Source organism: Magnolia sinica, chromosome 15 (assembly GCF_029962835.1).
Source record: "Magnolia sinica isolate HGM2019 chromosome 15, MsV1, whole genome shotgun sequence".
Taxonomy (NCBI): Eukaryota; Viridiplantae; Streptophyta; class Magnoliopsida; order Magnoliales; family Magnoliaceae; genus Magnolia; species Magnolia sinica.
In genome coordinates, this window is record NC_080587.1 from 10,575,515 (window position 1) to 10,647,603 (window position 72,089).

The following is a 72,089-nucleotide window of genomic DNA, read 5'->3' on the forward strand; positions in this document are numbered from 1 at the left end:
TGTGAGATGGCTCCGCCTATCAGGGAGTCCCATAGACAACCTGCCTAATGGCATATGCAATGGTCAACCACATCTCATATCAAATATACAGATGATGCGTATGGGCATGTATCATAATGCTATGTTGTCACATACTCATAATCGGTATCGATAATCAACATTGATAATCAGCCTAAGGGAAGGCCACAATGTGGACATTTAACCATCGTTGCCTATCAATGTGGACATTTAACCAACATCGCTCCCAATGAGTGACCCTCATAGGACTAAACATATAGTGGGCGGCATCAACGAGCTACACCAATGGGCCTCATATACATCAAGTGGGCCACACCAATGGCCCTCATATACATTATAATGGGCCATAACCCATGGGCCCTGAATATATCACAATGGGCTTTAGCAAATGGGCCAAAAATACAACACAATGGGCCTTATCATATGGGCTGAAAATATATCACAATGGGCCGCATACAATCACAATGGGCCACATACAATCACAACGGGCCTCGTACAATCACAATGGGTCACATACAATCACAATAGCCCTTACACAAGGGTCTCATACATCAAGTGGGCCGCATCACACGGGCCTTATACATCACAACGGGCCTCATCATATGTGCCTCATATATAACATATCGAGCCACATCACATGGGCCTAATACACATCACTATGGGTCGCTCACACAGGCCTAACACACATCACTATGGGCCACGTCACATGGACCTAACACATCACTGTGGGCCTAACACATATCACTATGGGCTGCATCATATGGGCCTAATATACATCACTATGGGCCGCATCACATGGGCTTAATACGTATCACTATAGGCCGCTCACATGGGCCTAATACACATCCCTATGAGCTGCTCACATAGGCCTAACACACATCACATGGGCCTCGAATACAACTCAATGGGCCACGCCCAAAAAGGGCCATAAATACATAACAGGTGGGCCCTGCACATGGGACCAATATACATAACAGGTGGGCCCTGCACATGGGCCTCATACACGTCAAGTGGGCCTTAGCGGATGGGCCACAAACACGTCAAGGTAAGCCCCACGTCAAAATGGATGGGCGGTGTGGATACAACACATCTTCAAGGTATGGCCCACCATAACGTTATTTTCTATCTAACTTGTTCATACGGTCACAAAGACCTGAATTAAGAGGAAAAACAAATACTATATTGATCTAGAACTTCTATACTCTCAAAAGAATTTCAACGGTGGACGTTCAACTTCACTGATATTTGCAATGCGGTCCAACTAATAGATCTGCCTCATTTTTGTGTCTCAAGCCTTAAGATGGGCTCACCATACGATGGGCAGTTTGGATGGAACACACCCATTATGTGGGTCACACTAGTCCAGATGGACGGCGTGGAATACAAAACATCACAGAGGGTTCCCACCGTCCAGCTGGTAAACCACATGCATCATGGTGGCTTCAAACGGTATGGATAAAATACATATATCACGTGTGGGCCCCACATAATTTGCTAACGTCAATACCCCAGCCGCTCGTGGGGTCCACATAGATGGGTGGTCCAGATGAAATTGGATGGACGGCATGAATAAGTACATATATCATGCAACCCACATAACTAGGTGATGTCAATACACCAACTATATAGCTGATGTGAGGCACGTTAGCCAATCAGCTTCCACAACTGGTGGGTCCCACGTGGGGCCCACCACATATATAATGTATTCTATAATAATAATAATAATAATATTATTATTATTATTGATGAAAGGGGTCTAGCAAGCTGCTCGCCAGATGAACGAACTGCAACTGAGCCAGGAATCTTCCTTTCCTTCAATAATATTCATCGTCTCAGATTGACTCTTGTGCGTCCGATTGGATTAAAGGGATGTCGGAGGAATTGTAGGGGCCTGAATCTGCCCATAACAATATATATATATATATATATATATATATATATATATATATATATATATATATATATATAAAGATCCAACGCAGTGGTCCGATTTGGAAATAGTGCTGGCATCCTTGAAAAATGCTGCGAGGATGGCGAGAATCGACATCTCTCCCTTGCATGAGTCTCTTTCTTACTTCTTCGAGACATGTCCCACGTGAGGGCTAGATGGCATGGATAGATCGCATACATCAGGTGGGTCCACATGTGTGGCCCACCTGCTTGGTATCAAGTTGATATTTGCATTTTCCCTTCCGTCTAGACCTGGTAACAGGCTGGACGGTGCAGATCCAACACATCCATCAGGCGGGTCCCACGTAGGTGGACGACATGGATCAAATATGTGCATCATAGTGGGGTCCACAAGATAGGAAGAGAGAGAGAGAGCAGCGGAGGGACCCGGCCACTATGGGTCCCTCTTTAAACAATGCATACATCAAGATGGGGCCCACCATATGTGGGTCCTCTAATCATCAAAATCACACTAAAATCACCCACCATTCGATCTTCTTGGTCTGATGGAATGTCAGACTCCTTGGCTTCGACTTTGATGGAGGATGATGGAGATTAGACGGTTGGATTGGGTGGCAAGGAGGTGGGTCACACTAGCTTCTCCTCTCTTCCATGGAAATGCTTGGACGTTGGATGCTCATGGGGTTGATTGGGAGAATGAGAGAGAGAGGTTGTAAGAGAGAGTGGGGGGTGGGTGAGTGATGGGGTCTGATGGGTGTACTTGATGGGTGGAGAGAGAGAGAGAGAAAGAGACAGAGAGAGAGTTGACTTTAAAAGAGGAGTGGTTGTACTTGCTTGAGATGATTAATGGGATATGTACTTGACATGATTGATGTGATTTCTCTTGGGTTTTGAAATTGTGCGACGTTTTCCTCGAACTGAACACAGGCCCACATCTCCTAGCTCGGGTATCGCCTCGGTGTGCGAGACATGGCATCAGAATTACGACGATGGCGCAATCGCTAGGGTACAAGTTTTAGGTCGAGCCGACTCTAGAATACAGGATATGACTCAAGGTTACGCGTAAATGCTATTTATGCCTCACGGGTCGCCGGAATTCGACCGGGTGGACCGCGAAAGTTTATGAAACGGTACTGGCTAGGATACGGGCCTGACAATGCTCCAGGGCATCCAAGCCTATTGCAAAAAAGGCATTTGGATGACCTGTTGAGAAACCTACTAAGAAATTTGTTAAGATATTAGCCGGAAGAGGAACCTTACGGCATGACTTGATAGTTTTTCCCCTGCTTTCATAGGACTAAAATTGTAACACCTTGAAAATCAGGGGTCGCGCATACGCTCGATTCCCGAGTTCCCGAGAGTCACTTTTAACTGATTTCATTAATGCGTTTAATCAGGTTTAGTTGCGCAGCCTGAAGGTTCCTGGAGCATGAAACATAACCACACCGGTCTACTGAAATGAGCGAAAAACAAACATACATTCATATACATGTTCAAAAATATAAAAGGCGTGCATATGACGCTACCTAACAAAATTTCAAAAGAATAATAAGTCCAAAAGAATATAACTGAGCCCCCTGCTCAGTGATCCAATCCTGCCTCTCAAGCTGCCGGTGAGCCCTCCATCAACTGGAAGTAGGATAACTCGTCCTCCTTGTCAAAGCTCGCCTCACTAGGCTCCTCTACCCCTGAGCCACTTGCATCTATAAACGGGTCTGGTTGGTGTTTTAAAACACCGTTTCAGAGTGGGAGTGAGTGATCAACTCAGTGGGTGCTATTAGTCTCAAGTTATCACAGACATCAATTATAATATGATCTTAATGAAAAGCAGACAATCACATACGTTTAAGTAATCTTATTAATGTACGTGTATACAGCATGACATGATGCTTGCCCTCACCACAACGCTCCCTCGAGCGACACCATCTAACGATCGTAAATGACAACACTCCCTCAGTGCGACCTCGACTGCCGAGTCGCCACCCTAACTAGTGCGATGCAATACGATCGTGTTAGCCGGGTTATTAATTAGGTCCATTCATCCAGCAGATTTGAAAATCTAGTACACCCCATGTATCAACGCCCTAAACAGGTTGCGAGACCAAGACCCTCCAATGCGTGAGGCCGAGACCACGCGGTCCGTGATCCCGTCGGGTTCCTCATCCACGACTTCAAGCACATGAGGAGTGCCGTGAGAAAGGGATCGCTCGCGGTCATTACCGGAGTTTCCCAAATCAATCGAATTAGCCTAATAGTTGACTGACCATGTGTGTTCACAATGCATGACAAACGACAAATAGAATCTAGGATATTCCGTTCCCAGTGGATATATTCATTCATAACCATTAGTGCGATACGATCTCACTAGGACTCGTGAGCCAGACATGGTGGTACGAGACACTATGTCTGAACTGTCGGCCTATATTGGAGTGATAAGCCTCCTCGTTGTGACCAGTGAGCACTGATAGAGGTAATAGATCATTGTTCGAACGACCCCTGTCAAATTACCTGGCCATGATTCCGTGTAAAGTACTATTTGAACGACTCGGGCATAAATGGAATTGGGTGACGAGCTATTTCTTTGTAGTAAATTGGTTTTACGTGACAAGCCTGTACCTCATAATTGAGTGATTATACTCGGTGTTTGGGTGACGACTCATACCGAATTGATCCTCATACATTTAGGTATCATGTCGTATATTTGGAATAATTAATTCTTGAGATAAACGACTGATACTTAATTTTGGATCAAGGGACACTGGTGATGAGCCGTTACATACCGTAATAAGCCACATGATCCGGATAATGACTCGTGATATAACGTTGGTATCCTAACTTCATCAATCGGCTGTATGAATTTGAATTAATAATTATTCGGCTAATCATGCATACCTTAGGATGGACTGCGATTTGGCATTGGAGTCGCTTATGAGGGAGTATTGATATTTGCGAAATAGGCGTTAAAGCCACTTGTGAGGGAGTGTTGGATTGTAAGGTGTATGCATCATTTAATAATCTCAATTGTGCATTTAACAAGAGTATTTAAGAAATGTTTGATTGATTGTTTATCATTAATTGTGCTGATTGTGTCGATAACATGCGTAGCTTAGGACTAATGGAAACACTAAGTTAGCTACTTACTCTTACCTGGGGATGGTGTCTTAAAACACCAACCATACATTGTTGCTAATACAGATTCTAATAAGACCTCAGATGGGTAGGCATAGATCAGCTTGTGCCACCGTCGTTATGTTTTGGATGATAGAGGGAAAACTGAAAACTTTACATTTTAATTGTCTTGGGTATGTATATTGTGACTTGTACAATTCTCATTTGGGTGAATACCACATTTAACTATACCATGATTATTATCCGTATATTTATTAATTTTTGTTATCTCTACCTCGTATTTGATCCGCTAAGTTAAATTGCGTTATTCTAATTATTTTTATATTAAATGAATGTAAATGAATACACATGCGCATTTTATTAAGTTAGCACCAGGGAACTCGGGATCGGAGTATATGTACTCGGGTGCCGATTTTCGGGGCATTACAGTCAGTATGTGACCCATGTCCGAACAGGGGACGAGAATGTAACTGGAGCTTGCAGGGCACTTGAGAGCACTTGAGTTTTGGATCCACCTCATTTTTGGTATTTTATCCTGAAATGACTCCCAAATCAAGATGGACGAATCAATTTCTCACTAACATCACAGTGGGCCCACTAGCATCCCAACATAGGAACTTCCTCTCAGCCATATAGGAAGAAAAAAAAAAAAACTGGACTCAGATTTCGGTAATGGCCCCTAGGGTAGTAAGCTCTGTATCATCTGGTGCATAAAAAATATACGTGGGCCCCACCATAATGTATGCATTTTATCTATTATGTTCATCTATTCTTTGATTTCATGTTAGGGCATGATCCTAAAATTGAGGCAGATCCAACTCTCACACCTTAGGAAACACCTGTGATTGAATGATCACTGTTAAAAACTTCTCAACCCCCGCAAAAGTTTTGGGTCAAGCTAATGTTTATGTTTTCCCTTCACGGCAGTTTGTGTGACTTAATCAACGGGTTGGAGAGCAAATAAACATTACAGTGGACCTTAAAAAGTTTTTAACGGTGGTTATTCAATCAATTGTCTTGGGTATGTATATTGTGACTTGTACAATTCTCATTTGGGTGAATACCACATTTAACTATACCATGATTATTATCCGTATATTTATTAATTTTTGTTATCTCTACCTCGTATTTGATCCGCTAAGTTAAATTGCGTTATTCTAATTATTTTTATATTAAATGAATGTGAATGAATACACATGCGCATTTTATTAAGTTAGCACCAGGGAACTCGGGATCGGAGTATATGTACTCGGGTGCCGATTTTCGGGGCATTACAGTCAGTATGTGACCCATGTCCGAATAGGGGACGAGAATGTAACTGGAGCTTGCAGGGCACTTGAGAGCACTTGAGTTTTGGATCCACCTCATTTTTGGTATTTTATCCTGAAATGATCTCCCAAATCAAGATGGACAAATCAATTTCTCACTAACATCACAGTGGGCCCACTAGCATCCCAACATAGGAACTTCCTCTCAGCCATATAGGAAGAAAAAAAAAAAAAAACTGGACTCAGATTTCGGTAATGGCCCTTAGGGTACTAAGCTCTGTATCATCTGGTGCATAAAAAATATATGTGGGCCCCACCATAATGTATGCATTTTATCTATTATGTTCATCTATTCTTTGATCTCATGTTAGGGCATGATCCTAAAATTGAGGCAGATCCAACTCTCACACCTTAGGAAACACCTGTGATTGAATAATCACTGTTAAAAACTTCTCAACCCCTGCAAAAGTTTTGGGTCAAGCTAATGTTTATGTTTTCCCTTCACGGCAGTTTGTGTGACTTAATCAACGGGTTGGAGAGCAAATAAACATTACAGTGGACCTTAAAAAGTTTTTAACAGTGGTTATTCAATCACGTTGTTTTTAGTGGTGGGATTACCGCGGACGCGGATTTCCTGGGAAAGGTTTTGCGGGGAGTTCCTGCGCACTGGGAACAGAGGTGGGCCCACTGCGACGTTTGCGAGAAATCCAACCCATCCATCAATTTTGTGAGATCATTTTAGAATTCGAATCGAAAAAATAAGCAAATCCAATACTCAAGTGAGCCGAAAACGACAGGAATGAATGTCCACGGTTGAAATATTACAGGGGCCACAAAAGTTTTGAATCAAGATAACATTTGTTTTTCAGTTCATCTACGTAGGAATGACGTTATCAACGTCATGGATGGCATGTAAACATCACTTTCGACCCTATAAGAATTTCGTCTTTTCCTCTAATGAGGGCCACTTGAGCCTTGTATCCTTCACCGTTTTCGTTTGAAGTCCTAAAATGTGCTCAAAAAATGGATGAACGGGGTGAATTTATCACAAACATCCCAGTCGGCCTGCAGGAACTTCCTGCGAAATGTAGTGGCAGGAAATCGGCGTCCGGTCAAACTTCCGAATCCTCGGAGTCGGTTTGGCTACTCCCCTGCCACCAGCCAATGCTGGTGGTCGGTGCTTTGTGAGCCTCACCATGATGTATTAGTTTCATCCATTCGGTCCATAAGTTTTTCTAGATCATTTTATTCTATGATACCAAAAATGAAGTATATCAAAATCTCAAGTAGACCACATTACAGGAAACAGTGTTGAATGAACACTGAACATTAAAAACTTTTTGCCGGCCATAAAAGTTTTGGATCAAGTTGATCTTTTTTAGGAAAATGGGCCTTAGGAGGTTTTTAATTGTTGATATCTAATCCCTATTATTTTCCTTTGGTGTGGTCCTTATCCCTCTCATTTTTTGGGTCAAGCCCTAAAATGATATGTAAAAATGGATGAACAGCATGAATGAAACACATACATCATAGTGGGGCCCACAGAGCACTGACCACCAGCCACCAAGATGGTGGCAGGGAAGTAGCCAGTCCGTTTGCCAAATCCAAGCGGCATGTTCGAAGTACATCACGACGCGGATTGCGTTATACCCCGGCTCGTCTCCAGCTGGGAACGGGCAGCACCTCTGAGTAGCCACCTTGATGTATGAGTCTTATCGACACCGTCCATGCATTTTTTCCTATCATTTCAGGGCATAAGCCCAATAACGAAGCAGATCCAAGCCTCAAGTGGGCCACACCGTAGGAAGCAGCGAAGAAAATGATTCTCACCATATAAGCTTGTCTATTGCCCATCCAACCTATTCACAAAGTGACATATACCTGGATGAATAGAAAATACAAATATCAGCTCCATTCAAAACTTCTGTGGTCCCAAGAAGTTTTGGATGGTAAGAAATTAATCCCCATTGTGTAATCCACTGGAGTCTTTGATCTACCTCATTTTTGGGCCTGTAGACTAAAATGATACAAAAAAATAAATAGATAAACGGTGTGGATAAGATTCATACATCACAGTGGCCACTCAAAGCTGCTGCCCGTTCCCAGGTGGAGACGGCTGGGTAGGACGCAATCCGCGTCCGGATTGGCTACTCCCCTGATTGTTGCTCCGTGGCCCCACCATGATGTATGTGATTGTTGCTCCGTGGCCCCACCATGATGTATGTGTTTCATCCACTCTGTTCATCCATTTTTACAAATAATTTTAGCACTTTATACCAATAATGAGAGGGATATAATTCTCAGGTGGACCACACCACAAGAAAACAATAGTGATAGGATATCCACAATTAAAATCCTCCTAAGGCCCATTACTGTTTATTTGACATCCAATCTGTTGATTAGGTCATACAGACCCACTTGAAGGGAAAAGACAAAGATATGCTTGATCCAAAAACTTTTATAGCCCCCAAAAAGTTTTTAATGGTCGACGTTCATTCAATACTTTTTCCTGTAATGTGGTCCACTTGAGATTGGGATATACTTAATTTTTGATCTTATACCATAAAAAGATCTATAAAAATAGATGGACCGCATGGATGAAACACATACATCATAGTGGGGCCCACAGAGCACGGACCATCAGCCATTGGCCAGTTGCAAGGGGAGTAGCCAATCCGTTTCCATGTTCCATATAAGTGCACCTCCATGGGTGGGCCGTCCTTGCTATTGGGCCATGGCATATTCCGTGTGGCCCGCCAGTATCTCCTTACCTTCCACACGTGTAATCGGGACCTTTGCAGCCACAAGCACCATGGGGCGGACTCTGATGTCCGTGTCATATCCACTCCATCCATCCGTTATGGCAGGTCATTCTACTCCATGAGCCTGATCTCCGACGAGATCCAAAACTCAAGTGGGCCACGCCATACGAAATAGTGTGGAAAGAAACACCCACCGTTCAAAATTTTCTAAGCCAAACCGTGATGTTTATATTCCATCCAAGGCGTTCATAAGGTTATTCCCATCTGTATGAAGGGAAAACACAATAATAAGCATGATCCAAAATTTCTATGGCCACTACGAATCTTTCAATGGTAGGCCTTCAATCCATACTCTTCGTATAGTTTCATATATGTCTAATTTTTGTTTATTTGTATTAAAATTATCTGAATAAACGTATGGACGGAGTGGATATAACACGAACATCACGATGGCCCCACACTTTGCAACCATTATTTCTGATCTCACGCGCGCGAGTCCGCTGATCAGGTATGGATATAAGCTCCTCGCAATTGCTTCCCTCTCAATTGTCGCTCTCTCCCTCGGAAGAGTGGAGAGAGAGAGACGTTTTCCTTTCCATCTCTTTCCAAAACCCTCAGAAATCGTAATTTAAAAAACCCCAATCAGATATAAAAACCATCCAAATTCTATTCTATTCTACTGCAAACCACTGCAAATCAGAATCCTTGCTGAAACTCGTAGAATCGCCTTCTTTGAATCCCGAAAGCATGGGTTCTGGTATGGATTGCTTTTATAAATCTATCCTTCTCATTCTCCACCTTCATCCGCTGCTGAATTTAGGATTTCTAGGTGCTTTTTTTTTTTTTTTTGCTGTGATTTTTTTGGCATATGGAAATGGTTGGGTTTACTGATTGGTTGGATTGGTTTCTTTTATCTTCTGAATTATGTTTTAATGTGGAATGAATTGATTTATGAATCTACGCCTATTAGATGGAGGAGATATCTGATACTCTGGCAGTGTGTTGCTCCATACTCATGTAAACAGGAATTACACTCGTGGAATGTATTTAGCTCAAATTAACGGCTAAAATAGTGGGACCCATTGTAGATGGGCCATGACACCAAAATAAGACCAATTAGATGATCCTGACCTCTGATGGATGGTTATTTGTTTGTTGAATTTGGATCCTAGACTATTTTCTGTTTTTAACTGTCGGTTAGATGTCTATCAATCGGCCTCATTATGATCACGTGCTCAGGGTGTATTTTCGGTCATGGCTTGTCTGTAGTGGGACCCACTACTTGGGCGGTTTAACTTGAAGTGCATCCACACGGCGCATACATTTCGCGCAACGGTGCATCATGCTTTGGCAGAATATCAAATCCTTTCCCCCCGCCCCCCCCTCTACTAGATGATTCAAACACACACAGAATATCAAAGCTTTTTACTCAGTTGAATGATTCAAATACATTCTTGAAAATGGATTGGCATCAGGCAATTTACGTTGTCACTTATAAGCCCTATATGATAATCAAACCCTGTCTTTTCTACTTAGTACTGTTAGATTGCCAAAAGTAGAAAACGAAGGCATGCATTATTTGAGTTTGGGTGGGTGTAATGCGGAATAGGGTCCGTGTTAGCCAACCCCAACCAAACCCAATTAGTTGGGATAAGCCTTAGATGATGATGATGGGTGTAATGCTCCATCCGCCACCTATGCTGCTGCTTCTGCTATCATTGTTTGGTTATTATTGTTTTGAGGAATTTTAATGTTTTTTTTTTTTGTACGCGGACCTGGTGTCGGTGGTGATGATTGCATGCGTCTCAGGACATTGTGTGCCTCTCTCATTTTACAAAAGAGCTTCTGAAAAATTGAATTTTGAAATGCTTGCTAGATTCCTAAAACCATCTTTAGATGGTGGGAGATATGTGCTTAGGGAGCAGAAGTCCTTCCCTTTATATGAATTGACTTTGAATATACTTGCATCAGTTCAGTCAGACAACGCACAAATTGGGACCCCATACAAAGGAAACCTATTATGCGCACTTGTTTTTCGTGATGTTTTGATTTCTAAGTGTGTATAGATGTCTTTTTTAACAATCTTTGAAGTTTCATTGAAAAATTCAACTAATTTCCCAAAGTTTCCCCATCTTTCCCAACAATAGCGATGCATCACGTGATACAATCGATATATCACATGCGATGATTGATATTTTTCTGTATCCCAGGGGTGTGATACATTATGCGATAATGATTTGGAAAACATTGATCAAATGCTAAAAGAAAGTGAAGAACCAGCGAGGAAAGATAAGTATAAATCGTATGATGAATTTGTGTTAGCTTAAGTACTAGAGAGGGTGAGAATGATGTCTACAAACAAGCAAAAGATGGGGAGAGGAAAGGTAGAGCATATATCATTTAGGTGTATTAGGGGTGAGGAATCAAGGGGTCATGGTGAAAGACGGTGAGGTTAGGGAGAGATGGAGAGGCTATTTCCAAAGGTTTTTGTATGATGATGTTGGCATGAAGATTAGGAGGCTCCTTAGACCCTGGACTTTGTAGTGCGGGATCATGGGGTCTTGGTGAAAGATGGGAAATGAAGCGGCTACTTCCATAAGTTCTTGAATGAAGATGTATCTATGGAAATAGAACTAGGAGGGTCCTTCGATCTAAGGTTAGGAGAGTGTGTGAACTATTGGAGAATTCATGCAAGGGAGGTAATGGTAGTCTTAACAAGGATGAGGAAAGGCTGCAAGGAGAGATGATATAACTATAAAAGTGTGGAAGATATTGGTAAAATGAGGCTTGGGCTGATATGGAGTATTCAATTGTATTCCTTTAAATGTCGTCTTTTTCCAAAATGTGTACATTTAAGCTTGTCCTTGTCAAGTTGCCCTTTACCACCTTTAGATTCTATTGTCAAGGTTGCTCTTTCTGAAAGGATAACTTGAGATTCATTTCGTCGTCTAGCTTGTATTCATATGTAGTTATATACAAATTTGAGGAAAGGTAGAGATTCTCTCCTAAGAATCTGTATATGTGGATGTTCGAAATCCGAACGAAGACCGGCGAGAAACTTAAAGATTATGAGTTGTTTTATTTGATTTTTTCAGATCTTCTCACTCAAAGATAACTGTTTGACAAATTTTCAATTCTTCCCTTTTTTAATTTAAGTTCGCAAGTACTCTTCCATGGTTCCATCGCCTTGTTCAAGATTGTTAATCTCTATGTGAAGTTGATAGAGGTGGTTAAGTCTTTTTGGTGAGAGTACATCTTGGCTACTTTATCCCATACATCCTTCACAATCATTAAGAGATAGAGACCATGACTAATTTTAGGTTACATGGACATAAGGAATTGGGACATCAGAAGCTAATTTTCACATTTCCATTAATCATAAGTGGGATCATTAGGCTTGGGCTGTTTCTTTGTTTTTGCAATATATCCTAACCTTTTTTGTGTTCCAATATACATTTAGGCTGCTTGAGACCACTCCAGATAATTTGTGTTATCTAGTTTTATTGTAGTAATTGCATTTGTCTTGATGGAATTTGGGTGTGTTTATTATATCGCATTTAGAGAATAACAAAAAGATATTCTTAGGGATGATAAAGAGTACTAAAAGAGCTGAAAAAATACTCAAAATAGTCTCCTGGTGGTAGATCCAAAGCCTGTTTGAGTCCGCGCATTATATTTGGCAACAACAGTTGCGAGAGGGTAGATCCAATGGCTGCTAATAGTCTACGGAGCAGATTCCACAATATATGACGGCTTGTATCTTAGATCCAGTAGCAACAAATGGGCTTGGATGTAGATCGAGCGACCGTCGGACGTTTGCAAGTCAGATCCAGTATCAATTGCCGGTCCAGAGAGCAAATCTGACGATAGTAAGGGCTGCCAAGCTCGAATTTGATATTGGAAAAGATGTAAGAAGAGGAATTTGACAACACTGGAAGGATTCCTTTTTCAGATATGGTGTTTGGAAACGGATCCGGCAACGATGGAGAGATGTTGGCACATATTTGGTGCCAAAAATGAAATTTAGTGGCTTTAGAAGGGTCCTGTTTGAAATCCGGCGATGTTGGAGGGGTCCCGACTCATATTCGGCAATGTCAGCTAATTCAGATTTGGCGATGTTGGAGGGGTACTAACTCACATGTGGTGGCCATTATGGAAGGTTCTCGGCTTAGATCCATTGATGGAAAAGCTGCCATAACTTGAATCCGGTGTTGTTTGAAGCTTAAGAGAGCTCTAGAGGGATTTGCTTCCTTTAGATGCTGCAAATTCTTCTTCTAGAGAGGACAAACGAAGGAGAAAATGCTTCTAGAGGACTCATTGATTCATTATAGTTGATTTTGTAGGGTGGTGATGGAGAAACCCTCTCTCTTTCACCATCTTGTAGAGTAAAATGGGTAGACGGCCGTCGAAATTGAAACAGGAGAAGGAAGAGGAGTAAGAAAAGTTATTAAGAGAAATATGAAGAGATAAGAAGGGGAAAGGGGGTGGATCAGTGGAGCTTTGATACCATGTGAAATTAGGATAAAGGGGAGAAGAAGAGAGAAAGAGAAAAGGGAAAAATTGTGAGTAGGGAATGCGCTTTGTTAATCTCCTTCTCACCTTAATATACTTGTTTATAAAAAAAAAGATTACAAGAGAAAAACTTTATTAGCAATTTCAGATAATCATGCCTACATTGAGCAAATCTAACCCTCTATGGTACGTTGGTCTGTGTACGCTAACAAAATCATGCCTTGAGTGAAAATGCTCTCAAGGTGGGCTGAGAATTGTGTACCTCCTCTTGACAGGTGGTTGATAATTGTTCCTCTTTGCATGCAATTTCCCCTTGATCTCTTGATTGACTTATTTTTTGATGAGGACATCAAATCACCATTCAGGGTCTATCAGAGGAAGAGATCATCACCAGTTTTCCTTTGAATAGATGACCACTATATGGGCCCAAGTGGGCTGAATGGACTGTTTTGAAGACCCCATTGAAGATCCTACATTCATTTGATGCATCTTCAAAGACCTTACACTTGGAAGATGCATGTGGGCTACATTCTTGAGGTGTCTGGACCATTAGATTGAGTGTGCGCATTGATCAGACCGTTGGATCGCGCACGATGGACTTTTGGACCATTCTTGATCATGGACCACCCCATTGGTCGCGAATAATTTAGGGTTGTTTAGATTTATTTGTTTTGAGTAGTTTTTGTCATTTATTTTATTATTTTTGGACTATCTTATGTTTTACTAGAGAGAGAGAGAGAGAGAGAGAGGGGGGGGGGGTGTTGGGAGTTGCGTGGATCCCCAATGCCTCTATTTTGAAAAAAGAACTTTGTGTTTTTTCTTCTTCATGTGATTTGAAGAATACTCCATGTGATTTTGAGCTTGGGTGGTGTGATTCAATTCCTCATTGAATGGAGGTGCAAGGCTTTTCATCTATCATCTTTCTTCTCTCTTTCTTTCTATCCAAAAGATGTCTTTTCTCAAAACTTCATCTTTATTCTTCCCTTCCCATCCAAATAATATTTTTCTTCAACTTTTCATCATCCAACTTCAACCCCAGTTGAACCCAACCATTGAGGACCCCAAAACCCATGCTAACGACCCACGCATGTGATCGTACTGCCATACTCCGACCGTACAAACAACCCCTCAATCCCTTGATTTCCTCTTGCTTTCCCCGATTAAAACCCCTTTATTTCCCATCCCTAACCCTACCATAAACCTTTGATCCCCAATTTCTTATTTTCCCAAATTTCTAAAAACCCTAATTCCAAAATCTCCAAACCGTAGAATCCCAATTTTCCTAATTAACCTAAAACCCCAAACCTCCAACCACATAAGTTCCTAATTCCCCTCAAGTAATATCCATGCCCCAAAATCCCTTAGCCAATTAAACCGGCTAATGCCTAATTTTACATTTTCCCCAAATTCTTCAAACCCTAGGTTAGCCTACATTTTAATCAAGCAAACCCTAGGTAGTAATAGTCGTTACCTTTTGCAATAGACTTATTCCTATGCTAATTGGGTGTTTTTACATCCACTAGATCCCAACTTCTACTATTCAACGATCACGCATGGCGTAGTTTCTTGATTGTGGCCTAGACTATTCATAGTTTCATATTGAATTCTTGAGATAGTTGATGATTTTGGTGTGATTTGGGATTTTGATTATTTAATTTAATTTTTTGATTGATCTCACTTCACCGTTTATCCACATGCATGCGTTGTGCATCATTTTTCCTGGGAAAAAGAAAAGAAAACTAAATTCGCTGTTGGAGTCATTGAAGGCATTATTATTTACTAGGAAAATATCATGGCTAATTTGAGACAAGCAGTGTTTCTTGTTTTAGGCTCGAATGGCTGTGAGAATCAAAGTTTTGAATATGGTGCAAAAAGCTTCCTTTCTTTTTGTAGATACAACATTAAATTTAATTGTTGACTCTATTGCTTTAGTTTTATGATTTTTGTTTGTTCTTTATTCTAATTACTGCTGGCATCTTTAGATGAGGACATGGAAGACTATGGATTTGAGTATTCCGAGGAAGAACCTGAGGAGCAGGATGTTGATATCGGAAATCAGTACTATAACTCAAAAGGTATGTCTATAGTTTTCTATTACATCTTACTTAAATGTGCATGGTGAGTTTCCCGGATAGAAATAATCATGCATTGGTAGGTGATGTTTTCATTGAATATATAACAGTGTTGACTGAATCATCTAGTTGATCATTGAGCAAGCATAGTTGAATCAGTTTTGGCTGAATTGAGTTGACAAAAAGCTCCTAAAGCTTGGTCAAGTCAGAAGGAAAACAAGACTCAGCAATCAAAATTCTTTTGACTTGGAATGGCTCAGTTTTGACTTGGGCAACTTCTGTTCAAAGTTTTTTATAAAGTGATTTACATTCCAAAAAATCTACTCTTCTTTGCCCTTTGCCTTTGGTAAAGTGAAAAGGCTTATTTATTAATGAGAAAAAATGATACACAGAGTCCTAGATGCATCTCCGAAATGGATGCAAATTCGTTTAATTCATTCACAATATATACTATAGGTTAATGTTCCAATATTTCTACTTGCAATCATGGTCAATGCCTAATTGATACGTATCTCTTCCCTCACAATTTCCATCATATGGGTTTGAGAAGATGCCGTGGGAACTGTAAATCAAACAGAGCTAAGCACGGCTTTTATCAATATGGAGAAAGCACACAATGGATCACTTTGAACAAGGTATTCCATAATGGTAAACGTGGCAGCAACGGCCATTGCTGTTGCCTTAATGGCTGTTACTGCCCTTGTAATGGATGCTACGGCCTTTTTTTGGGGGTTGAAAAGACCTATTTTGCCCCCCTGTAACACTGTTATGGGGCCATTAAGGGTTGTTATGGGTCAGTTTTCTGTAATTGCTGTTACGACATAGTTACCACCGTTATTGTCATGTAACGGCCGTTACGGTTTGGAATACCTTGACCTTGAATGGTTGTGTTGGATGATGTGGAAGAAAGGGATCTTGGGAAGTAATATCTCTATCATCAAAGATTCATATGAGGGTACAATTATAACAGCGAGAATGGCTTGTAGTGAGACAGATGTGTTTCCTATAGCAAATGGTGGCACATGCAAATGTTTGGCATATGTGGTGCATGTGCACGGAACGGTATGTTCCTGCATGCACCACACTAAAAAAGCTTTTGAGAAAGGATGGATTATCCATTGGCAATGGTCATATCCCCTAAGGGAAAAATCTACAAGATAGCTATTCCATGTTACATGGGGCACATTGTTAGGCAATCAAGAGGCTATGCATATAGCTATGTTATATGGTGCTAGTTGATGATAATAGGGTGGGGGCTACTACTAAATTGGAGGTTTGGTGGAAGGTTCTACTGTCTAGAGGTTCAAAAATATCAACCAAACTCAATAGGAATGGGACAACGCTAAGAAATAAGAATCAAAGATGTGTCAACCCGTGAGACTCGATAGGTTTGAGGGTGAGGAACGGCTAGCATACCTAAGCAGCCCACGGTGTTAGTAACCTGGCATAAGTGTGGAAAATTGAATTCCTGCACCAATCATCACTTTCTACAATCTGGCTTAAGGCGTGACTAATAATTGCAAGTGGCACAATCTCAATTTGATCCCCGACTTGTGATTGGATATCTTCCTTAGTGTCGGGGTTTACCTGAAGGGAGGCTTCAAGTTGATTGATACGTACATTGATCACAATCGAGTTGCGGTGGTTCTATTGTATGCTTCAATAGCTGTCAGATAGTTGTTGATAGCGTTAAGGGCCTCGACAATCTGCTCTAGATTTATAGTGGGATGGAGACCAAAGCCATGTTCAGAATGAGTGGCCATACACAAGGTAACTCTTTGGGGAAAACATAAATCCTAGGGTAATGTTATGACAAAGACAAAACCAACCTAGAAATCAAGTTGGACACACTAGGGACACTAATATGAAAATTCAAGAAACCACTACCCTCAAATATTATGTTGAAAATTCAGTAAGTTGGTAATCCGAGGGTGCCAAACTGAAAATTCAGCAAGAGTGTAATATGAAAATTACAAACTGAAAATTCAGCAATGTGACAACTTGAGATTACAATGCTAAAATTTCAGCAATGGTATGAGTGGAAATGCTAGCTGAAAATTCAGCAATATGATACTTAAAAAAAAATAAAAATAAATTCAGCAATATAATCTTTTATGCAATGTATGCTCTACTTACCCTAGATGTGACTCTAACCTAGATGTAACAGAAAAATCCTATGCTAAATCTGTCTCTGATACCAAATTTAATGCAGGATACATGATTTAATGCTAACATGCAACATGAAGATTAAGAAAGAGTTCATAAAGTAATTAAATTAACAAAAGATGCTAACCCACAAAGTAATTAAGAGTAAACAATATGAAATAAAATTTGATTTAACCTAAATCACATGCCCGCATGATAAGAAATCACAAAAATCAATTAAAACTAGGCCTGATAGAAGGATAGAACTTTCAAGTTAGCATAAGCACGTTCCACACTCAAGGGATAAATTTGTAAGTTTTATGATTAATGTTAGGAAGGGGAAAATCTGAAATTTGGAAAATTAGGGTTCATGAGAATTGGAGATTTTGGAATTAGGGTTTTTAGAAATTGAAAAAAATAGGAAATTGAAGATATAGAGTTTAAAATGTTGTAATGGAAGGGAAAAGAGGAAGACAAGAGAAGAAGAAGAAGAATACCTTTCGGGGAAGAGAAAGATGAAGGATGTACCTTGGGGAATCTACCACCAAACAAGCTTCTATCCTTTCACAATTTAATTGGAATGAAGAGTTTCTAAAAAAAAACCCTAAAAAATGAGGAGGAAAATTCCTTCACACAAGAGAGCTTCTCTAGGGTTTTTTGAGAAAATCTCTCTTGTGTGAGGAATTTTCCTCCTTATTTTCTATGGTTTTTTTGAGAAACCCTACATTCCAATTAAATTGTGGAAGGGTAGAAGCTTGTTTGGTGGTGGATTTTCCAAAGTACATCCTTCCTCTCTCTCTTTTTCGAAATGTATTCTTCTTCTTTTCTTGTCTTCCTTTTTCCCCTTCCATTACAACCTTCTAAACTCTAGATCTTCTATTTCCTATTTTTCCCAATTTCTAACAAAATCTAATTCCAAAATCCCCAATTCTCATGAACCATAATTTTTCAAATTTCAGATTTTCCCCTTCATAAACCTAACATAAAACCTACAAATCCGTCTCTTGAGTGTCGAGCGTGCTATGCTAAATTGGAAGTTATATCCTTCCATCGGGCCTAGTTTTAATTGATTTATATGATTTCTTAGCATGTGGGCATGTGATTTAGGTTAAATAAGATTTTATTTCCTATTGTTTACTCTTAATTACTTAATGGGTTAGCATCTTTTGTTAATTGAATTACTTTATGAACTCTTTCATAATATCCACATTGCATGCTAGCTTTAAATCATGTGTCCTGCATAAGATAATATTGGGGATACTCTGAACAATGGAACCAGCTAGTGCATCATTACAAGGTGAAGTTAGGCATTGGAAGAAAGTGCTATAACTTAGTTTCCCAGAAGATTTGGTGCATTGTAAAACAACATAGCAATGTCATGGAAGTGCTTAACTCAACTATCATGTCTTTCTTTGGTAGAGGAACAATGTGTCGTCATGTAATGAGGTATATGTTGTCATGAGTCAATTGTTCTGCCTGAAACACACATCTTTGAGCCAGCAACCCCCATTGGCAGAGCTACCACATAGATCCTTCATATCATGGGGTGCGAGTTTGCATGTAATAAGGCATATGCGTTGTTGCAAGTCAGTGAGTCTGCTTGAAGTGCAAAGTTTTGTGCCTAGAATCCCCATTGGCAACACTACCATGCAAATCCTTCATATCACGACTACATTCAACATACTACATACAACAACAACATTATACTCCTTATGATATGCTTGGGGAGGGGCAATCCAGACTACATGGAGGAAATTGCCTTTGGTTGGCACGGCTCCCAACTCGGGGGTTCAATCCCTCTCTTGGTGTTCGAGTTACCCCCCTAAAAGGGGACCTCTGTATTCTCTTATTACATGCCCACCCATGAAAGAATCATCTCATGAAAGAGTCATCTTGTCATGGCACTGAGGAAGTGGGGGAAGCACTAGAGGTAGGGCAGGGATGTGTTATTGAGTGAGGTTGTTCCATTTGTCGTTTGATCTCTGGAGAAGTTCTTGTAGTCGGGGCAACATCTATAGTTGATGCACTGATTCAAGAGAGAAAGCTGGCCTTATCCGGGGAGAGGCTAGTTCATCATGCTGATGTCGGGAAGAAGCTTTTTTCCCCTCGTATTTCGATTCACTCCCATTCACAATGATTACCTAATAAAAGTTGTGGCCTAGAGTGTTCTTCAAGAGCATGATTTTATATGTGTGCATGCGTGCGTGCGTGCGTGTGTGATAGAGCTAAGAGCATGATTTTATATGTGTGCATGTGTGTGTGCGTGTGTGATAGAGCTAAGAGCACGATTTCAATTGTAGTAGCACACTACCTCTTCCACTGTGTTTACATTTCCCAATGTTTTGAAATAGACACTTCCCAGCTCGTGCACAACTGCATTTGAACCCGCTCTTGCTCCCACACTAGGTTGGGCAACTATTCCATGACTACAGCCACTGTAGATTATTCATGCTGTGTCTTTGGTCTTTGCCTAATTAGGATTTGTTGAAAGGTTGATACTTGAATAAGGCCCATTGGGCCCAAGTGCATGTAATAAGGCCCATGAGATCCATTCACAAGACCATGTAATAAGGCCCACAGGGCCCATTCATGTTTTTACTATTGTAATTGAGGGCTAGGGTTTCAATACACAACACATCTCATTCTCTCTCTCTCTCTCTCTCTCTCTCTCTCTCTCTCTCTCTCTCTCCCATTGTTTCTCTTCCTTTTTTCTTCTCCTCATTGTAGCTTCTCATAGGCCTTCAAGATTAGCACGATGTAGCCGTTTAACATGGTATCATGCTCCTATTGTTTCTTCTTCTTCTTCTTCTTCTTCTACGGTTTCTTCTCCTCCTCACTGTAGCTTCTCATAGGCCCTCAAGATTAGCACCATGTAGCTGTTTAACTGGATTGTTGTATTCATCAAACATGTTTTTACCCTAAAAAATTCTGTCATATTCATTGGTGAAGTTGCATTGAACAAATGGTTATGGCCTGAATTTCCATATCCGGTGGTGTATTTTTTAGTCTAAGAATGTTATGTGGTATTAGAGCCGAAGTGCTCATAGGGTTTTTTCTTCTTCTTCTTCTAGGGTTTCTTCTTCTTCTAGCGTTTCTTATTCTTATTATTGTAGCTTCTCATAGGCCCTCAAGATTAGCATCATGTAACCGTTTAATAGGATTGTTGTGTTCATCAAGCATGTTCACCCTAAAAAATTCCATCATATTCATTGGTGAAGTTGCATTGAACAAATTATTATGGCCTGAATTTCCGTATCCAGTGGTGTATCAGATTTATTATATTCCAAGAGTGTTATGTGGCGTAAGTTTTCCATATCTCTCCTGCTCATGAAGTGTTTAATTCCTTTGGGGCCTGTTTGATTTTCCTTATTACCTGTAAATGCAATGTAAATGGGTCATTATTACCTTTTACAAATTATTTATTTATTTATTTATTTTTGAGAAATTACTGCCTTGAAAATTGTGAAAATTTTAATTGAATTTCATGTATTTGTACAGGCACAAAAATGTAGGTCTCACAGTGATGAGTATGTTATATCCATGCTGTCCATCCATTCCACAAGCCCATGCGTCCAAAATTGAGACAAATCCACAACTCAAATGGACCACAACACATCAACAATGGTTATAATGGACCTCAACCGTTGAAAGTTAATTCCTTCCTACGGCCCACACTAATGTTTATTTGTCACCCGACCTGTTCATAAGATTATACAGACATGGATAAAGGGAAAAAATAAAAAATAAATCAATTTGATTCAAAATTTCTGTGGCACCCAAGCAATTCCCACTTTTTAATCTTGTGTGGTTCACTTGAGCTTTAGATCTGCCTCATTTTTGGGCTCATGCCCTAAAATGAGCTGGCGGAATGGATGGACGGCATGGATATGATCTTATACATCATGGTGGCCCCCACAGTTTTTGTACCCCAAATTTTTTCCGCCTCTGTTTTGCACCACAACTTTTAACTTGTGAATGTCAACTTTGGGATAAGAGAAGGAAATAGTAGTGTAAATAATGATTACTATTTACAATGTAAATATTTACAATGTATGTACATTGTAAAATTGAAATCAAACAGGCCCTTAGTGTGTTTACCTAACCTGTGTTGTAGTTGAAGCTCATTGGAAATGACTTCAGGATCCTGTATTTGTTGCCACTCCTTCCCTTTATTTAGCTTGAGCAACTAAGAGCATGGTCCATCTCTTTGGTGCCTGATTAACGCAATGTCTTGTATTTATGGTGAAGATGCAATGGGAGATATCTCCAAAAGATTAAAAAAAGAAAAGAAAAAGAATGAAAAGAAAAGAAAAGAAAGGAACAAATAAAGGTGCAGCGGAAGTGTTATGATGTGAAATGGATGCCATGTCGTTGTATAATTGTGTTGGCATACCAATATCGAACCAAAGGAACCTACAAGTTTCTTGAGTGTTAGACCCTTGCCTCTTACCATTCTGATATATGTATATATACATGTGTATTTATGTGGATTACCATATTGGCCTGCTGTTTATTTATTAATGATAGATTACCATGTTGGTCTCCTGTTTTATTCTTAATAAGAGATGTTAGTCATCCTTCTCAATCTCTCCCTTAATGAGAGCAGTGAGAATGAGAAGGATGTTGCTCATGGAACTCAAGTTGGGTGGAAGAAGCGGAGATGTGCCTTTGGAGTTTTATGTGATCATCAAGTACCAATCAAATTGAAGGGAAATATTATAGGATAGCTATAACACCAGCAATGCTTTATGGGACAGAATGTTGGGCAGGTTGAGGAACAACATGCTCATAGGATGAGTGTAGCTGAAAAGATGATGCTGGCATGGATGGGTGGTAAGCCAAGTAAGGATAAAATTAGAAATGGATTCATTCGAGGGAACTTAGGAGCAGCACCAATAGGTAATAAGATGAGGAGAAGTAGGCTTAAATGGTTTGGCCATTGGCAATGGAGACCAAGAATTGCACCACTTAGAAGGACTGAGTTGGTTCAAGTTGAAGGCTCTAAAGGGCAAGGGGAATGTTCTAAAAGGACATTGGTGGAGGTAGTAAGAAAAGATCTGAGGAACTATGGTTTAACTGAGGATATAGTCCGTGATAGAGTGGAATGGCGAAGCAGGATTTGTGCGGCTGACCCCAATTTGTTGGGATAGGCTTAGATAATGATGATGTTAGTCAACATGTGCATATGCATATCTCCTTATACTTTCCACAATATCATCCCACTTGGATGTGCCTCCAATGCATTTAGTGAAGTTGAATAAGTGCCGGTTGTGCATGTCTTGAGAAGCACTTTCCTTTTGGCACACCTTGTGGTGCCTTTGACCATTACAGAGGAAGCATGCTGGTGAGATTAGGATAGTTGGGGGATTCAATGTTACATTTTTCTTCTTCCTCTGTAAATTTCCTTCTTTAATTTAGATTCTTCCTTCACCTGCTAATGTTGGGATTGTAGAGTTGTTGTTTTTCATACTGTTGGATATTTGCAAGTTTTTCTTCTCCTTCAAATTCTATTTTCAACCTCTTTTGCTGATTTTGTCGTGCTTATGTTAAATAAGATTTATGCTGATGTTTTGTTTCAATAAAAATATATCCATTTTAACCTTTAGCTTACTACTGCATTTATGTACACACTACTTCTTTTGTATGGAATTTTTATATTCACAGTTATTCCTTGAGTTAAATTGTGGTAACATCCAAAATAAATTCTTTTGCAGGCTTGGTGGAAACTGATCCAGAGGGAGCACTTGCTGGTTTTGCTGAAGTAGTTCGCATGGAACCAGAGAAGGTAGAGTGGTGAGTCTCTTAGGATGCTTTTCTGGTTTGCAGTTTATTAAGGTGAACTGATGAACTTAGTTGCATGGACCTTCTACCAGGTGCTGCTCCTGCTTCAAATCATTCTTCTGATTCTTGCTCCTGCTCCTCCCACTAGACTACATGACTTCCCCTTTTTATAGATAGGAGTTGCAACGTATAACTCACTTTCCTCAAGTATCTGATGTGGGACTAAACACACATGATGATAAACATAAAACAGAACACAATAAAAGAGGCTGTGTGCGTTCTCAATGCCCCCTCTCAAACTCAACATGGTGGGATTTGGTACCTTCAATTGTAGACTATCTTTAAATTGGGCTTCTGACATCCAACTATTGTTCTCTTAGAAGGTAGTCCATAATTGAACTCGGAAACTATTGAACCACCAACATGTCATTCACATGCAAAGCCCCCTCAGCAAGACACGAGTGCAATATTGCAAAACAAGTGAGTGAACTACACCTTGAATAGTCAGGAGGTGATAACACCATGTGAAGACACAAGCATGGTTCTAAATATAACTATATTGGCCCGTATTAGGCCATATCTATTGAAATTTTTTATAAGCTAAAGAAAAAAAAGGAAAAATATCAGAAAAAGTAAAAAAAAGATATTCAAGATTATTTTTTCAATTTTTTTTTTAATTTTTAATTTTGGATATGTATTTAATGTCTGTATCAAATCATTCTTTGGTAAGAAAGTTGTTGATTGGGTTGACATGTTGTAAGCTGTGTTGTTGAGTCTTTGAGTTGTAAAGTTTTAATGCATGCCATAAATTGATTTTACATATAATTCTACCAACTATTCAACAATCATCTTTGATGTTCATGAATAATGATGTATAATTACATTGGTAATTAGGCATAGATTATAGGAAAGGATACTATATTTACCATGGTTTATAACACTAAAAAAACACATATTATAAACTTAGGGAGAGGGTGATTGAGTAAAGGCTGAGGCATGAGACAAATGTATTAGAAATCAGTTTGGTTTCATGCTTGGGAGGTCTACCACCGAGGCTATTTTCCTACTTAGACAATTGATGGAGAAATAAGGGAGAGGAGGATCTCCACACGATCTTTCTTGACTTAGAGAAAGCATATGGTAGGGTCCCTACAGAGTTAATTTGGTGGGCGTTGGAAAAGGAAGGAGTTTCAAGAGGATATGTTGATGTCATTAAGAATATGAATGAGGGAGTAGTAACAAATGCTGTCATTAAGAATATGTATGAGGGAGTAGTTACAAATGTGATGACCATTAGTGGAGAGACAAGTGACTTCCCAATTACCATAGACTTACACTACGAGTCGACATTGAACCCGTTCCTTTTCCATTGGCTATGGATGAGCCAATGGGGCATTAGTATTAAGAGATCCCATTGTGTATGTTGTTTGCAGATACATAATTTTAATTGACAAGACGAGGGAGGGCGTAAACACAGAGCTAGATTTATAGAGGGATGCTTTAAAATCTAAAGGATTTAAAATTAGCAAGACTAAAATAGAGTATATGGAGTGCAATTTTAGTAACAATATGAGTGAAATGAGGAATCGGTTAAGATTGCTGACCAAGAAGTTTCCTAAACTGACCACTTTCAATACCTTTGGTCAATAATTCATGAGAGTGGAGAGTTTGAGAAGGATGTTGCCCATAGAATTCAGGTGGAAGAAAAGGAGATGTGCCACTCAATTTGAAAACCAAGTTTTATAGCATAGCTATTAAGACCAGCCATGCTTTATGGGACAAAATGTTGGATAGTTAAGGAATAACATGTTCATGGGATGAGTGTAGTTGAAATGATTATGCTGAGATGCATGACTAGCAAGAAGAGGAAGGATAGAAATAGAAATGAATGCATTTGAGAATTTAGGAGTCGCATTGATAGGTAGTAAGATGAGGAAAATTAGACTTAGATGGTTTTGTCACGTGCAACGGAGACAAAGAACCGCATTGACTAGACTTATGAATGAATTGCTACAAGATAAAGGCTCTAAGTGGGAAAGAGGAAGGCCTGAAAAGGATGTTGATGGAGGTAGTAAGAAAACACTTGATGACTTGTGGTCTAATTGAAGGTCTAGTGATGTAGGACAGCTAACCACTTATTCTAAAAGCTCGAACTGATAGAGCATGTCGAATTGATCCTTTTATCTCATAGCCCAGTCCCCACATCTCATGGGTTAGGACCTCAACCGAATCCCCCTTGTGGACCCCACTTCACATGGGTTCCGCTTCATACGAGCCACCAGCCTCACACGGGTGGGCCCTACCTTACATGAGCCACCCACCTCGAGTATGCCCCTGCATCCCACAAGTAACCCCACTCGAGCCCAGTGTGAAAATGCCCTTGTATTAATAACCCTCGGGGAGGAGTCCGCTTTGATACCACTTTGATGCAGGACAACTAACCACCTGCTTTGAAAGCTCGAGCTGATAGAGCATGACGAATCAATTCTTTTATCTCATAGCCAAGGCCCCACATCATGGTTAGGACCTCAGCCGAACCCCCCTTGTGGGCCCTGCTGCACATGGGTTCTGCTTCACACGAGCCACCCACCTCACACGGGCCGCCCACCTCGAGTGTGCCTCTGCATCCCACAGGCAACCCCACTCGAGCCCGGTTTGAAAATGCCCTTGCTTTATCTGACCCTTGATAGAGTGGAATGGCGAAGCATGATTCATTTAGCCGATCCCAATTAATTGGGATAAGGCTTAGACGATGTCTCCCACTTGTTAGCTGAGTTGGTAGAGACAATGTAGTGTGTGTGACTAATCCAAGGTTCAATCCATGGTAGCATTACCTTAAAAAAAAGATAAGGCTTAGACGATGACAATGATATATTATAAACATTTATTCACAAAATATTTACTTAATCAGATGGACAATGGTGCTGTAATTCTTACACACCCCCTCCCTCAAGACTAAATAACTTGACCCTGTTATATAGATAGGAGTTACAAACTACTTTTGCACGAGTATCCAATGTGGGACTAAATCCACAAGACAGTAAACATAAAACACTGCACAATAAAAGGTTGTGTCTGTATTCTCAACAAGATCAAAAGAATTTATGACGAGAAGAAGAAGCGCATCAGGAGAATGGGGATTTCCTGATACAAAGATCTAGCTTGCTGACGTCTTCTTTAGCTAGCAAAAGAGAGAACAAAATCCATTGTAGCTAGCAAAAGAGAAACAATTGGTGATGTTGAAGCAATAACACTAGATAAGGGTGTCTTTTTTCCCTGAGCAATAAAAGGTTGTGTTTGTATTCTCAACTAGATCAAAAGAATTTATGAAGAGAAGAAGAAGCACATCAGGAGAATGGGGATTTCCTGATACAAAGATCTAGCTTGCTGACGCCTTCTTTAGCTAGCAAAAGAGAAGCAATGTTGGTGATGTTGAAGCAATAACACTAGATAAGGGGGTCTTTTTCCCTGAGCAATAAAAGGTTGTGTTTGTATTCTCAACTAGATCAAAAGAAATTATGAAGAGAAGAAGAAGCACTTCGGGAGAATGGGGATTTCCTGATACAAAGATCTAGCTTGCTGACGCCTTCTTTAGCTAGCAAAAGAGAAGCAATGTTGGTGATGTTGAAGCAATAACACTAGATAAGGGGGTCTTTTTCCCTGAAACAACCAGTTTGATCTTGGATTTTGTCTTTCTTCTTATTTTCTTCCAGACAAACCTGGTTAAATGAACTTTGATAAATATTCTATGCAATTGGCTAATATCCAAGGATGCCTTCTTCTATGAGTTTCACATCTTTGTTGAATGAGTGTAGCCTTCCACCTCAAGCAGGTGTGAATCTAGCAACAAAGAAAGCTCTAATACCATCTAAAAGAGCTTTTTTCATTTGGATACCTATTGCCTAAAGATCTTAATAAACCAATGTCGATTGGCCAAATGGTTTTGAAAGGTCTCCTGTACCAAATTACCTGGATTTTCAGGAGGGGTAACCATAAAAAAATAATAGCTAAATGATTTCTCATGCCTTCCATGTTTTTTTTTTTCGGAAGGGCAACCCAAAATTTTGTTGAAACAAAGGGGAGCAAGAGACAAAGAGGATGATGAGAGATCATCCTGCTAATACAACTGAGACTGAACCCCTCAGCTACCATCAAAGATTGCCAATGGGCTGCCCTTAAACACATTGGTAGCTCAACCATTTTACAGCTAGCCACCTAGCCTTGAGGAACACATGCTGTGGAGATGCTGCCTTGTTAGAAGACCTGTTGTTTCACTCTGACCAAGTCGCCCATAGAATGGCTAATAGAGCAAGGCGCCAAATCAACTTTTTATTCCAATTAGAGCGAGCAAAGTGCCACATCAACAAATGATCACCCATCTTTTGGGCCATCACCCAGCTCATTCCCAACAATGAGAGGAATTTCTCCAAATCACCTTGATGAACCCACAATGAATAAAGAGATGGTCCACTATTTCCTTGCATGCAAGCATAGAATACATTCATTTGTGACGATTATTTCCCTTTTTCTCAAAATGATAGTGGTGAGGGTTTTGTTCTTGCTCCCCGGGCAAGCAAAGCCACCACCTTGAAAGGCACCAGGTGTTTCCATATGCAATGGACATGGTACTTAGCTTTCTTAGTAGACTCTTTTTTGACAGTTCCATAGGACTAGACCAAGAAACCCCTAGGTTTTGTTGGGAAGCCAAACCCACTTATCACAGTCCTCCCCAGGAATCCTTTGTTGTGAAACATCTCCATCATCCTGACAAACTCGATAATTTCCCCATCTAGATGATTTATTCTGAAAGTCGGACTCCACACTGATTGAACCACCTTCCTTACCATGCATTGAGATATAAGAACATCTTTCTCCCTGACCACTCTAAATAGCAAAGGGAACTCTTCCCTTAAATGGTGATCCCTGCACCACCTATCCTCCTAAAAGCAAATGCATGATCCGTTCCTCGAGAGAGAGATGTGCTCACTGAAAGAGTCAGCCACACCTAAGACCGTGTTCCATAAGCCGGATGCTCTATATCTGAAGGATGATGCAGGGAAATTCTGCCCACTTTCCTCGCCATATTTGCATGAGATAACTTTGTACAACAGATTATCCTTTTCCTCCCTGAACCTCCATAGCCATTTAGCTAGAAGGGCCAAGTTGACGAATTTTGGAGATTTTATACTCATGTCTTCCATTTGTTTAAACTCTAGAGAATTGCCACCTTGTTATCTCACTCATATGCATGTCTATCTCAATTTCTGTACATGCACATGTACTACATTAGCAACATTCTTAAGAAAGTTGCGTTTCTTTTATATCAGTTGTCATTGTCATTTGCCTCACAGTTTGTTTTCACTTAATCAGGGGATTCAAAGCTCTAAAGCAAACTGTTAAGCTCTATTATCGGTTAGGGAAGTATAAAGAGATGATGGACACTTATAGGGTGATGTTGACGTACATTAAGTCAGCTGTAACACGGAACTACAGTGAAAAATGCATAAACAACATAATGGACTTTGTTTCTGGGTCTGCAAGTCAGAACTTTGATCTTCTACAAGAGTTCTATCAGACCACACTGAAGGCCCTTGAAGAGGAAAAGAATGAGGTTAGAAGTTTGATTTAGTTCTGACATGGAGAAATAGGAAGGGGACACGTGCGGAGACAGATTGAAAAGGAGGTTTGTGGCACATGTGCCAACGTGGCTGGTGTGAGATCTGCCAACATGAACATGCCTGACCCAAAAATCAGGTCAGTTCACTCAACATAGGGGCTATAGGGATAGGAAAAAAAATGGAGAGTTAGAGAAAAGGATTAAATGGTTGAATATACATGTCTAGCCAACCTGATGACTGGACCAACTCAATTTTTGTGCCAGGTTATGTTTACGTTGGACCCTACCCAAGGAATGGCCCAGATACTGCAGGCCCTGTTGGTATATTTTCCATTAATCTCCCCTTCAATCTTGCCTTCGGTTGAATTTCCTGAGCATTTCTGAGTTTTGTGATCTTAGCATGGGTCGTACTTAATTTTTGATAATTCCCCCCTTCTTTTCCTCAGAGACTCTGGTTTAAGACGAATCTTAAGCTTTGCAAGATTTGTTTTGACAGAAGAGAATATGGACGGATGAGTAAGGTATCACAGATGGTCGAATAATGCATTTTAGTTAGTTCATTCATTATTTTATATTTAAGGTAATATAGATGTGTTGACATTCTTTGGATGAATCAGATCTTGAAGGAACTACACAAATCTTGTCGGCGAGAGGATGGTACAGATGATCATAAGAAAGGCACACAACTTTTGGAGGTCTATGCTATTGAAATACAAATGTATACTGAAACAAATAATAACAAAAAACTCAAGGTTAGACATCCTAATTGCTTTCTTAGTGCTTTTACTTGTAAATTAGTATTGTAACTTACCATTTCTGTTACATGTAATGCTTTTCAATCCTTGCGATGAAACTTCAACTAGAAGTTCTAATGGCTATTTACATCTTAGGCTTCTAAATCATGAAAGTTAAATTTTGCCCATGGCATTTACCTCACTGTTAGGACTTCTTTTGGTTTGGATACAATCATGATTTAGGCTCTTTAAGATGTTCCTAGTTCTCATATGTGACATGATAGGCTGAAGGCCCAAAGTGCCAAACTTCAAGTGCAATATGTTCATAACCTACTTTATACATCTTGTCACACACAAACACAGCTTGAAAACAACCTGAGAAAAAAATATAAGGGCAGCAAAGAAAAGCTAAAACTTAAGAAAAAAACGCGCAAGAGAAGAATCCACTTTAGCAGATGAACATGCCCAATCCAAAATATCCCTTTTGATTTTCCAAAGAACCTCTTCCTACGGACATTTTTTGTTGCGAAAACATCTAGCGTTACACTTCCCCCAAATATTCCATAAGACAACTAAAAACGACATTCGCCAGAGGATCTGAGAAGGATTAGAGAGGCTTCAATGTATTTTGTCTTCTCATGGAAAACAAGATTAGAAGCTATATGAATTGCAACTTAGATTTTCACAATACATAGGGATAGGAGTGTTTACTAAAAATCCTAATTCAACAAAAAAAACTTTTTAACCACAATTTCACACGCGGTATTCGCTGTTGCATGGTACTTAACTCCAGCACTGGATTACGCAACATGTTTGCTTTTTAATCTTTTGGGTAACGAGGTTGCCCTCGGAAAAAAAAATACAGTATCCTATCGTAAAGCACTAATCATATGGCGAACTTGCCCAATCTGCATCAGAATCAAGGTATCCTAAAACAGTTACATAACGGGTTACATAATGATGACAGTGATAACTATTACATGTTATGGGTCGTAACAGTTGTAACGGAAAATTTGACCTATAACAGGGCCGAAATTGATTTTTCAAAAAAAAAAAAGAAAAGAAAGAAGAAGAAGCCATATTTAATCCCAAACAATTAAAAGAGTATGACATATCAAGACTTTACACCAATCAATACAAAAAACTGCTATAACTAACTAGAGCTCGTGTAGTCTAAAAAAAGACCCAAAATTTTCAAAAAGGCACCTATTCTCATTTCTCCAAATCAAACCATCAAAGAAGAGAAGGGGATCTTGTGGCTAAGTTCACTAGATAATCAACAAATGTTGATCTTAAAAGAGAAAAACAAATCTCAAATACCTGATTGCTGGCAGCAAAAGAATATTTTAAATCAGAACGAAAAGAACCCAAAAAAATGTCGAAAAGAAAATATCCAACAAACCCTAGCTGCCACAAACCAATTTTTGAAAAAGCTGGAAGAAAAACTCCCCAAAAGCCTGAACAAAACTGAATGTCCAGCAACCCTTAAAAAGAAAATTAGAAACTACTGCAATATCCTTCCTCGTCAATCACTTTCAACCATTTGATTAGTCTTCAAAGACTCTCAAACTGATAGAAAAATCTGAGAAGCAGAAAGAAAAAAAGAGAAGGGAGGAGGAAGAAGAAAAAATAGAGAAGAGAAAGGGAGATCAAGAAGGGAGGATGAGGAGAAAAGCCTGGGATCTTTTTTTTTTTCCTCTGATATCATGTTAGAGGGGGGGAAAATCTTTTGGGAGAGAAAACTGTAACCGGGGCTGGACGTCCGGCTCCCTTCTTATTTAAATTGAATGATGTCTCAAATTACATAAAGAAAGAGGAAAAAACAAAAGAAAGAAAAATAAGAGATGGCCCATGGTCTAGAGAGAGAAGGCCTACGGCCTAGAAATATCTACACATCTCACCCATGATTTGGGGTGGAAAAAGCAAGGAGACATTGCTTGCTTAGTGGTTTGTTTGTTTGCTCCTTTGGGCGTGCATGTAATAGTTGGGCTGGGGATCAATACTGATTGGACCATGCTGGCAAGTGAATGGTGTCAATCTGAACCTCTGCAATGGCTGGCTTCAAGAGCCTTGGTAAAAGAGCAAGGTTGAGGTTAGGCGGGCAGCCAATCATCAAACTTTGGTGATATACTATTTAGAAGCCAACCCCAAATTTGCTAGGAGGGCTATTGCAACAGTGATGCTACAAAAGCACTCTTGCTGGAGGATAGATGCAATGGTCGACCAAATTGAATATAAAAAGTTGATGGAAGGAGCAAATACGAACTTGGCACCAAAACCTTGGTGGAAAGGAACCACAAAAGGTGATTCTCTTCCCAAAACTGCTCCTTTTGCTTCTACTGCAGGTCTACAAACCCTTCCAGCTCTCATAATCAATCTGAAGAACCATAGGGCCCATTACAGTTCTAGAACTTGATGACTTGGCTTAAACTCAGCCCAACTCAACACTGCAAGATTTCGAGCTGTGTCAGTGGGAAACTTACTCGTGAAGTTGACTCGGTTATGAGTCGACGGAATTTATCAAGTCGTCTCACTGATGACTCGCTGATGAATCTTATACTTTTGTACCGTGAATTTGCTAGCCCGAGTTTTGCTAGTTTGTCTAAGCAACCATTCAGCTACTTCTTGTCTTGCTTGATTTGCCAGGTTGAAGATTTTTACCTAAAGCACTGTAATCCATCTAGAAGGTGCATCCTTGTAAAGCCTGGTAATCATGTTTAAGGAATCCACTTCTGCAAGTAACTAGGATAATTTCAGATATATGACTAGGTTCACAAGCCATGGTACATGTTGGTCCCACCATGAATGTATGTGGAAATGATCTTTATCAGAGAGAAACTGTGTTTTTTGGGGCATTGGAAAACAATGGATGCCCCATGTCCTATCATGCAGCTTATGGTCTGGCCGAAAGTGTTGGTAACATTGGCCAGTGTAACTCTCTTTCTTTTTCTTATCCCCTTCTTTTGGTGATACTGTACCAATATTCTGATGCAGTCAAAAAACTATACTTGAATTTGTTGATGCAAGCTGTGTTTCTGCTCGATTGCAGTTATACTTATAGTTGTTGCCTGTTGTTCTCACCGTGTATAGATTGAATTTGTTTCTGGTAATATGATTTATTGCAGCAACTATACCAGAAAGCACTTTCGATAAAATCAGCAATACCCCATCCACGGATCATGGGAATAATTCATGAGTTTGGTGGAAAGATGCACATGGCAGAGCGCCAATGGCCAGAGGCAGCAACTGATTTCTTTGAAGCCTTTAAGAACTACGATGAAGCTGGGAACCAAAGGCGTATTCAATGCCTGAAGTACGCTTTAGAAGTCCTCTCTCTCTCTCTCTCTCTCTCTCTCTCTCTCTCTCTCCATTTATACGCTGTAAATGATCCTAGTGCCTTCACTCCAAACATGTGGGTCTGTGTCATTGGTTGAGAGCATCGATCTGATGGACCCACCATGGATAGCGTATGCCCCAAAATGTCTTCAAAGTAACAATCCTATGCCTTGCTTCATTTGCCTCTAAATATTGGATAGCTAGGAGCTTCCAATCTGGGATGTTAATTCGATTCAATGTCGGGTCAGGTCAACTCAAAGACTCAAATGGGCCTTTATGTGACTTGGCTCGATATTTCATCGTCATCATCTAATCCATATCCCAACTAATTGGGGCTGGCTAAATGAATTCTTTTCCACCATTCCACTCTATCAAGGGCCATGACTTCAGTTAGACCGTAGGTCATCAAGTCTTTTCTTACTACCTCCACCTCGTCCTTTTGTGACTCAATATTTACTACTATTATTAAAATAACAGGGATATTAGTAAATATTTTTAATGTGGTAAATAATATAAAATATAAAGATGGAAGTGGTTCAATGGCTCAGTTCTCTTAGAGGTCTGGCATTCAAATCTTTCCTACTGTATTATATCTTATTAAAAAAAATGATGCTTTGACTGGGTGAGTGACTATACCAAATCAACGCAAGTTGCATCGAGTCGGCAGAGTTTGAGTCGTCTCGATGAGTCTTTCCAAAACTCGTGCAGGCACATTCAGATTTGGATTTCTCACCGACTCGACTTGGAAATTCCCTGAGTTGAGTTGACTCGGCCAAGTTTTGAGTCGAGTCAGCGAGTTTTAGAACTATGATTATGTCATGGACCTGATGGTACATTTGGGGCCCAAAGACCAATGGTTTGATTCATGATAACATGGGGCCCACTTGCCAAATACCAAACACTTGTTTACTCACATTCACTTGATCTTTGTGCTGTATCACTCAACAGGTATTTGGTTCTGGCCAACATGCTAATGGAATCTGAAGTGAACCCTTTTGATGGACAAGAGGCAAAACCGTAAGTTTTCTTTGAGTTCTCCCTCTTTTCATTTCAAGATCGTCTCGTTTCGATATTGGTTTTGTTCACTGGGCAACCAGTTTTGATGATTGCGCAGATACAAAAATGACCCCGAAATCTTAGCGATGACAAATCTGATAGCGGCATATCAACGGAATGATATAATGGAGTTTGAGAAAATCTTGAAGGTTGAAATATTTATACCTAAGTGAATGTCTCATATATTAGGTTTTTTTTTTTTTTTCAAGACCAGTGCTAGTGTAAATCATGATTTATACCTTGGGTTTCTTTTTAAAATCCTATTTCCTTTTTCTCTGATGTGGTTGCCATTGCAAATTTGTTATTCAGAGTAACAGAAGAACGATCATGGACGATCCGTTCATCCGAAATTATATTGAAGATCTGTTGAAGAATATCAGAACCCAAGTATTACTTAAGCTTATCAAGCCGTACACGAGAATCAGAATCCCCTTCATATCAATGGTGATGGTTTTAATTTCCTACTGTTCTTCCTCTGTTGGCAGGAGTCATTTGACAACTGTTTTTTCTAAATATAATTTTAAAAAAAGGGATTGTTCTTTCTCACATGTGCAAAATTGTAGCTGCTCATTGGGTGGGCCCTCGACTGTGTCTATACACTGGCCCAAAAGTCAGGCCTAACCGCACATCTGCTGGGCTGCATTCGTGCACTGAATATGGACCATGCATCAATTTTTCTGACCATCCATATTGGCCTGAATTCATGGTTGGTCAAGCATTATGAACAGCTTGGATCGCACACACATGTTGCATGTTGGCACGTGTGAGACGTGACTGCCCTCCTGCTCTTGTTGGCAGGACTGCAATCATCATTGTATCACTAAACTTCTATCTGATCTTCAGGAGCTCAATGTGCCGGAAAAAGAAGTTGAGTCGCTTTTAGTCTCCCTAATTTTGGACAACCGAGTTCATGGGAACATCGATCAAGTGAAACGGCTATTTGAGCGCGGTGACAGGTCAGAAACCCTCCACCCTATCCATCTCTTTCTAATTCAGGGCTTAGCTTAGTCTCCACTCTCCACGCACCTTGCCATATACATCTGAATCGTGCATCAGGTGGGGCATTATATGTAGCTGGCCTGGCCCAAAAATGTGGTATCAACTCCTCAGGTGGGTCACATGTGCCTATAAACAATGGATGGTGTTAAAAATTAGGGCTCTCAATGGCAGAGGCTGCTGGGTGGTGGTCTGTCCAAGCCCAGCCTGCAAAATAAAACCTAGGCCTGAGTTCAGTTTTATATGCTGCCCGAGCCACGACAACCCACTTTTGTGCAAGATCTGGGCTCTTCATTTAAGTGTGCCCCACCATGCATGATTATGACAAGAATGCCCTTGAAACCATAACCGGGCTGGCTGACAGGCTCTTAGCCATGGCCCAAGCCAGGACAGAGCGTAAGTTTTATGCGAGGGCCTGGTTCATGGGTCTACTGTTTCAGTTCAAGCTCCACCCAAAACAAGCCGGCCTCAAAAGCCCCAACAGGCCAACCTGGCCCATTGACAGTACCTGGTCAAGAAGATTGTCTAGGTCTGCAGTCAATGTACTAATGTGGCCCATATGAGCAAAATGCTGAGGCCTACTTTTTGGCTGTTTCATCGGGGTGGTGGGGCCTACCTGATTCAGGCTTTAGTACCAGAGCTGTTCGAACTTTTTTTTTTCTTTCTCTTTTCTCTTTTCTATTAAAAAAAAAAAATGGCTGTGCAGATCGAAGGGGATAAAGAAATATGCTGCAATAGATAAATGGAACACCCAGCTTAGGTCTCTATACCAAACAGTCACTAACGAGATAGGTTGAAGATTCAAGAGGCACAACACACATCCATGTTTTGGAGTTCCATTTTCTGGAACTACAAATGTGGTGGAAATCGGGCATTTGGGAGGCTTTTCATTCATCCCGAAATCCCATTTCATAAATTGTATTTGAAGCGTTCGACAAGTTGTGAATAACAAGGTTTTTTTTTTTTTCTCTTCTTCCTTTTTTCGTGTTCGATTCTTGAGGGGATTCGTGTAAGCGAATGTGCAATTCGAGTATATATTCATTTTGGATCACAAAATGCAAATGGACAGGCAAGGGCTGTTTCTCATTTGTCGTTTGGATCAACCTATATGTATTTTTTTCGGGCATCATGATTACAGGTATATAGCTATTTGGATGGCTAGTACATATACGAATCCCAAAATCTCTCTTTTTTTTCCCCTGTTGTTTGTTGTTTGAGCTGGCAATGAGCCAGGCCTGGTTCTGAGCTTAGAAAAAACTTTTAAGTGGCCTAGCCCTGTGGGCCCTGGATCTCTACAGTCCTCAAGTATCTCGATTTGCTTTGCACGTGCCAAGGAACGTTTGTGAGATCTGGGCTATTCGTTAGGTGGGCCACTGTAGTGCTCTGGCAAAAAAAAATTGCTCATCTGGTGGGGGAAGGGTGCTGATTCCCTCCCCAATTTCATATGTTCTCTTTGGCGTGGCCCACCTGAGTTATGAATGAGGCTGATTTTTGGAATCGAGGCCTAACATGGCTAGATACAGAAGATGCGTGGTTTGGATTCCATGTAAATATTACAGTTGTTGCTGACAGCGTATTTCTATTGTTTTCGTACCAGTTTTATTTATTTATTTATTTAAGCAAATCCTTAGGGGGTTTAGGTTGCATTAGTTCTAACCTTCCACTTCCAAAAACATGATTCAGATGTTTAGGATCATCTGATAAGACTCATGGAAATGGGTCAACCCTAGGGCTGGCAATGGACCCGATCTCCACGGATCAGCCCAAGCCTCATGAAAGGCCTTGAATTTATAAACAAAGGGTTGTAATGGGCCAGGTTGGGTTTTGATCTGGCCTGACCCTAGTCGCCTAAACGTTGGCCTGAGCCTGGCCTTAGCCTAATTGGGCTAAAAAGGCCTCGGCCCTCGCTCTATAGGGCCCGCCTTTGTAAGGAAAACTGACGGGACGAAAGGTTTGAAATTACTACAAATTTAATAATTTTTTTGCATGCCCTCCATCCACGATGAGTCGAATTACATTAATGGTTTTGATTATAGAACCATTCTTTTGTATGATGGTGACCCACTCGATGGTCAGAATGGGCCAACTGTCCGCATTGGGCCATTTTTCCTTGACCTTGGTCTGGCCCTGCCCAGACACCCAGACTAGATTTGAGCCCAGGCCTCAAGTCTAGGGTCCAGGGCTTGACAAAAGAACTTCATAAGTCTCTGGAAATTGAAGATAACAGATCAAGAAATTGAATTTCAATTAATTATTTGTGGGACCCATTGCCACCTCAGTTATTGACCCCGGTCGATTTTGAATATCAGCCATTGATTCTGGGCCCAAGGATTAATATCACAAGTGTGCCTATTCTTAGGCTCCGGTCAGGCCTCAATAGAAATTTTTTGAAAAACCTATGTGGGTGGTATGTGATCATGAACCAGGATTCAAAATTGGGAGTGTTCCTGGGATTTGGGGTAGGATATTAAAATGTATTGGACAGCCCATATTCTTTGATACTTTTCTCTCTTTATTTTGGGATTTATACTAGAATGCCTGGACAAATGGAAATTCTAAGCGATGCTTTTCAAGGGTAGAAATTATTCTTCTTTTTTTCCCCTCTAGAAATAAAGTAGAGAATTGTGGGGCTCACTTGTTATGTTTATAACATCCAACCCATCCAACATATGCAACCCATTATGGTGATGGCAAGAATGAAGAACCAAGTACAATATTATTATGGTTTGGCCCACCTTTTGATGGGACGTGCTATATTTTTGGATTGTCTTGGATGTTAGACACATGTAAGATCTCTATAAGGTGGGCCTCATCAATCAATGGTCTGGATTAACCTAAAGATTAGAGAATGTTATCAGGTAAACCAGTGGGCCCCTAAAGACTTTTTTTTTTTTTTTTTAAATTTTTAAGTGGACTCATGCCACATCAGTGTCATTGATAAGAGAAATTTACAGAATTTCGGGAGGGTCCCAACAAAAAGACTGTGGACCTCTCCTATCGTGTCGCCCCTCAAAAGACTAAAGAAAAACTACAAAAAATAGGATTCAAAAGGTCCTCTATGCAGATGATAAAAAACTGAGATGTCCTGATCATGGCCTTCTTATGGAACCTAGGCCTGAGTTGTCTAGGACAAGCGCTCCTCTGACACTTCAAGGAAGGTCAGAAATGGTTCGGAATATTTTGTCTGAGCAGCCTTCGCTGGCCATTCGAGCTAGCTCATCAGCAACTGCGTTGCCTTCTCGAAAAATGTGAGCGAAGATGATGTTAAGATTAGTCGTCTTTGCTTGAATTTCCCCCATCCTATACCAAATGCTCCAAGGACAAGCCACTTGAGGATCCCTCGCCGCATTAATGACAATATTGGAGTCTGATTCGACAATCATTTTTGTCAGGCCCAGATTGGAACAGATGGACAGGCCATCAAGCATGGCCTGAGCTTCCGCCACCGTATTAGATTCGATCCCATAATGTCTGCAGAAGGCAAAGATCAGTCTCCCATAGCGGTCTCGACATACTCCTCCACCTCCGCTTTCACCCGGGTTGTTTCTGGACGAGCCATCAGTGTTCAGTTTCAGCCAGCCAATCGGAGGCTTGGACCATCTGACAAACTGGGTACCTCCTAAAGAAATTGGAGCTAGGCATTTGATATTCAAGGTTTGGAGTATAACGTTGGCAGCCATGGATTGAGTATCCTCCTCCTGAATAGAAGATCCATTCTCTCTCAGCCAAGTGGACACCTTAGAAATGATGGATTTCTCAGACATTTTGTGGCCCTCAAACCGAGTGGAATTTCTATTTAGCCATATTTCCCATATGACCAAACTTGGGAGGAGACCGATTAGGATAGAGGAGCAGGATTGAGGGCTGGCCGCTAATGTCCACTGGTGGATGCATCGAAGAATGGTTTGGTCGGGAGCGAGGGGAATGCCAAAAAGTTGGTGGAAGTGCAGCCAAATGTTTGAAGCAATAGTTCCCTGACTGAGAAGATGATCGATGGACTCCACTGCATAACCGTGATGGGTTGCCGTGTGAATAGTGGTAGGCTGCTGATGGTGGACGCTGCTGAGTTGGACCGTTGCTGATGGTGAAGATTGCTCAGCCCCTGATGGGCGATGCTGCTGGCTGATGCTATTCTATTGGGGCATAGCTGAAGGAGGATGCTGCATTGCCCCTGGCAGACGCTGCTGCTGATTGACGCTACTCAGGTGGAGGTGGAGATTGTTGAGAGGAGGGCGGTGTGAAGAAGGACTTTGGTTGCTTGGATGATGCAGACCTGCAGAGGGAGAGGGAGGTGGCGGGAGGATTGGATGAACTTGCAGACAGCATTCGCATTTCGAAACAATATGGACGCCGAATCTCTGCACTGCTGAATCAACAGGGATTGCAAGGTGAACTGTTTTCCAAGCAAAGATAGAAATTTTCGATGGGAGGAGTTTATGCCAAAGCCATTTAATCTATGGAATTTCTGGCTGATGCTCCCTGATAGCGTTCCATGCTGATTTGAGGGAGAATGTACCTGACGAGGATAAGTCCCAAAGTAACCTGTTTGCTCAGTTGGACAAAGCCACTGAAGAAGCTGAGATAGATTGCATTGCCGAAGGGGTGATGAATTGTTGAATATTCGAGATTTTCCATCGACCTGAAACGGGGCTGAAGTCTCTGATTGAAGCAGACAACAGAGTGTGAGGGACAGGGGACATTATGGCACCTGCGAGTAGCCCACAGCCCGGCCAGTTATGTATCCAAAAGCTGATTTTTCCTTCTCCAATGAGCCATTTGGAGTGGAGAAGAGTGCTGGGCAAGAATTTGAGAAGTTCGTTTCAAACTAGTGAGGTAGTTGAGCCTGGTACTCCTTAGTTAAAAATGAGTCTCCAGAAGTACTTTGCTGCCATAAAAGAGGCCCACAGAGATTTACTTTCGATGAGATTTCAGTACATTTTGACTCAGAAGGCCAGCATAACATCTTCTATTTTTCTGACCCCCAGACCTCCTTCTCGGGTAGGAGTGCAAACTTTTGACTAATTAATCCAATGCCTTTTGGGTCCCTCTTCAAAACTGCCCCAGAAGAAATTGGTAAAAGCTCTATTCAGGGAGTTGCTGACTGACTTTGGAATGTTGATAGCCAATAGGAGGTGGACTGGGATGCTTGATAAGACATGTTTGATGAGAGTCAGTTTCACTGCTTGATTGAGAAATTTTACTTTCCAGCCTTCAATTTTACTAATGATCTTCTAGACGATCGGCTGCAATAAGGGGCTTTTGATCTTTCCTTTGGATAAAGGAATGGCCAAGTAAGAGAAGGCCAAAAAGGTGTGGCTGAATCTAGTGAGGTTCATCAATCTTTGGGCTTTGCGTCTGGATTTTTTTTTTTTCGGGGTCATAAAGGCTGTCTTGGACTCATTGACCCTTTTTGACCTGAGGCTGATTCGTAGTCTCCAATGAATCCGAGGAATTTGCGCACATTAGCCTGCTTGCCATTGAGAAAAAGGATTGCGTCATCAGCAAAAAACAAATGGATAACAATTGGACAGTTGTGGGGAAGGCTGTATAGCTAACAAGCTCCGGTAGAGAAGAGCTTGGAGATGCCCCTACTAAGAACTTCTGCTGCTAAGATGAATATCGAAGGAGATAGGGGGTCTCCCTGTCTTAAACCTCTGCTAGCTTGGAAAAAACCAAAGCTCTTGCCATTAATGAGGATGGAAAACCAAACCTCTTTCCAACAACGTTCTATCTAAGAAATCCATTGTTGATTGAAGCCAAAAATCTGCAGGACTTTCAATATGAATCCCCACTCGAGCCAGTCGTAGGCCTTTTTCATATCTAATTTGATAATGAGATAGCCCCCAAACACTTTGCGATCTATCTCATTGACCATCTCTCTTGCTATGGAGATATCTTCCGATATTAGCCGGCCTTTGACAAAAGCCCATTGCTCTTGTGAGATAAGACTTGGGAGGATGTGGGACAGCCTGGAAGCCATGAGCTTGGAAAAGATTTTCATGATGCAATTGCATAAGCTGATCGGCCTAAAATCGGTAATATATTCTCGGTTCTTCTTCTTTGGAATGAGACAAATTTGGGTACATTGAAAGGCTCTAGGGACTGGGCCTCCATTGAAGAAATCTTTGGCTGCTTCAAACAAGTCTGTGCATATCACATCCCAACATGAGGAGTAGAAGGCTCCATCAAAACCATCGGGGCTCGGGGCGCTATCAATCGGAATTGTTGATGCCGCTTGCTTGACCTCCTCCAGCGTTAGAGGTCTCATGAGGGCCGTGTTCATCTGGTTGCTGACCAACCATGGAATGGAGCTGAAAATCTGTTGAACGGATGAGTTTCCTTCAGAGGAGAAAAGGTGCTTCAAATAATTTTCTGCTTCCTGACCTATCTCATCCATATCCTCAATGATATCTCCTGAGGAAGTCTTTAATTTGGAGATAGCCAAATTTCTGTGCTTGACTTGGACAGAGCTATGAAAGAATTTGGTATTTCTATCTCCCTCCTTCAGCCATTAGATTCTTGATTTTTGTTTTCAAAATATTTTTCCTTGTAAGTGGGCTTTTTTCAGATTAGCCTAGGCCATGTTTAGCTTAATTTGATTTGGTTCTGATTACAAGGAAAGGAGAGCATTCTCAGCCTTGACCACGTCATTCTCAACCTCCTGGACTTTTTGATTAATATCTTCAAATATCTCTTTGTTCCATGTTTTTAGTTTTGTCTTAAGAATCTTAAGCTTGATGTAGAATCGGTACATTGGAGTTGCAAAAACTTCAGTTCGCCAACAATCTGAAACTACTTGGTAAAAATCTTCATGGATTATCCACATTTGCTGGAATTTGAAAGGGTGGGGAAACTTAGCTGGGTCTTCCTGATAGGTGAGATGCAATGGGGAATGATCCATGTACAATCTTGTGAGATGGTCGACCTTTGAATGGCGAAATATCGCAAGCAGTTGGCATTGAAAAATATTCTATCTAGTCATGCCCAACGACGGCTGTTTCCTGATCTGTTGTTGCACTAGGTGAATTGGGATCCTAAATCTATCAAGCCTGCATCATTGACCATATCAAGGAAGTCGAACATAGCACCATTCATCTGCGGCGGTCCTCCTAATCTCTCGTCCGGGGTGGGCCCCTAAAGATTAGAGAATGTAATCGGGTACATCAGGGGGCCCCACAACAATGTGAAACTTCCAGATACTCTACGTAAGGGTAAGGGGTGGAATGCTATAGCATCTATTTTCTATACTCGAGTGTAGAGGAGAGGAAGATCTTGGTATTCTATATTTTCAATTATGGCATCTCAAATATGTATGTCATCTTCCTTCTTTGATCTCCATGACCGACGCACAGCAAGGTCTTTTGGCAATTTCTCCATGACTGACACACAGCAAGGTCTTTTGGCAATTCCGCATTATGTAAATCTAACAACACATGCCACCTAAGTTCTATGATTTTCATTTCTCTATTTTTTAAAGAAAATAGAGGGTGTTCACTTAATTTCTCCTTTAAAAAGCATTGTCTGGATAATTTTAGTTCTTCAAGTCACTCTTTGATAAGATCTGAATCCTGAGGAATTTTGCAGTAAAAATCCTTTTTTTTTATATAATATATATATTTTTTCCTCATCAATCGAGAAGTTGGGAAAGGCAAGATATTGTTGAATAATTGGTGGACTGTGTCGAATATTTGGTGGACCGTGTAGAATATTTGGTGGACTGCACCATTGATGGGCCATGGCGTAATTAGAGGAAAAGACATAACTACTGCCCATCTCTCTTGTTCTAATAATGAAATTGGTGTTGTTGGGTCTGGTGTTGTTTTTGGGCCATGCAACATGTAAAATAGGCCTGATGAGTGGTCCAGATCTTGCATTCCCATGTGAACCCTGTTGGCAAGTGAGTGTCCAAAAAATGTACATTTAAGCATTCTCTGCCATTAGTGGGTCATCATAAATAAAAGAAAAGCAGCGGCTCATTGTCATTGTCATCTTAATAGCCTTATCTTAGGCCTTTTAGAGTCGAAACACATTGACTCAGCCAGAAATTGAGCCAAGTCACCCTAAGATTCACTAAAATAGGGTGTCAATGGCCAGTATGCGTCTATACCAAGCTCTATCTAAGCCCAGCCCGCATTGTTTAACTGTAATGTCCCAGCACTCAATGTACCGGTATTGTCTGTTTTGGCCAAAGTCTCACGGTTTGGATTTTATGGTTTCCCCCAAAAGGTCTCGTGACAAGGAAGGTTGGAACCACACTTATATCTAGGATCTCGAGCGCTCATCCATCCGATGTTGGACTAAAGCCAAGGTCCCGACCAACTGTTTGCGATATTTTAGAATAATGGCTATATTTTCGAACAACCCACATGTTGAACCCTCGCTCGGACAACATCCCGATTAACCAGGCGTTAGATTAACATAAGATCGAGATGGATTCCTATCTTAATTTAGCACTATTTAAAAAAATGGTGGTGACTCAACCTCTTTCACACTAGTAGCATCATAACATTCAAATCATATATCTAAAATTGCACAATTCAAACAATCCTAACCATTTAATTAATGACTATCAAATGAATGGGAGAAAGTAAAATAGGAATCAAATCCAAATTCAAAAATAAAAAAGAAAAAAAAAGACAAACAACTCTAATTGAGTCAGCAATTCGTCGCCTAGGATTATTGTAGAACTATGTCACATAGATATGGTTGAAGAGTCACAGCAATTTTTAAAATGGTACAAAACAAGATAGTTATTTTTTGTTGAACCTTGTGTGATAGCTGCATAAAATCTGTCACCTTTCTTTTATACTAATTTAAAACTTAGGGTTTGGACATGCAGTTCATGTTATTTATATTATCTTTTAAATTTTCAATAGAATGTATAATAATAATTTATATTTTCTAGTTTTTAAAATATTCTTAAAATATATATTTTTTATTTTTTTAAATATCGACAGATTACACATGAGTTATAAAAATCTTAACTTATTGGGCCACTTAAATGACCTCATTGAAGCGATCTGGAGCGTTCATTTTGTGCAACACAAAATTAGAGGAATTAGAAGATCTGATCCATCCTTAAGATAACCTTCTTTCGTTGCTTCTTTAATAATCCATCGATGGAACGGTCAGGATTATTCAGTAAAATTGATTCTTTGAAACCATAAAAGTGGGCCATGATGACTCATGACTCCAATTTTTGACTGGAGCTACTTTCATAGATCTTAACCGTCCACTTTATAAGCGGCTAATCAGACCCTTTGAATCTCCTGATTAGTGTGATATTTGGATAGTAGCTCATAGGACTTGTTTTGAAACTAATGTACGGTACAGATTCATCTATTTAGCTGTCCAAGCGTCCTGATGCAACTCCAAGCAGTATAGTATTACTTGTAGTTATGGGTGTCAACAGGTTATATCTGGGTCGGGTCCTAAACTTCCCAGACCCGGGATGATCTGGTTCGGGTCTTGCCGGCTTAGGCCGTGTTTGTTAACGTTGAATTTTTGCACTTAACGCGGAATGGGGAAAATTTTTCGTGTTTAGTGGTGTTTGTTAATGCGTTGTTAACGTGGAAGACGGAAAGCGGTAAGTTGTTTTTCACTGAATTTTTTCCGTGATAGGAGTCTGGCTTAATGGAGAACGCAGAATGCGCTCCGTGATTTTTCATTAAACAAATTTTTTTTCTTCCAAAAGTACCCCTTTTTAAGTTACTACGGAAATTTTATGCGCAATATAAAATGAACCTTTAACCTGTAAACCTTCTTTATGCCCCCACCATGATTTATGTGTTTGATCCACACCGTCCATCAACTTTTTCAGGTAATTTAAGGTGTGATCCAATAAAAGAAGCAGGTCCAATGATTAATTAGACCATAAGGTGGGGATTGAACGTCCATCGTTAAAAACTTATTGAGAGCTGGAGAAGTTTCAGATCAAGCTGATATTTGTGTTTTCACTTCATCCACGTCTACATGACCTAATGAATAGGTTGGATGGTAAAAAAACATCACATTGGCCCATGTAACTTTGATCTCTTTGAACCGTTGGTACAACGGACGCGTACTGCTCCAAACGGGCAGTTTTATGGGCGGCCCACCTTGATGTATCTGTACATCCAAACTCTCTATCCCTTTTCTCATATTATTTTAAGGCATGTAAACAAAAATGAGGCAGATCCAACGATCAAATGGACTACATCTTGCATGTAATGCAACTGGTGCATTTTAATGCAACCAATATTATTATTTGGTGTGGTCCACTTGAACGTTGGATATGCCTCATTTTTGTGTTCATGCCTTAAAATAATCTGAGAAAAGGGATTGACGGTTTGGATGTACAAATATATCACGGTGGGCCCGCCTACAGAACTGCTCGTTTGGAGCCAGGTATAGGCGGGGGTAGTACACAATCCGCATCCTCGTTAAACACGCCGCCCAGGCGCCATGACTGATGCGGATTCCTGCAAAAGCCTTTCGCAAGAAGTTCCTGCGCTGGAAACCTAGGTGGGGCCCACTGTGATGTTCATGAGAAATCCATCCCGTCCATACATTTTTTGAGATCATTTTAGTAATTGGGGCAAAAAATAAGCCGGATCCAATACTCAAGTGAGCTTCGTTAAAGGAAAAGGTGGGTAGGGAAATTCCTACCATTGAAAACTTTCTGAGGTTGACAGATGTGTTTACATGCCATCCATACCGTTCTTAACATAATTCCTACTGAGATGAACTGAAAACATAAATATTAGAACGATTCAAAACTTCTTTGGCCCCATGAATATTTCAACAGTGGACGTTCAATGCTCACGTTTTCAGCCCACTTTAGTATTGGATTCGTCTCATTTTACCCCAAGCCTTAAAATGATCTCAAAAAACGTATGGACGGTATGGATTTCTCAAAAAAAAAAAATCATGGTGGGCCCACTTGGGTTTCCAGTGCAGGAGCTTCCTGCGGAAGGCTTTAGCAAGAAATCCCCGTCCCGCCAAGATGGGAACGGATTGGCTACTCCCACTGCCACCGGCCAGTGGCTGATCGTTGGTGCTTTGTGGGCCCCACCATGATGTATGTGTTTCATCCATGCCATCCATCTATTTTTTCAAATCATTTCATGGTATGGGACAAAAACATTAGGTATATCAAAATCTCAATTGGGCCACATTACAGGAAACAGTGTTGAATGAGCGTCGACCATTAAAAACCTTTTGGGGCCATAAAAGTTTTGGATCAAGCTTATCTTTGTTTTTTCCCTTCATCTGGACCTGTATGACCTAATAAAAAGATTGGATGTCCAATTGTAAATGATCATATCAACAGGTTGGATGGAAAATAATTGACAAAGTGGACCCTAAGAAGGTTTCAATGGTGGGCGTCCTTAGTACCACTGTTTCTTGTGGTGTGGTCCACTTGAGCTTTAGATCTGCCTTATTTTTGGTTTAGCCATCTAAAATGATATTGAAATATGGATGAACGGTGTGGATAAAACTCATAAATCACAGTGACCCCTCAGTGGCCATCGGAGCCTCTACCTATCCCGAGCTCGAAGGGTAGTACCTAATCCACCTTTCAAAACTTCTCAGGGGCACAGAAGTTTCCGATCAAGTTTATATTTTGTTTTCACTTCATCGATCTCTATGTTAACTTATGAATAGGTTGGATCTAAAAAATACATCATGGTGGCCCTTATAAATGTTTCAACGATAGGTCTGCTCTCACGGTTTTCTATGGTGGATCCACTTGAACTTTAGATCTTTAGGTCTATCTAATTCTTTTCCTCATGCCATAAAACCATCTCTACAAATGGTTGGACGGTATGGATACAACACACACACATCATGGTGGGGTCCATAGAGCTTGGTGACGTCACTTTAATAGCGATTTGGCTACTCACCTTATCAGAATTGCCCGTCTACACCAACCCATATATGCGTGGGAAAGCCTTTCGCAGGAAGTTCCTGCGTTGGAAACCTATATAGGGCCTACCCTGACTTTTGTGAGAAATCTACCCTGTCCATTCGTTTTGTGAACTCGTTTTAAAACAATAGGCCAGAAAATGAAGAAATTGTCGCCACACTTATACTTGTAGATCATTAATTTTTTATCTTTTTTTTTTTTAATGAATAATGATATTTAAATTTTCTATTAAGTACTTTATAGTTTATTCAAATTAAATAGAATAATTTTATTTTCATTTAATAAAAAATAATTTCTTTATAATGTAAAACATTTCCAAACAGCAGATAGGGGCAAATGTGTGAAATTAACATTTTTCAGACATTTCAGATGTTTGTTAACAAACATATTGTTTCACATCCAGTACGTAATTTTCGAACTTCAGCCATAATTACCAAACAAGTTTTTTGACTTCAGATTTCAGATTCAGCTTCAGATTTCAGATTTAACAAACGGGCCTTAGTATCCTTTTGGGTCTGGCTCTTGTTCATGCGGACCCGAATTCCGAGGCCGGTTAATAGGAGCCTGGCCCAACGAGGCCAAGTGTGGGTGGGGATTTGGGTATTAATCCGAGTCTAAGTGGGCCATCCAAACCGTTGGTTGAATGATATGTATAGAATGACGGTTGCTGTAAATATTGGAAGGGCCTAAGCACTAGATCAACGGTCCAAAAAACATGGTCATAGAAACGGTCCATATTCAAGGAAAGGTTAATGGCCAACCACTTGAATTATTCAAATCTGAGATTTTTTGCGTATCTTCCATCCGTACAGAGGCCTATGAATCAAAGGGTCCAGATCATTGAAACATGGTCCAGATCCAACAGTTCTAGTCCTGACATATCCTATCATAACACGTGGGAAATATTTTACTCTTGCTGACCTTTCAAGAGCTGCTATTGCTGACTTGTGCCGGCTTTTCCTTTATTTCAGCTTTGACAGAGCCACTCTGTTCACACGTGGAAACTAATCACACGTGTATAAAATCTGAACTGCTTATCAGGCAATCCCCACTCTGAATGTTCCACGTATCCAACATTAGGAAAATACGATAATCTGGTTCGTCGCACGCGTAAATTAAATATGAACCGTTGGTTGATGTCTCTTAAGCCTTCAATCTTTTTTTCCCTGTCCGGATGTGGCCGAACTCATGATCCTACGGTCCATCTTGTTGGGATCGCCCAACGCACAGCTCTGATCTCACACACGTGCACCTATTTCCAAGAGTGCAGCTAGCAGTCCAACATTTTGTATCCTAGCCATCAGAGAGAGTAGTGGGGCCCACCTTGAAAATGCGCCGTACCAAGCTGTTGTTCGCCTCGTCAGATGGGCCCCACAATTCCGTACGAATTGTTGATTTTTTTTTTTTAAATTTATTTATTTACATAACGTTCGTATTTTCAATGGTGGGCCCCACTTGATGAATGGACTGAATTTTTTTTGTCCGTCCGTTGAAAAAGTTTCCTCGTAGAAATCACGTTTCATTTTTTAAGTCGATGCATGATTCCTACGTCCGTCGGGGGAGTCATTTGATACTCTGGCAGAGCACGATACTTGATACTCCTGCACTAAAAAATTGTAAACATGGCACGTTTTAACTCAAATTAAACTACTAAAATTGGGAGCCCAATGTAGCTAAGTGACAGTTCCAAGGTCAGATTTATTGATCAATCCCAACCATTGATCTGTGGACGTATGTTTTTTTGTAGAAATACAAACATAGGATGTTTTTCATTTCAACCGTCCAAGAAATGTCCACCAATCTGATAGTCATATCATAACATGAGCCTAATTTCATAGATTGGCTTCTGCACGTGTCGACGTCATCAATTTCTGTGGGGCCCACCATGGTGTATGTGTTATATCCACACTGTCTATCCATTTTAGGAGATCATTTAAGGGCATAGATCTGAAAATGAGGGAGATCTGAATCTCAAGTGGACCACATCACAGAAAGCAGCGGGGATTGAACGTCTACCATTAAAAACTTCTTGAGGCCCACGGAAGTTTTAGATCAATTTGATTTATTACCTTCATCCTAGTCAGTGTGACCTCATGAACAGGTTTGATGATAAATAAACATCATGGTGGGCCCTGGGAAGGATTCAACGGTGGGAATTACTGTCCCCACTGATTTATATGGTGTGGTCCACTTGAGACCTTGATCTGGCTCATTTTTGGCTTAATAAGCTAAAATGATCTTGCCAAATGGATGGACAGTGTGGATATAATATATACATCATAGTGGGGCCCATAGAACTTGATGACGTCAACACATAACTGAGTTCGGTGGCTTGTGGCCCACCACTCAATCCGCTTCCTGGTTCTTGATACATCTAAGCTGGGACCCATCATTTGGACGGTCTAAAAAATTTTATTTACGTGCCACGCATGCAATTTCAATGTGGCGTATCATCTACCATACTCTGCTAGAGTACCAGTGTATTTTCACCTGGGTGTGAGACTGTGAGTATACTTTCAGTGAATGTGAATCTCTGCCTCTCCTTTCGGTGTGGCCCATTGCATGGGAATCTGTCCGTCCTTTCCGTGTGACACATGATCTTTTCTCTTTCCTGCTTTTGAACGAATATTCAAGCTCATCAGGTACGTCCATCACGAATTGGACGGCAGTGATCATGCAAGCAGCTTTTTCTGCAACCCGTGCGACCAGAACTGTAAGAAGGTAGGTGGGGCCCACCGTGAGGTTTTTGATAAATTCATACCGTTTGTCAGTTTTGTCAGCTTATGTCTAGATACAAACATAAAAATAAGGTTTTTGAAAAAAGTGTGGATTGAATGTGCACCGTTGAAACATTGGTTGGCCCACAGAAGTTTGGATCAGGCGAATATTTTCGTTTTGCAGATGATTTCAGTGGTAATGTCCTCACGAAGGGTTTGGATGGCATACGAACGTCACGGTGGACCCTGGAAGGTTTCAACCGTTGGTTCCCTCCCCACTTTTCAGATCGTGTGGCGCTTTTTGAGTTTTGGATCTGCCTCATTTTGGAAAGCGGATTGCCTGGTGTACCTCACATCAGCTACATAGCTGATGTATTGACATCAGCAAGTTCTGTGGGTCTTTTAATGAGGTATGTGTTATATCCAAACCGTCCATCCATTTGGCGAGCTCGTCTTAAGGCTTGAGACGAAAAATAAGACAGATCTAACCATCAAGTAGACCACACTGAAAAAAGTAGTGGGAGATTGAACGTCTACCATTGAAACCCTTTTTGGGGTCACAGAAGTTTTGGATCAATATGAAATTTGTTTTTTCTCTTCATTCAGGTCTTTCTGACCTTATGAACAGATTGGATGGAAAATAAACGTTATGGTGGGCCCTATAAATTTTTTAACGGTAAAAATCATTATCTCCACTGCTATTTGTGGTGTGGTCCAGATGATATTTGGATATGATTCATTTTTTGGATAATGTTATAAAATGATCTCTAAAAATAGATGAACGGTGTAGATATAATAAATACATCACTGTGGGGGCCCATGTAACTTTGATCTCCTTTGAACCGTTCGTACAACTCGGAGCTCGAGGAGCGTCCGTGCTCGTCTTCGCACTACACGTACGTACAGGAGCTATATAGCTGGTGTGTGGTACACAAGCCAATCCGCTTCCCTCATTTTGCGGTAATGAGCTTAAAAAACGGATGTATAGGTTGGATTTCTCACAAACCATCACGGTGGGCCCCACCTAGCTTCTGACTGCGGTCGGGGTGGCAGGCAATCCGCATCCTATTTTAGGAGAGTTTTTCATACTCTGATAGAGTACCATCGTTGATACACGAGCAGTGAGAATCAAATACACGTGGTCTAGATGAATTGGATTCACTGAAAATGAATTTGAATAATAAAATAAGCTTTAATAACTCAAATTAATATGCATATGAATATTTGACATAATAATTTTAATGAGCTCATTAGAATATATACTTTAGTTGAAAATGATGAATTTCAGCCCTTGGGTGGGCTGCAAATATAAGAATCTCATTTTTAACTGTTCATTTAGATGGCTAATCTTTGGATAGTTAAGGTTAATTTATTAATTTAAATTAAAAGTTGCAACTAATAATTGATTCGTATGATGCCTTTGTATGTATTTAAAAAGTAAGATGGAAAAAGCATTTATTACACTCAAATCAAAGTAAAAATATGTTAGGACAAAGGATGGATATGGAACAAAAGCATCCCAAATCCTTTCAAACCCCCCTCAAATATTCTCCAATATAAGGCGCGAAATGGCCCTAAATGATGGAAATAAAAGAAGTTATTCGATACTTATTGGGGGACAGTGGAAGCACATTGAGATGAATCAAGCAAAGTATTTCAATTGCACACACAAGATCAATTACGAAAACTCCAAATTTAATATGGAAAAACCTTTGTTGGAAAAAAACAACGTTACAAAGTAACATATATTCATTATAAAAGTAGAAAATTATAAGAGAAAGATTATTTGATTCAAAGAAGCCTCAAATTACCCAAGCTACATTTTTGAAGTCCTATGAATGAATTAGAAAGCTCTTAAATACCTCCTATTCCCAATCACACACACACACACACACATAAAATCTTTGAGTGAATCACAATAGAAATATAAAACAAACCTGACACTTACGCAACTCTGCTTAATTTCTGCACGATCGGTCAATAACATTGACAGACTGTCGATAGTATCAAACCTCTTCGATTTCATCGAACAAAATATTAAAACGTTCTATCGACTAAACATGTATTTTTTGAATTTTCTCAATTTCATTTCGACGGGACTTCGATGGCATCAACAGTTCGTCGATGGCATTAAACCCTTTTCAATAACATTGAACAGGACACCTAAAGTGTCCAACAACTAATTGTGAAATTTCTGAATTTTTCTGATGGCATTGAGAAACTTTCAATGGCATCGAACAACTGTCGATGTCATCGAATGGTCTATCAATGACATCGATAGACTTTGTAGTTGAAAAGATTTGATACATCAATAACAATACTCAGACAGTATATGATGCTGATACATAGGCACTTGGAAAATGTTTGTGGCACATACTAATTCAACTTAGATCAGCTAAATTCTGGAACCCTTTGTCCTAAGGTTGACAAATTAGATTGGTTAGAGGGTCCTAACCTTTGATATGTGGATTCTTATACATTGAAAGAGGGTCATTGGATTCTTTTATTTCAACAGGGTCCAACAAATTAATGTCCACCAATCCAATGGTCAGATGATGAAATTATCTTAATTTTGGTCCATCTTATATCTATATTGGGACAAAAAATTTGGATAGTTTGATTTAGATTGCTTGAATGCTACCTATGCAATTTCTAGGCATTTTTAAGTGCCTGCATATCGTCCACCACACCCTACTAGAGTATCAAAGTTTAATCCCAATTCTGGTGGGCCCCATGTAACATTAAAATGGTGCTTTTCTCCCCCATAAACTTAATAACCAATGATTTTAGCTTTTTCTAAAACTTTCTTGATTTCGATTAGGCAGAAGAAAGTGCTACTTTAGAGTGGAGAATCCTATGTAGGGAGACATCCATGCGGAAGAAGCTGAGTCAACTGGAGGAGATTTTGGGCCGAGTCATGAGAAAACTCACTCGAATCATTGAGTCGGCTTGGCCTCAACAAGACCCATTGAGTGGGTTGAGTCACTCACCAGCAAGATTATATTTTAAAATTTTTATTTCAAAATTCCTTTAAAACTATGATTTTATCAAATAATGCCTCTACTAACCAAAATGTAAAGGAAGAGGTTTTTTTGAGTGGTGAAACTTTCAATGTCTATTGTGTTTTTTAATATAGAAAATGGTAAAGGGAGAATTGTGGGGTTCATATGATATTTTTTAAAATATTCAACTCATCCAATAGATGTAATCTCCCGTGATGTTTAAAAGAACAAAGAACTTAATTAATATAAACATTCAATAAGTCACACCATACACTAATTTATACCACTTAAAAGCATCAAAATACGTGTACAACCCACCCGGTGATTATTATAGTGATTCAATCCGAAAGACCTTTGGTTAATGTGATTATCATCGTTGGATGCATATGATTTACAGGTTGTATGTCATATTCATACTACGTGGGGGTGGCTAACAGTGAAGTGTGAACTGACAATGATTGTACTAACAAGCTAATAGAAAAACACACACACACACATATATATACACACCACATGAGCTCCAATTTTTTTTGACTTTATTAAAATTTAAATAAAGCAATATATGATGCATCATACTTTGGTAACTTGCTTTATCAAAATTCAAAAATCATAATGCTTCGATATTTTGATTTAGTATGGGATTCTTTGGTAAATTTGAAATTTATAAGGAATTTTCTTGTAAAATCTCTTATACTATTCAATAAAAAACCTTAAGAGATGAGGCTAATGCCAAACCCAGCTATCAAACTATCAAAGCATAGTGATTCTATTTATTTTGATACTTGAACTTATATGAGTTTTGACAAATGCTCAAATCCAGTTAGTCGTCCATCTAACAAGTTTTGTGTGGGGCCCACTGTGGTGTTTGTATGACATCAAATCCATCCGGTGGAAATACTTTCATGAAGTTGAAATGTCCTAAAAATCAGGTTGATCCAACTATTAGGTGGACTACATCATAAAAAACAATGAAAACCACACATAAATCTCTACATTCATATAGATCTTATCTAATGGTCAGATCAGCTTGATTTTGGGGCATCTCATTTTTTGTTGCAGGGTAACCATAGTGGAAGGGTGGGATGGCATACAAACACAATGATTAGTTCACACCAACCAGTTGTTTGCCAGCATTTCTAAATGCTCCCACACAACTTGATGTACCTACAGCTAGTTGGCATGTGGGTCCCACCATGGTGTTTGGATAACATCTCACACATCCAACAAGGTTGTCTCACCATGAAAATAGGATGCTGAAAAATGAGGTCAATCTAACCGTTAGATGAGCCCCACATGAATGTGGAGTTTTTGAGTGGTTGATCATTGTTTTCTGAGGTGTGCCCCACCTGATGGTTGGACTAACTTGATTTTTTGTATATCCGATTTTCATGGTGGGACAATCTTTTTAGATGGGTGAGATGTCATACAAACACCATGGTAGGCCCCACATGACGTAGAACTAGTTGTGAGCATTTCTCATCTTAAATATTCCTTAATTCATTTATTAAATATTGAGTCGAGTTGAATAAAGACTCGGTCGGAGTCTTCGAGTTCACCTGACTCAGCTGGGTGACGAGTCAGAACATGGCATGTCTGTCTAGCAATCGGGTCCATACATATATTGGCCCCTAGCATGGATGACACAGGCATTCCTATCCGTTGATCAGAGCAACTAATTAAATGCCGGTAGAAAATAAAATAAAACTGATGGATAGGATTGTTTAATAGGTTTGATTTTGAAACATAAGAAATCCTTTTTCATGGCAATAGGTATATGGACCGATTAATAATTCAATCTGCCACATGCACCGTGCATCGTGCATCGCACGACTCCTGCCGGCAAACTCATGATGCAAACTCATCATTTCATCAATTTCGTTTCCATATATCGGGAAAACGGATTGGCTACTCCCCTGCCACCAGCCAATGACGGGTGGTCGGTGCTCTGTGGGACCCATCATGATGTATGTGTTTCATCCATGCCGTCCATCTATTTTTCTAGATCATTTTATGAAACGAGACTAAAATTGAACTATATCCAAATCTCAAGGGGACCATATTACAGGAAACAGTGTTGAATGAACATCGACCATTAAAAACTTTTTGGGGGCCATAAAAGTTTTGGATCAAGATTATCTTTGTTTTTTTGCTTTAATCTGGGTTTGTATGACCTAATCAACATATTGGATGTCAAATAAACATAACAGTGAGCCTTAGGAGGATTTTAATGGTGGATATCCAATCACTATTGTTTTCCTGTGATGTGGTCAATCTGAAATTTATATCCACTCGTTTTTGGGGTCAAGCTCTAAAACGATACGTAAAAATGGATGAACGGAATGGATAAAACACATACATCATGGTGGGGCCCACAGAATACCGACCACTAGCCACCGGGCTGGTAGCAGGGGAGTAGCCAATCCGATTCCATACCTCGGTATTGAGGATGCAAACATCGCGACCGAGGATCATCAGCACGTGTCGCCTCCGTTGGGCCACACTATGAAATGATCTGATGATCAGAACCGTTCATCTTATGTACTCTGTGGTGCACGAGCAATGCCTTGAAAATCATTGTCTTCAGATCAATAGCCTGGACAACCATGCCCACCCTTTATATCAATAAGAGCGAGGACGATGACAACCAATGGCCGATGTACACTGGGGAAATGGACAGTTGAGATCATCCAGTGAGGGAGCTTTTTGAGCATATCCCATTCACCACGGCTTCGCGTTATAAACGGTCTGGATTGGCATAAGGTACGTCCCACATCTAAATGTTGTAGCACGTGTGTGTAGTGATCGAGACTTTTGGGCCATGGACATCCCCTGATGGCCCACCAAATCAACGGTCCTGATCATCAGCCACACATTCCATCTGCATGCGTGATGATCCGCATGCAGATGGCATCCCTTTCATTAAATAACGGTACTGTTCTCAGTAGTGAGGCCCACCATCACATGCTATTGATCAGGTGCAAGAAATGAGGTACATGGGGACCATCAATTGCTGTGGTGGTGACCCCACACTCGCGATAGCAGCCTATTCAGAGGTTCTATGCTCAGTGTACTCGGGCTTCCAGTTTCTGCTAGTGGGCCCCACAGCTCAGCCATCGAGACCGTCAGATCATATGAACCACCATCGATGAACTATTTTCCAAAAAATCTCCCAGATCTGTTGATTCTAGACTTCAATCAAGGCTGCCTTTCCCAGCTGAATCTGGACCGTTGCTGTATTACTGTTTTTAACCGTCATACTTGCAGGCTACAAATTAAAAGATTCAGCCTTCTACTGTCATAGGAATTTGTGGGCATGACCCATCCATGGTGGGACCCATGGTGGCCCATCAGATCAATGGTCCAGATCACTGACCATGGCCCCCACGTGTACAAACTCAAAACCCGTGTATACTGTACATGTAATTACTCGGTCGGATGGTATCTATCATCTAAACGAAGGAATTATTTGAATGTTTCAGTACCACCATGCTTCTTTTAATAATCGTAGACACATCCCTCTATTTATTTTTTTTAAAAAAAACCCCTTCCAAATTACTATTTATAGAAACATCCCTATATGTTACACAAGACTCATGTTGCTCCACAACTTATTAACCCTAACTCATAGACAACTAGTAGTAGACATGTGGACCCCACTGTAGTGCACTTGTGCTGTGCTTGCAATCACTCTAGCTCGATCGCTTGAAAAGTGCTTAGCTTTAATTTGATACTGGGCCACGGGGCCCACAAGGCTTGAAATGCATACTGCATGCTACCGACTTGGTTTTTTAGCGGTCATAAATTTATTAGCTTAAAATTCAATCAAACACTTTATGCAATATGCCCTAGTAGCCTCTCCTTGTCGCTTCAACCCTTGAAGTGATGGCTTGAAATATCTTTACTTTTAGTTTGATACCTAATAGAGTAATAGTCCAAATTAAAGGTTTTTGGATAGTTGTCTAATGTTTTTTTATAATGTGGCCCACAAACATCCGATAACTTGAATTTTCAGGTGTCTAATATTCATTTATATTAATCATGCTAGGTGGGCTGGATACCATTTATATATAATGATGAACCCATGAACATGCAAAATAAATTCCTTGATAGAGGGTTATTAATGTTATTAGATACGAATTCGAGGGGAATACAAGCAATATCCTAAACACAGGGGTTTTTTATAATTGTTATAGAAAGAGGGAGGTATTTGCCATTATCTTCTTTTCAAATACAAATTATTATTTAATGCCATGCATGTGATATATGTTCAGGATATCTTAGACCATTTATTAGGGTGGGCCCTAAAACAGATATGTCACAGAGGGAGAGGAAAAGAAAAAACCCATACTTATAGAAAATGTTGCATGTGGGGCCCACGGCCTTATCCTGGAGGTGTGTGTGTAGGGCTACCGTGAAGTGCAATTGAGTGAATAGATGAGGGCCTGTTTGTATGTGGACGTGGCTAGTTATAGGATCCAATCAGATGAGCCTTGTTATATGATACTCTGGCGGAAGATGAGGCTTAATACACAGCCACTCAGAAATTGTACACATTGCATAAATTAAATTGTGGAACCCACAGTCATTAAGTAACAGCCTCAAAATCGCATTGGTCGTATGATCCTAGCCTCTGATTTGCACACACTTATTTATTAAAACAGATCAATTCAGTATTTTTCACATCTAACCGTCCAATAACTGTTCATCAATCGGATAATCAGATAACAAAAAAAGCATGGTTTTTGGTTCCTGAATACTTTTAAACTGAGACCCACCATTTGGACAGTTTAATTTGAATTCCTTACATGCCACATATGAAAATTTTCTAAGTGCACGTATATCATCCATCATGCTCTGGTGGAGTATTAAAGTTTTTTTTTTTAATTTTTAATTTTTAAAATATTTTATCTCATCCTAACCCAATGATATTTGCTGCAATGGGTCCCAATGTAATGTTATCGGATACCTTGAAATTATAGCCACTCGAGATGGGTCATGTTTCAATTATTCAAACCGTTTGACCGTTTGTGGTGATGGGTCTTGCCGTGGATGAGAGTTGCCCATTAAAAAAAAGAAATCTCTCATTGTCTTTAATCATTTAATTCTTTTCACGATGTGTCATCTCTATAATTGTTGTTTGGTGGGCCGTTGGTCGAAAAGTAATTCAACAAGCTTATTGATCAATGGTTTAGATCACCAAACAAGGCTTAAATCCAACGGCCATATGCCCTCACAACATGGTATGGCCTTGACTATGGAGCCCACCTGAATGTGTGTATTGTATATGCACGCCGTTCATCCATCATGTCAACTCATTTTAAGCCATTGGACAAAAAATAAAGTAGACCCAAATCTCAGGTGGACCACACCATAGGAAATAGTATTGATTGAATGCCCACTATTAAAACTTCCTAGGACTCACAGTAATGACTGCTTAATATTTATTTGTCATTAAACCTGTTTATAAGGTCACATGGACTGGATGAAAAAATAATTAAAAAATATACAATGTGATCCAAAATTTTATGGCCCATAAGAAGTTTTTAATGATCAATCATCTCAGCTTCGTATAACATGGTCCACCTAAGACTTGAATTTATTTCATTTTTGGGAACATGTCCTAAAAGAGCTAGCAAAATGATTGGACGACATAGATACACAGTACATACATCAAGGTAGGCCCATGGTCAGGGTCCCACAATGTTTGGGAGGTGGACCTAATCAGCCAAAATAGTCATTTCATGCTGGGAGTCTTTGCTTATTTCACTTTGGGATCCGCAGTCAAGTAAATAAAAAAAGAAATTTTAAAATTGTATTATTTAATAATAATTGTACAATGTTTGATTACATCACTAATATGAAAAATTCAAACAATAGAAAGTCTTAAATTAAATTTACTAGAGGATTTTGGTATGATTATAATTAATTTCTTTTAAAAAAATGAAAATCTAAAACTCTAAAATGAATGAAATGTCACAAAATTAAAAATCACTAAAAAATATTTTTTTTCCTTCTAAAACTGTAATTTTAAATTAGAGTAGTGTTTTCTTGCTGAATGGGGAGAGACTTGGTATGAGGGTCGGTTGACCTTGGATGGCCTGCTACATAAAGGTTGATAAGTCATGCATTTCATGATGATATCCCGATAAAAAGTTAAAAATGATTCAGCCCAAACTTCAAATGCCAATTTCTCCCAATTAGAAATGAATTTCTTTGATTGGATATGCTTGGAATCAGTAACATCATGCGATGTAAGAATACACCTGCTACCCGCTCTACATCAACAAATTGGATTGAAAATGTATTATTGTACCAATTAAGATCCAATACTCCTATATTCCTCACTCTCCACCGTAATCCCAAATAAAGCTTGTATTTTTTTTATGGCTGTGTGATCATTGTTCGAATGGCTACTGCCCATTATTTGATCACCTACCATGTTTCTAAAATTTTGTTTTTTAATTGTTAAGTTTACAAATTTCAAGCCTATTTAGGGTTATTTTTGAGCAAAACAATAAATAAAGATTTCCGTATTAGCAATTCCCAATCTAAAAAGTGAACCAAACAAAAAATTATCTAATCTAAAATTGTAGAGTATGAAATTGACCATTTTCATGAATAAAACTCTTCATGTATGGGGAAATCCAACCATCCAAACAAGTTGTGAGAGGCCATTTTCATGTACAAGTAGGAAAGTATAATAAAAGGAAGATGGTTTATCTTCATCTCGAGCCGACAGCTAATGACCGTCGCCACCGATTGGGCCCACATTCCAAAATGCCGTAATGATTTCAACCTATTGTATTCTTTAATGTCATAAATAAGCTATTATCCCATAAATGTGATAATTAATCATGTTTTAGTGATCACCTGACCTTTGATTTTTAGAGTTGAATGACAGTTGGAAAATCTTTCTTTTATTACTCTGGCTTCATCTACAGATAGTGATGGTCACAATCGTCCACTAGTAAAAGTTATTATTATTATTATTTTAACCATAAAAAGCATATAGACAATATGGATGGCTCAGATCATCCAAATACTCGGCTTGTGTGCCCTACTAATAGAGAAATATGATGGATTTTGAGTTTATTAGGGCATGTTTGGATACCATCTCATAAGCAACTTTTTTTTCTTACTTATCACAACAAAAAAAATTACTTTTTTAAATTTATAAAATCACATCTCAATTTGATTTTATGTCCACTTAATCCTTATCAAAGAAGGGCCCACAAGTAGACTTTGCCACCAAACATGCCAATGTATGAGATACAAGGCATCCATCAGGTGGAGCCACCATCAATATTCCCTAGGCTAATCATGCTCTCAGTCAGTACGATTGGTGGGCCACAAACAAAAGAAACGGTCAGTTGAAAAGACTACATTCAATATATTTATGTCCCACCAAACAAGTATTGGAGTGTGGACCCCACCTGATGAGCTACTTCGATATCTCACCTTACATGTGTGGCTGTGTGATTACTAGTACGTGCACTTGCAAAGTGCACACACAAAAATTGCATTGGGCATTGCTTGAAATTAAAACGATACATACGACCGTCGGAACCATCAGTACCGTCCAAATTTGTGATAAAATGAATATATTTCATTGTCCATGACTTGAATTCCAAAAGAAAAATGAAAAATGAAAAAATAAAATAAAATCAGTTTGGACCGTTCATTGCAGATAAAGAACTAAGCCACTTAGTGTATCTTTTGCTCTGTGAGCCATCTAAACCATGGCCCACAATAGGTTACCATGGATGCGGATTGGCTAGTGACCCTGCCACTAGCCAATGGGCAGTGATAGGTGCTCTGTGGACCCACCCAGATGTATGTGTTTCATCCATTCCGTTTATCCATTTTTTTCATATCATTTTATGGTATGAGCCAAAAAATAAGATAATTAAATCCAAATCTCAAGTGGACCATGAACATCACAAGAAATAGTGTTGATTGAACGCCTACCATTACAAAATTTTTGGGGCCACAAAAGTTTTGGATCAAGCTGATATTTGTTTTGTTTTGTTTTTTTCCTCCAACAGGTTGAATGTCAAATAAACATTACAGTGGCCCTAGAAGTTTTTAACTGCCGACATTCAATCACTACTGTTTTCCTGTGGTGTGGTCCACCTGAGATTTAGATCCCCCTCATTTTTGGGATTGGAAAAATGAATGGACAGCCTGGATAAAACTCCTAAATCATGGAGGGCCCACAGAGCACCGACTACTAGCCACTTGGCTAGGGGCAGCGTCACTAGTCTAGCTAACCGTGTCCAGTTACCATATGCCACGTGTGTAATTTCCTAGCCTTGTGTGTCAGCCATCACACACGACCAGAGTATCAAAGTCTCTCTCGTCTACCATCATCATGTTATTAAATACAATCAGTCATTTCGGAGGTTTAAAATACATCCAACGTATTATATTATAATGATAAAAGTATTAGTAACTTTTATCATGATTTTGATTTTTGGCTTATCTTCTATACATCCAATGTGATTACCTATTCTTAAAGGAGAAAGATCCAATGATCAGCGGACTACGATGAGATCTTAGCACACCACTCAGGCTATGTAGATAAGTATAAAGGTCCACTTCAGGAGGTGGGCCCCACTAAGTACAAGCTGCCCTCGTTTTCTAGAGATGATCATCCTGTGATAAGGAATTAAATGTACTGTTCATCAATCTATAGTTTTATTGGTCCAGATATCTCTATCTGCTATTTTTTTAAGAAAATGGCCTAATCATTGTTGGATTTCCTATTGAATGGTTGGATCACCTATATAGATGGGCTAGTCAGCATGCTATGACTTAGCTTTAATAATCTCTAGATTATTAGACTAGACATCTCCTAATAAGTGAAAGTGAAGGTGAAAGGTTGGAGGAAATTTATTTCCAAGCTATCATCGTATATAAGTTAGATTTGCAAAATGCTTATTTTTCTTGATAAATTATATAAAGAAATTAATTTCTTTTACGCGAAAATTTTTCTTTTAAAAAATAAATAAATAAAGAAGGAAATTATTTTTCTAATAGGAGAGTATTCACAAGGAAAGAAAAACTTCTTTCAAGCCCCCTGACGTGACATTTTCAAATGACAAAAGGGTTTTATTATTACACTTTTCCTTCATTTGGGTAGATTTTCTAAGCAAATTCATTAGGAAAAATAAATAAAAATACTATGTTTAATTGAGTTTATGTTATATTTTCTACCCATTTATGAATATAAATGGCCAAAATAAATTTCACATAACCCCCCGTGAGGAAATACTTTCCTATGTGAATTACACATTTGATTTTACCACCTCAATATGGACCTTCTATCTTCCAAACTGCTAAATGCACGGTTTAATCGTAAGACTATAGTGATTTGACATGTATGAATAATCAAAGGTGGGCCCCACATGATTGACGGTGCATATCAGTAAGAGTACTTCTCTAGCATACTAAATATGGACTGTTCATTTTATCCAAACCAGTAATGGGATGGTGATCCACGTTCAATCAAAGTGATTTGAGAAAGATGGCTATCAAAAGTGGGCCCACGTGATGGATGGTTTATATAAATGACCAGGTCTATATCAATAACCAAACCTTTTCCACCATAATCAACACAAATTGTCCACTTAAATATCCATTGATTGGTTGGCTACAAGCATCTATATCAATGAACAAACCTTTTTCACTGTAATCAACACAAATTATCTACTTTAATACTATCCATTGATCGGATGGCTAGGAACATCCAATCAAAGTGATTCGAGAGGATGGATCATCAACGGCCAGGGCTGGTATAATGAATATCCATTTTTTTAGCACAGTTTGAACAAAAATAGATTTCAACTTCTACATGTAGTAAGTGCAAACAAATATGTGAAAGTGGTTATGTAAATTGGACCAAAATCACAAAAATAGTGAACTACTTACATTTGCAAAATAGATTCAAGTAACGTACTTGATCATGTAAGACATTTACATATGTTAATGGTTTTCCAGGCAAATGTTAATTTGTCAACCTTTGCAAGGTTGCACACAGTTAGCGGAGTTTAAGTAGTTCAGTAAACAAGCCAAACCTGACCCATGACCCATTTTCCTGTGGTCCAACTCAACCCTACTAACATATAGTTCTTTAAGCCCACACCCCACCCAACTCATTTAATTGTAATTGGGTTGGCCTTAATTGACCTAGCCCATCTTGCAATGACCCAGCTTAGATTTAAGAGTAGACCTCAACATTATAGGGTTATTTGGATGCAAGTAAAGTTGTATTCGACACCTTTTAAGAAAAAAAAAGGTAAGTGTTAGGCATAAGCTATCAACCGTTATTTTAGATAGACAACTTGTACATGGTTTGTCAAATTCATTTACATACTATATATAAAATGAATGAAATGAAAACAACATGTCGATCGGCTAGCTAGATACTACATGCACATTTATTAGATGGGCTTATTTAAATTGTGGGTCCCACAATATCTTTTAAGAAGCACAAGTTGTCTATTTTTGTCTTAGATAAACAACTTGTCCATGGTTTGTTAAAACTCAGTTATACACTATAAAATAAATGAAACAAAGACAACATGTTCACTAGCTACATATTATATGCACATTTATTAGATGTGGGCTTATCTAAATTGTGGGTCCCACAATCTGTTTAATTTGAGATAATGCATGTCGGGTATACCAAGCAACCCTTGTGTCTTTTGTTAGCAATTTATCAAAAATAAAGGTTTTCACTATGGTACAACCAACTCTTTCGATTGAATAATGACTATGCATTTGTTAAGCATCATGTAAATAAATTTAATCATTTTAGTTTCTCACAAGGCTTTTATTTTCGAACATCCATTTTAAGGAAGAGTTGGGTGATGTGTACCAATCATTTCTTTGTAAATGGTTTGCAAAAGTAGTCGACCTTATCTACAAAATCTTTACTTCCTTTTATGATTTTGATTTTGGATGATATTTTGGGAATGCTGACATTGATGGGAAACATATTTGCTATTTCTTCTTATACTTGCCCATGTGCTTTAACATGCATTTTCCCTCTTTTTCTTTTTTCTTTTTTTCAAAAAAGAAAGAAAGGAAAAGGAAAGTGAAAGATAACCGTTTGGTTTGTCTATTCGAAAATGCTTGCATACATAGCATAAGTACTTATAGGTTTACATTCTCTAACATTGGCCTTGACCTAAAAATAAGGTTGATTCGACACTCAGGAGGATCACCCTATAAAACTATACCTAAAACATGTAAATTCGCATGATATGCCCACCTTAGTTTTGAAATATACTAAGATTTTTGGATATAATTCTTTCATCCCTACGAATTACATCAGATGAATGGATTGAATGGCATAGAAGCACCATGGTGGGTGTTCTATCTCAATTGTTTCCTATGGTGTTGCCTACCTAAGCTTTGAATTATAATGATTTTTTGGCTTGAACGATTAGCATGAGGCAGCATGCCTAATAGATGGGGTGGATCTTATGAAGGTTCCACCCATGTGACTCTCAGTTTAGGAAAGTAACCATGGTGAGCAACTAATGTAAGGTACATTATGTGAAACATAGCAATTTATATTAATTATAAATAAATATTAAAAGCTTGCACACTTAGCTTAGGTTTCTCTTGGGATTAGATAAGATTCTATTAATACTATTAAAAGATACCCACCCCCACACACACACACACACACACACAGAGTCCTCTCTCCTCCCTTCGTCGTCCACACGTGTGGCTCATTGTATATGTGTCTCTCAATGCACTTGCCTAGCCCCACGTTAGGGGTCGTGGTTGGTTTTCATTCTCTCTTTATCTAAGATAGATCAAGAAAAAATCTTTTTTACTTTAAAGGTAACTCATTGGCAAACAAATGGTATTTTACCACAAGGATCAAAACATATATTCAGATCTTAAATTTATGTAGAAACTTGATAATATCTAAATGGTGATTTTTAGGGTTTACTTAATGAGAAAGGCTCAAACATAATTAATTGTACTTATATCAGGTGCCTGCCTAATTTGAGGATTGGTTAATGTTAATAATTTTTTGGAGGAGTTATTTCATGTGAAACGGTTGGCGGGTAGGTGGGCCTCACTCAATGTATCATTAGGTTTATCATCCAATGTTAGACCCAAGGCTCGAAAAGCAGCCCCATCCGTGATTTAGGTGGACCACATGATTGGACATAATGTATAGGGAAAAGCTCACCCTCAAATTATTTTCCTTGGGGTAGACCACTCGAATCATGTAGTGATCCAATTTTTGAGCCTCATGCCTAGCTTTTGGTATGGTTGGAGTGGGTTTTCCTTACTCACTAGGATGGGTCTTGTAGACATTTTTCTACCAACTATTTCCCTAGTGTGGCCTTCCTATATAACAGGTCAGCTTGATTTTTCGACTCTACACCTAAAGTGGGATTACACATCTAATAGTTGGAGCCAATCCCACATACACATCACAGTGGGCCTGTCAAAAATCAAGAGTAGGCATCAAGCTAAATTCATTGTTGTAATGAGTTTAATGAGAAGGTATAATTCCAAGCATTTGTACTATATGTTAACCTCCAACCTTTTATGTCAATGAACCAAACTAATTGGTAACATATATACAATGTGGATCCCACATGGTTAAAAAATTTTTAGTGCATCCAACAATTTCTTAGTACTTGTAACAATAGTCTGCCCCATTTTTATGACCCATTTATTTCAAAATAAATCTTGTAGTAAATATCATTGGTTGGTAAATAAATACAAAATTAATTTCATTTCCCACAAAAGGCTTTTATTTTCAAACTTCCATTTCTAGGGAAGTTGGGTGGCTTATACATCAATCATTCTTTGTAAATGGCTTATGAAAATGAGGCCAGTTCCTTGCATGATAATTTTTTTTGCTGTTAGTTGAGTCTAGGACCCACAGTTGTGGAAATGCATCTAAACCGTCCATCAAGTTCAACTTACCATGAAAACTGGATTCCCCAAATCAGATCCAATCATCCTGTGGGCCACACGACAAAAATAAAATGTACAACCACTCAAAAACCTTTGAATTCACGTCGTGGCCCACCTGATATGATTGGGTCTGCCTGACTTTTGGGTCACCCTATTTCATGCCAGGACAACCCTAATGAACGGGTTGGATGCCATACGCTCGTGTCATAATAGCCCTCATGTGGCTAGATGCATGACATTCTCAACTACAATAATTGCGAGGCAACTAGCATCTAGCTAGCTTACAATCTTTCCATGGTGAGTTTAGCTAAGCTGTGCACCTGTCAACATAGCATATAGGTGTGATATTCAATCCATCCTGGCATCCATCAGGTTGGTCCATCCATCAAGTTGGTCCTTGATCCGACCTTCTACATCTTTTCCCATAGGGAATTATCTATTCCACTTGGCATGTGGGCCGCAATATTAGAAACATGTGAAAAGGTTAGAAAAACTTCAACCAAGCTTTTCAAAGATGATAATTTATTTTGCAAACACTAGCACTCTTGAGTAGTGGATAAACCTGATTCTTGGGCTAGGGCATCAATACATAACTTTAAAACTACAAAAACTCACTCAAAAACCTAATTTAGTTGAGTCAACTAAAAAAATTAATCAAGCTAGTTTCTCAAAAACTTGTACAAGTTTTTCTAAGTTCTATGGTATAATGAAATATTTGAAAGGTATAGATAATATATAAATAATGTCGAGTTGTGCCAAATTCAGTTTAATTTGTCGATTTCCCCCTCATTTTTGTGAGTTTTTTCAAGTCGGGTCATAGAATTAGATCTTCTTCTTTTTCCTTGAGTACCGGAGAAAACACTCGAATTGATTTATTGCGAAGGAACAAAGTTATATCTTTTTGCATTTTTGAATTGCATCCATATAGTGGTTCCTTTCTAATGGATGAATTGGATCTTGGACCTCTCATGTCATCTTGGAACATGTGTGGCATATACATGAACGTTATTCTACACTTTCCTATCAAAGATGTTTTCTAATATTTTCTCATGTCATCTCAAGATTTTTTTTTTTTTGTCGGTGTTCTTGGAAAGAAAAGAAAGAAAGGAAAAGCAAAAAACCCAAAAGTGAAAGATATTTGTTTGGGTTGTGAGAAAAAGCTCATGTGCGGTCCCAGGCGAGTGATGACTATGGTAATGAATTTTATAACCATATGGCATGTGGACCATTTAAGGGTTGTCAACATGTGCTTGGAGTACCCAGCCTGATTTTAACGGTTATGGGTCCAATTTCATAGACTCATATAGATATTCGATGAGACCCAGTAAAAAAATGAGTCTAAATAGGTTTATTTTGTGTCCTCCATCTAGACCTGATTAAAGTCGGATTGATTTGGTCTAAGTTAATTTTAATAGTATTATAGATTTTTAATATATAAGGAGTATGGCAATACTATGGATATGGAAGGAGGAGGGCATATGGTAAGAAAACGGAGAGAGATTCAAGAATAAGGAGAAAAAGAGAAAAGCAAGCCGAGGAAAAAGATGAGGGACATGTACAGGTGCATAGTTCCTAAAAATAAAAGAAAAAAAAAAATGAAAAGTGGCTATCTATTCTCATTGTTTATTTTGTTTTAGTTCATGTAAGTCTAAATAACCTTGGGGCTGATAATGTAAAATTAATCACTCACATAGTCGATATATAGAATGAATGTCACGCTTATAATTCAAGCCCAGCAAATTTTTTATGTACCCTTTTAAAACTAAACTCATCATGTAAGCATAAAAGAGAAGAGAAAAGGTTGGTATGAATTGCATTTGAGAGGAAATGGATTTGGATGGGTCAACTCACATCTCACACATGTTTATTGTTGGGGGACTGCGAAAGTATGTAGAGATGAATCAAGTGAAGTAATTCAATCACACCATCAAGCACAACGCATATACACTAAATTTAATGTAAAAAAATTCTTACGGAAAAAACCATGGCACAAAGTGACAATAAACACTATGAAAACAAAAATTACAAGAGATGGAGAGATTATCCGATTTAAACAAGCCTCGAATCTCCCTTACAAGCTCTTGAAACACTATGAACGAATTAAAAAGCCTTACATACCTCTCAATACCAATTACAACCAAATATATAACCTTTGGAAGAATCTCAATCGAAATTGAAAATAAATTTTGCATATTTACAAATTTGTGTAATTCTGTGATATGCTCAATGACACATTCGATAGGACTTCGATGGCATCAAGCTAAACTTTCGGCTCGATGACATCGAAATAATACCAAAATGATCCAACGACCAAACATGAAAAATCTAAATTTTACCGATGATGTTGATCAGGCTTTTGATGGTATCAAACGACATTCGATGACATCAAAAAGGGCACCTAAAGTGTCAAACAACCATTTCGATTTATTCTAAAATTATCAATAGCATCGAGCTGATTTTCATGACTTCAAAGCCTACTCGATGGCTCCAAACTGGACGGATGAATTTACATATTTAAGACATCTATCAACATTAACGTGACACAGTTGTGAAAGATCCGATCCACTAATTATCAATGGGACACCAACATGTAGATCTATAGGACCAGAGAGTATGTTGCACTCCTCATCAGGTGAGTGACACGTGCGGAGAAGAAATGGATGGTCAAAATCACATTCAGCCTATGCGTGTGTGGTAGGCCACACACTGCCCTGATTTTTGGCCGACCTACCAATCTTCGTTTCTAAAAGTACTCTTTGATTTGGCACGCTACACTCTCGTGACAAAAGAAACAAGAAAAACGTCCAAAAGACAGAAAATCGATACGTCCATTTATGGCCGTTGATTCTGTGCAAAAGAGTCCAAAAGCACAAAAGCTGAGCAGATGATTCTCTTGGGCAGTTAGTCGTGATCATGAATCATCACAAAGGACAAGAAGATGATGCGGTAGATCCTGGAACACATGTTCCAGCCTTCTCTGTACAGTCCACGTGGCAGGGATGTGTCAATCGGGTCCATCCATCTACTGGGTCTAGCATGGATTGGCTTATTTTTCAAAAATTAATACCTAATCCTATCTATTATTTCCTTCAGTTTCCTCTGATTGTTATCTGACCGTTGAAAATTTTCATTTCCTACCGATTCCCAGAGGGCTGCCAATCTGATTGATGAATCCTCAGATCCATCTTTATTTTAGATCATTGGAGATCCACTACATGATGAACTTGATGAACGGCTCCGATATACAGATCAACCTGCCACGTATACTATGGAGAGGTGGCTCTACCTTATTGGGTTTCCTCCTGTCTTCCACCAGAATGGAGAAAAAGAACAGTGGCCCAGAAGAGCCGAAATGACGGCAGCTGGGACCACATGTTTGTAGCTTTTTCCTATTGTACGAAAGGCCTGGTCTCATAGTCTGCGGATTACGAAAAGTGAATTTGCACGTCCATTAGTCGGGCCATGCATATGGATGATCTGAACCGTTCAAGAGGTACATTTGACCATGTACAAGTCATGAAAGAAGTTAGAAACATCATAGATGGCGTTTATCCATTATATTTATAATATATGAAATCAATAGTCAATAATCTACAAGATGAACGGTCGTGATCACGATTTTATATGCCATGTAAGTGAGATTAGCAAGAGATAAATAAAAAGTGTGGCCCACCTGAGACTCTAGTGATTATAAGATCCTTCTGATATCTTGAAAATCTCCCAGCCTAACCATTTGATCAGTGGCCTTCAATATGGACCATTGAGAGAAAATACAACGGTGATCATCCAGTAAAAGAAAAGAACTACCCATGGTTGTTTGTGCCAGTAACAAACGGTGGGGCCCACCATGTGGATGCATGGCACTGGGCACTGTACAATTCGGAAGGGGATTGAGATATTCGTGTGCCCGGGGCTGTGTGGGGCCCACAGAGGTGTCCGTGACAAATCCTCTCCGTTCATCTGTTTTGCAAGACCACAATAGGATATTATTCTAAAAAGGGTTGAGCATAGTCCAACCAGCTTTGGAATTGAAAATAAATTAAGGGCGTGTTTGGGCAGTGGGATTAGAAGGGATTAGTTGGGATGGGATTTATCTGGCCCTGTGCCAATTCCACTCCATGCAAGGGAAGAATGGAAAAGCATGTAATTAAATTAGATGGAATTGCATTGGTTCCCGTGACAATTTCACTCAATGTTAGCAAGTTGTGTAGGTCACACCATGATGTGTGGGCTATATCCACACCGTCCACTCATTTTTCAAGATTATTTTAGAGCATGGACCAAAAAATCAGGTAAATCTAAAGCTCAAGTCGACCCCACCATAGAAAGCAACGGGAATTGAATACTTACCATTGAAAACTTCTTTGGGGCCACATAAGTGTTGAATCTAGCTCATTTTTAGGCCCACATCATAAAATGAGGTTACAAAACAAATGTACGGTTTAGATATAACACATGTGTGTCATTCCCAGTAATTTCAAATGATGGTGGGTATATCCATTCAATGTACCACCGTATTACCAACAAAACATGGCATTAATCTTATCCCATGCCAACAGGGAACAATCCCTGCCATGGGTAATAATTATGTTTTTTGAATCCCATCCCACCTTAATCCCTTCTAATCCCACCGCCCAAAGAGGCCCCAAATGATTTATTAATGTTAGTTAATGCTAATGAATGAAAGGGAGAAAGAAAAATGGTTGCCCACTCTAGTGGGCCCCACTATACTGTTTATGTGAAATCCACCCCAACCTGATGTAGGCTTACACATCTAATGGTCGGATTAGATCTCACGTAGACATCACGATGGCCCACATCAACAATCAAGGCCAGACGTTCATCAGCTCCTGTAGGAGGCGAAGGGGAATCCTTCTCTGGCTTTCTTAAGTGTTATACTCCATCCATAAGGGGACTTCAAAACTATTAAGTGTACATGAAATCCAAACCGTTCAAAAAGTTGCCCCACAAGGAAGATCGCCTAATCAGTCATATATATATAAATTAAATGGGTCACACCGTAGAAAACATTTTCCAACCATTGGTAAATAGTGAAACATTAGTATGGTCCACTCAATGAGTGGATGTTGCTAAGCTTTCAAAGATGTGATTCTCATAATAGGTAAAATCTATTGAAAGGGTTGGATGTTGTGTACACATGAAATGTTGGAAGTCATCAGTTTGTTGGACCTTAACCTATTGTCCAACATGTTTGGACGTGAGATATTCACGTTAAAAGGAGACTCGGATTGCTAGTGGAGAACACAGCATCCACGTTGGTACTGTGTATACTTGGCAAAACTCAATGGCCTACTATGATGTATGATGGGGGCGCGGATTAGCTACTGACAGGTTAGGTAGCAAGACTCGCCACTCAAATGAAGTCACCAAGTTCCGTGGGCCCCACCATGATGTATGTTTGTATCCACACCTTCCATCCATTTAGAGAGATGATTTTAGGGCAAAATCCAAAGAATGAGTTAAATCCAAAGCTCCAGCTGACCCCAGCACAGGAAACAGTGGGGACAGTGACACTCACCATTAAAAACTTTTAAAAGCCACAAAAGTTTTAGACCAAGCTGATATTTGTGTTTTCTATTATTTCATGTCTTTTTTAACTTTTGAGCAGGTTAGATTTCAAATAAGCATTATGGTGGGCCTTAGGATAGTTTCAATGGTAGGAATCACTCTCCCAATTCTTTTTTGTGGTGGGTTCCACTACAGATTTTTATTTGCCTCATTCTTTGGCTTATAACTTAAAATGATATCTTAAAATGGATGTACGGTGTAGATATAACACATACTTCATAGTGGAGCCTACAGAACTTAGTGACGTCACTTCAATAGCCCACTCCCTACTCAACCTGTCAATATCTAATCCGCGTCCACTATGATGTGTGGGTTTTATCCGCACAGTCCAATCATTTTCTGAGTTATTTTAGTACTAGAGATAATGATGCCCACTGTTGAAAGTATCCTAGGGCTCACCATGATGGATTTTTAGCCATCCAACCTGTTCATATGGTTACACGGACATAAAATAAGGGAAGACACAAATATTAACTTATCCAAAACTTCTATAATCTCAAAGAAGTTTTCAATGATAAGCATTCAATCCTCACCACTTTTTGTGGTGTGGTCCACCAGAGATGTTTGTCTACCTCAGTTTTA

General features: G+C 39.5%; 1 protein-coding gene across 1 annotated transcript; it reads left to right on the top strand.

Annotated features, from left to right (window-relative positions):
• The first annotated feature begins 9,650 nt into the window (after positions 1-9,650).
• LOC131227012 (COP9 signalosome complex subunit 2-like) lies at positions 9,651-36,497 on the top strand. The gene is made up of 12 exons (XM_058222705.1): positions 9,651-9,845; positions 15,583-15,675; positions 23,532-23,610; positions 28,969-29,209; positions 29,662-29,736; positions 29,833-29,967; positions 33,075-33,262; positions 34,234-34,302; positions 34,400-34,490; positions 34,651-34,785; positions 35,185-35,297; positions 36,044-36,497. Exons 1-12 carry the CDS (start codon positions 9,836-9,838, stop codon positions 36,132-36,134), a joined length of 1,320 nt encoding a protein of 439 aa, XP_058078688.1. The 5' UTR covers positions 9,651-9,835; the 3' UTR covers positions 36,135-36,497.
• The last annotated feature ends 35,592 nt before the right edge of the window (positions 36,498-72,089 follow it).

What these genes read in the sequence shown, in the direction of transcription:
- LOC131227012 (XM_058222705.1), top strand. An exon ending in ATAATAACAAAAAACTCAAG is followed by an intron (nt 29,968 to 33,074) that starts GTTAGACATCCT and finishes GATTTATTGCAG; the next exon opens with CAACTATACCAGAAAGCACT. An exon ending in AGTTTGAGAAAATCTTGAAG is followed by an intron (nt 34,491 to 34,650) that starts GTTGAAATATTT and finishes TTTGTTATTCAG; the next exon opens with AGTAACAGAAGAACGATCAT.